At 39.8% G+C, this 64,482-nt stretch overlaps 2 protein-coding genes across 2 annotated transcripts; both read left to right on the top strand.

The window, feature by feature from the left end:
- Nucleotides 1–5,063: 5,063 nt before the first annotated feature.
- MAN2B2 (mannosidase alpha class 2B member 2) lies at nt 5,064–32,239 on the top strand. Its single transcript, XM_041459137.1, has 19 exons — nt 5,064–5,228; nt 7,435–7,583; nt 11,376–11,479; nt 13,820–13,992; nt 15,253–15,368; nt 16,360–16,537; nt 17,789–17,987; nt 20,416–20,606; nt 21,317–21,503; nt 22,352–22,482; nt 23,523–23,779; nt 25,722–25,913; nt 28,094–28,346; nt 28,455–28,565; nt 28,682–28,874; nt 29,534–29,689; nt 30,054–30,166; nt 31,022–31,139; nt 32,007–32,239. The coding sequence occupies exons 1-19, from the start codon at nt 5,097–5,099 to the stop codon at nt 32,099–32,101; spliced, it is 3,048 nt and encodes a 1,015-aa protein (XP_041315071.1). The 5' UTR covers nt 5,064–5,096; the 3' UTR covers nt 32,102–32,239.
- A 22,247-nt stretch (nt 32,240–54,486) lies between these two features.
- LOC121348483 (S100 calcium binding protein P) lies at nt 54,487–58,798 on the top strand. Its single transcript, XM_041458090.1, has 2 exons — nt 54,487–54,624; nt 58,649–58,798. Exons 1-2 carry the CDS (start codon nt 54,487–54,489, stop codon nt 58,796–58,798), a joined length of 288 nt encoding a protein of 95 aa, XP_041314024.1.
- The last annotated feature ends 5,684 nt before the right edge of the window (nt 58,799–64,482 follow it).

Genomic DNA, 64,482 nt, shown 5'->3' with positions numbered 1-64,482 from the left:
AAATATTATCATCTCAAAGCAGTGCTGAAACACTGGTATTTACCCAGACAAATGAGGTTAAGAAGCACATTCTACTCATTCAAATCTTTAAATGAAAGTAAATGCCAACCTAAAGCTCATTTTCAGCATTCTGTGATGCCTAAGAAATGCTGTCACTCATTCATTACACTCCCTCACACGGATATAATTTCCACCCCCATCTATCGTCATCACATCTGGTTTGGTATGCAGCTTCACCAAAAAAAAATCACGTAGGCAAAAAAAAAATGAAAACATCTTTTGATAAATGCTTCAGTATGCAATTGTGTGTAATTACATACACTCTTAAGTACACCTCGAAATATAAACCACCATGGAATAATTGGAAAGAAGAACTTAGTCCACAACTTTGGTCAAGCTATAGCTTATTATTAGTACACTGGGATTTAAATAATTTCTTCAAACAGCAAAACACAAGACACAAAACTTCAAATCCCAAAGGATCACGGACAATAGCTGAAGAGACACCAAACAGGTATTCTTTCTGCCTGCCTCAAGGCAAGACCTGTAGGTTTATCTCTTCAATGTATGTTTGTGAAACAAACATTAAATATCTCAGATGAGTGGGATTTCATTATCTACCTAATTCCTATATGCCAGTGCTCCCCTGTTGTCAAGTTTTCCTTAATGCTGACTCTGAAGCCAATCTATTACAGTGTGCCACCTTCCCCAGTATTGCAAAGTTTTTCAGTCTAACTCAACTTCTGATGCATTTTAAATGTTTACAAAGAGTAAATACACTCTTGTTAGGAATCCGTAATCCCAGCAGACCAAAAACATCGAGACAAGGTCTTAGTTCCACTTAACTCATTGACAACAGATACTGGAAGATGCTCATGGGCACAGCACACTACACATCTGGCATCCTGGAGAACGCAGGTTCACTCCTAAGTTTAGACACTCTGCATGCTCAAAACCATACACAGTTTGGTATGGTTGGTATGAGAGACTTTCCTGCCCTGACAGCTGAAGACTGTTCTTCTGATCACAGAACATTAATAAATAAAACTTTCCAGGTGACTTCTTTCTTCGAAGTTAAGGAGTGAAAAAAAGGGCAGAAAACTTTCCAGCCCACCTTGCACCAGGACCCACTGACGCCAAGGTCAAAGGTCTCATGCCACCTAAACTGCTACGCACGAAATAAACTTTTCCCACCCAAAAAAGCCAAAACAAAACCAGCCAAGACACTTTCACAAGGCCTGGAACATGCAAACCACCGGCAGATATCCCTTTGCAGCCCACCTCCACACCTGCCCTCGGGCACACGCTGCCACGGTCTGACTCCCACCAGCAAGCCCCGTTTCTCCACACGCTGCCGGCCGGGACAGCGGGCGAGGGGACCTCCCCTCAGCATCCCTGCACTCACCTTCAGAGACCTCGAACTCGGCCGCTCCATTGAGCTGGTAGAGGCACCAGTCAGCAGCGCTCTCGCCCGGGGGGCCGCCGGCTGGGCAGGAGGAAAGGCACAGTCAGTCGGACACGGAGCCAGCGGGACACAGGGCTGAGGAAGGGACAAGGGAAAGTGGCGGCGAGGGGAGAAGCCGAGAGCGGGGAGGAGAGATGGAAGGGGCTGAGAAGGGAGCGGAGGGATGAGAGGGGACAGCGAGTGCCGGGGGAAGGAGCGCGGTTCCAGATACCCTGTTTGTGGGACATGGGTGTTGTCCTCCGGAATGCGCCCACTGCTCTGAACAGTTCTTTGCTCCGCTCCCAGCGCCCGTGGCTCGGGGCGCCTCCTCCTTCTCCCAGCGGAGCGGGCGCAGGCAGCCGCCGCCGCCTCGGGGTGCTCGGGGAGCCGGGGGAGGGAGGACGGGAAGGAGGGAAGGCTCCGCCCGGAGCTCCCGGCGGAGGCGGCGCAGCCTCGCCAGGACCCGCCGCGCCCGGCAGCGCCGGGCCCGCCGCGGCCCCGGCAGGTGGGAGAGAGCCGCACCAGCGCGGCGGGGCCCGGAGCCAGAGCAGTCCGGGGCGAGCCCGGCCACGGCGGCTTTGGGGTGCCCCAGCCTGGCCTTGCCTCGGCCAGGAGAGCCCTGCTGCCCGTCCCGTTTCCGTGTGCGCTCCCCGTCAGGTGCCGCCCGTGTCTGCGGTGCGGGCAGCCTGGCGAGCGTGGCACTCATCCCCGCTGTCCCGAAGCCTGGACGAGCATCCCCCTCTGGGGGGGGACACCGCACACCAGGCACCCACTGCCAGTGGCCCTTGTGCCACCACGGCACCACGTCACTGAGTTTGGTACTTAAAGTAGCACGTGTTTGTTTTTTTTCTTTCCAAATGAGGAGATCAATACAAATTGTGTTTACAGTGTGTGATCCTTTTTTACAGGCCTCTTGAATATTGAGATGAGTTAATTTGTGGCACCCACTGCCAGTGGCCCTTGTGCCACCACGGCACCACATTCACCTCAGTTCTCCTACCAGCCCTAGGCCACTTGGGGTATTTTACTGATTAAGGCTACAAATGCTACATAAACTGTCAGGTCATATATGCACTGCAAGGCTGGAGAGTGGTTTTCATCTGGCTACACAAACTGTCTTTACAGCACCACTGAGAGGTTAGTAAGAAAGCAAACCTGTCACCAAGTAAGACTAAAGGGCTTTGTACAGTGACCTTTGCCTTCAGTGAGAAATAGCAAATTATAAAACACTGAAACAGTCAGCTAGAGCAAATATATGTTAATAAATGCCTTTATTCTTAGAGACTTCCACCCCAAAAACATGTCAGGAGGGAAATGTGAAGGTACATTAATTGTTCTGTTCACCAGGTGACTTTCTTGATACCTAATTTAAGACAATTGTGACTGCTTAGCTTGTAGTTGGCAGCATCCTGCCTACGGTTTCTGTCTTATCAAGGTAACAGTGTCAGAGGCCCACGTATGGCACAGTTTGTGTCAAAAAGAGCAGCCACACTTCATATAGGCAAATGAGAAAAGCTTAAGAAATCAGAGAGGAAGACTATAATCAAGTCATTCTATGAGATTAGGAGCCAACAAGAGGATAAAGTATCAACGCAGGCAGCTGTCATGGCACGATTACACTGGCTCCTCCGTCTATCTTTTTGTTGTTTGTGAAACAATATGTAAGTGGCAGGGAAGAATTGGTTTTGGCATAAATTCCATCTGACATACCTACATTCATCCCTTCTTGCAGCAAGTGCAGACCCTCCTGATGCCTTCAGGTGTGTAAACTGCGGGCAGTTTGATTCACTTTTTCCTAATAAAAGTATTCTGTTTAAATATTTACATTCTTCTCCAAGACAGCGGCGCACTGTGGCCTTTGTGAAAGAATAAGGAGGACATTACAGTTTCTGAAGGAAATAGATTTAAAATGGGAGTAACATTCAGCAAATATTCCCAGTTACTTTTAGAAACAAAGCAAAACACTCATACTTAAGCTTTCCTGGGAACTTCACCTAAATTACAAAGATAATAATGCCTTCTGAGGTAAAAGCACCAGTTTGTTTAGACACTGTGTGTGTATATATCCCCAAGCCATATGCTTGCTGGATGTGCACTAGCATTCTTGGAAGTGAACAGGTTTATGCTGATGATTTGAGGGGGAAAAAATGTATTGTAGAGCTGTATTAAAGGTTCATCCAGCTGCCTCGAGCGGTACTAAGTTCCCCCTATAAATTACCTATAGACCTTAATTGCTCTTCGGGACCATGTATTATGAAAAATAAAACTAATCTTAGCATTCCAGTATTAGCCTCTTATTTTTGCAGAAAACTCTAAACCATTTGAATTAGCAAACAAAGGCCCTGTTCTGGGAGAGTCTATTGATATTAGATTTAAGTTTTATGGAATGTGGCCATTTAATTGTGTTAAACTCATTGTAACTGATTTACATAGAGTATTTTTCATTCCAGACTTCAATCATTTACAAACTTTATATGTTAAAAAAATCACTGAGTTTGGTACTTAAAGCAGCACATGGTTTGTTTTTTTTCCAAATGAGGAGATCAATACAAGTTGTGTTTAAAGTGTGTGATCCTTTTTTACAGGCGTCTTGAATATTGAGATGAGTTAATTTGCACTCAGGAGCCAGCTAGTCCAGAATGAATTAATCTTTTACTTTTATGAAAATCTGCAGATGGACACTACTAGGCTATTTGTGATTGTTTCCTTCAATCACAGAGGGATGACTGGTTTAACTAGGTTTGGGATCTAGTAATGCTAAATCCATACCAAACTTGAAGGTGGGAGCAGTTACCCTCCTTCCTGTGATGTTCTTTACATTTGCACTGTTGGAATTGAGTGAGGACTTTGATATAATCTTTTGTGTCATTTCAGAAGTGTAATGTTAAAAGCATATGATTTAGTCGAACTAAAACTTAAGGAAGGTAGTTGATCTATACTATAGTGTATGTTTTTTTAAGAAGCAAAGTTTAAAAAAATATTTTAATCTATTTTGGCTTTCTATATCACAATGAGTTAATAGGCAGAAAGTGGTGCAACTGCTTACAAAAAAACTTCTGAGGACACTGGATTATATTATACGACAATATTTTTTTTAGTTTGGGTTTGGATTTTTTCCTTTTTCACTAGGACTTTATGCAGTTGAAACGGAAGCGTTTACCTTTCCAGTTCTCAGCAGAGTCCACCTGTTCCTAGCAGTGATAAAACAAGTGACAAAACCAATTTCAATGGGATCAGAAGGTCAACCACATAAAATTTAATCTTCTTCAATTTCAACTTCAGAGATGCAGACAATAATCCGTAATAAGCCAGTATACCATGAAATAAAGTACTCGCGCTCAAGTCAAAGGAATTTCCTAGAAACAAAAAAGATTTATAGGTGTCCAAGGTGCAGAATTCAGCCTCTCCCCGGGCAGCCCAGTGTTACCCAAACCCAGCTCCGGAATTCCCGGCGAGAGCCCCTCAGGGGCTGCGCTTTCCGTCCCTCACCCGCAGCGCCGCCCGGGGCTGAGGCGGAGTCAGCCCTCGGGCCTCGGCTCCCTCCCGCTCCGGAGGAGACTCCTGCCCCTCATTTTATTTATTTATTTATTTGATTCTGTGGGGGAGGCGGTGCTGCGGGACGCGGAAGTGCGGCGGGAGAGCCGCAGCAGCCATGGCTGCCCCTCGCATGCTGCTCCTGCCGCTGCTCCCGCTCCTCGCCCTCCTCCCGCGGGCCGGCGGCGAGCTGCGGGCCTTCGTGGTCGCCCACAGCCACATGGACGTCGGCTGGGTGTACACGGTGCAGGTCGGCGGGGGCGCCGCACGGGTGGGGTGGGTTCGGTGCGGCCGGGGCTGAGGCGCAGGCAGGGCTGCCCGGAGCCGCGTACCGGGGCCGGGGCTGAGCCGGCTCCCGGGGCGCACCGCCGGCGGAGAACCGCGCCAACGCTTGGCCGCTGCAGCTCCTGCCCCGAGCCTGGCCTGGTGTGTCCGCCATCCCCTGGTGTTTCGGGATCCTCCTTTGGAGGAGGCATGGTTAGACTAGGAGCCTTGCCCTTGAGCTGTGGGGTTCTGTGTGCCTGTGGTCAGCAGGATGCTCCTGATGGGGTTTTTTGGTTTGGTATTTTGGTGGTTTGTTTTTGGGGGTTTTTTTTTCTTTCTAAGGAAGGTCTTAATTCTGTTTGATGGGGCTCTGATTATGTGGCAGATTTTCATGGTCTTTATGTTTATGTTGTTACAAAGCCAAAACCCCAGGAAAACCTTCTGTCGTTTCTTCAGAGAGGAGGGCAGGATCCCAGGTCCTCGATGGCTGCGGTGGGGTTGGAGCCTAGTGCCTCTGAAGTGGGGCCTGGTGCCTTTTACAGTTGTTAGTCAAAATCCTAATCCTGAATGCTTCTTCGTTACTATGAATTATTTTCATTTATGTGTGGAAGATGCTGTAGATACTTCACTCACTAGAGTGAAATGGCATTAGTCCTAACTAATAAAAAAGAGCTAGTGGTTCACCCAACTATCTCTGTTGTGCATGTATTTTGTCTCCCCTTTTTAGAAAGATTAATGAATTTCTCCTTTAATACTTCAAACTCATACTCAGAAATTGCATAACAGAACACAAAACTAAAACTTCAAATCCTTAGTTAAAATTTCACATGCTTTTAAGTATCTAATAATCTTGATTTCAAAAAACCCATATGAACCAAGGGGGAAATAATTGAGGAAGAAATTATTTAGATAAACCCAACAGTATTTTAAGCCATTCCTCCTACACTCAAATGTTTTTCTAGTGGCATGAGCATTTTTACAAAGGTGGCTGGATTTCTGTTGTGGAAAGAAAGCAAGGGCCTAGGAAAAGTTAATTTCTGATTTGGATTACCTTGTCTTATTTCAAATGGTCATTTTCATGTAGGAAATTTACCTAAATGGAAACTCTGCATTCATGTTTTACATATCACATACATTAGTTTTTCAGTGGGGAGAGATCTATGTGTCAACCACGTCAGGATGTACATTTTGTGGTGCATGTTCTTAAGTACCAGTAGTTTAAGTAGATTAGTGTTATGGTTAGTGTAAAATAACTGTCCAGTAACATGCAGATAACTTTGTTACAAGGAAATCCTAGGATGTTGGCTGTTGCCTTTAGACATTCTCTATCCCTTTGAAATTAAGTAAAAGGTGACAGACTGGATCTGATCAACAAATGTTGTTCTGGTCAAGGTAAGTGTACAAAAAATATCTCTTTGTGTCTGCAACTTCAAAATTAACATGGTGTCATTAATTTGATACCATATAATAGGATATAACACTGTGGTAGATTATTTGATGGGTACAGCTGTCATATTTCATGGCAGTAAAGGTCCATAGGTCTCATTCTGGAAGAGAGGTGTTTTTAGGACCAAGATAGGTTAGATGCATAAAATCTCACATTTTCTGTGTCAACAGTTGAACTCATTCTAAGATTCTTTTACCTGCTTGGTTTTACTCTATCCTAAAACCTCAAGCAAAACAGAGTTATTTTTCATAATAGTATAATTTACAGTAGATGCATCACTGCACTGTACTGGTAATGCACAGCACAGAGTCACACGCTCTGAAGAAGCAATTCTGGTAATTCAGGCTGTCAAAAGAAGAGCTGGAATGGGAGAATAAAGTGTGCATGTGGGGTCTTTATGGTGGTGCAAAATACAATCGTTCATGGCATCATGGCAGTGATTTAAGGTGAGCAATGAGGAGCAGGGTAGGCCATTCCCAGTGTGTCTAAAAGAAAGCCTGTGTTGGTGCTGGTCTTGGGAGAAGCTACAGCTTGATCTAGTCAGGTCCCCAGTCAGGAGGATGTTTTCTGAAGCAGAAGGGCCAAAGGCCATATGTAGACAGCACTCGATCTTTCTAAGGCTACAAAGGAAGCGTGCAGCAAATGTGAGGTTTTTGGTATCTCTTTTCAAGCCCAATGAGTGTTTAAAACAGCCCTTTTAATTTAGGTAAAGCAGAACTTACTTACTTTTTTTTTTTTCTTTCAGGAAAGTATGCACGCTTATGCAGCAAATGTCTACACTACCGTTATAGAAGAGCTAATGAAAGGAAAACAGCGCAAATTTATTGCTGTGGAGCAGGAATTCTTTCGACTCTGGTGGGATATGGTAGCCACAGATACACAGAAGCAGCAGGTAAATTGCACTGGAGCCATGCTTCCTGCTAACAAAGAATTCACACTCTTTTCAGGGGATAAATAGGGGCAAAGTACTTCACCATTTGCTTTTTACCCAGGTCTAATGTAAGCTGCCTCTGAATCTGGTACTTAAAGGACTTTAAAGGCAGTTGCAAGAGGTTAAACCCCATCTATAGATTAGAGCAGTAGGAGGTAGTAACCTTTGCACTGAAGATTTTTTTACACTTTACAGTTCTTGTTTCATGGCAACTTACTTGTCTGGGGCCATGCTACTTTAAGATGTGGGTGAACCTGAAACAGGCTGCACCAATATCCATTAAAACGTCTGATACCTATCACTGCTCACAAGAAGGAACTTTTTGTTCTTTTCAGTTAAGTGCTGCTCAAAAGCTGCCATTTGTAAGCACAGATACTACAGCAAAGCAGTGACTGTACATGTAATGGCAATGTTTTTTTTTTCTAGTAACATCATTGTGGAGTTTTATTTGTCACTTCTTCCTTCCTCTGTCATGGAACAAACATGCTGAATCAAAGACTGGACTGATAGGCTAGCAGCTGATTGTTTATTTTGGATCCTAAAACCAAAGGGTGTACAGGTGCAACTTCCCATGGGCACTTAGAACTCCATGGTCTGTTTTGTTACCAGGGTCCAAACAAAGGTTCTTTACATTTCAGTTTGTTTAAAGTTCTGGATGTTTCAAGCATTGTGCAAAAAACACACCTCTTGTCTGTTTTTGTTTTTTTTTTCCACATAGTTCTTCACTATTCTGAATCTTCTGTTATGTTCCATCTTCAAATAACAGCCTGTGCACATCTGATCTTTGCAGGAGAGATTTTGCTGGGTTTAGGCAGTTTGCAGTTTTTGTGGGGGCACTCTGCCCGTATTTGCCTGTTGTAGCACAATTTTCTTGTAGATTTGTTAAATTAGAAAGCTGTGCTGTAAGTGGGGGAGAAAACAGCATAGGAACTGCTTTGTAGAAGGACAGAAAAGTCCTCCAACTTTCAAAGGTGGGTTGATCTTATTTCAAGTATTATCTGCTGCTATAACACAAATGTAAAGTCAATGCCAATGTTTCTAATATCTATTCCTGCTATTATGTGCAATCCAGAAGAATAATGTGTATCATGTTTGACCTTGGTACTGCAAAATTTAGTACCTATGATTCAGGCTTTAGTTTCTTAGCCTAATTATTTGTAATTGTTGCTTTTACACATCGTATAGTCAGTTCCCTAGTTACTTTATAGTTTCTTCTTTCAAAATGTTTAAAACTAAATTCCTCTTAAACCTGTGTGTCTAACTTTAAACTCTAATTTGCAGATAAATGATATGTTTTTAACATTAGCAATTTGCAAATATTGGTCCCTGAAATTAGGTCGCTCTGGTTACTGCCCTGCTTTTTCCACTTGAACTCTAACATTAATGATTTTCTGTAGTAGAGGCACTCTGGTTTTAATTTTCCCTTTTTTTTCTTTTTTGTAATTTAGTGGTTTACTTGGGATACAGGATGTAATTCTAGTTTGTTTTGAAGTGTCTGCTTTGTATTGGAACTCTACCAATAAAAACTAGTAAAAGGTGTCATAGTTGAGACTTTCATAAAACAAAGCAACACACTCCATTTTCAGAAGGCTTCAAACTGTTTTATTCTAGCATGCATGCTTTTTACACATTCTTACAAAACTCCTAAGTTTACACTTTACTCATTGGTCACGAAAGACAAACAAGGTGCTTATTGGAACAGACAGTTGCAGTTTTATCTTATTTATCCTTCTTTCTTTCTTGGTTTCTATGTCAACGACCTTGGTAGAAAATTCTTTCAGGGGTAAACATGGATCCTCTTATCAAACTTCTCTCTGTCTCACAGAAGTTGCTGTAAAGCCTCTTCCACACTGGGTACAGAAGTTGGTTTTTCAATTCAGAGAAGAGATTATGTTAGAGTGAAATGTACTGCAGCAGTATTCAGCCAGATGGGAGCCTTGTAGTTCTTAGCATAAGTTATTTACACTGAATTTTCTTGTGTGAACCATTCCTACCTCCTTGATGTTGGTTGGTGTCTGGGTGCTTTAAGTGGGGGAAAAAAAAGATGTGTAGCCACTTCTGTCTGGTTTGTAGGTGGGAGTTGATGGTAGTATTGTCCCAATCGTCACAGATATGTTCTAACACCATAGCATCCTGCTGCTTATAGTACTACTGCATCTGTTTCCTCCATTCCTCCTTCCTTTTGCCCCCTTCTGATCAGAAAAAGTGCTGGTCTTTACAGATACTGTTTTCTTTTCTTTTTTTGGGAGACAGAAGAATTAAATTACTTGAATTATTTTTCTTGTGTTTCCAACCTCTCAGTGGTTCCACAAAACTTACATTAAAATAACGTTTCTGTGGCCCCAAGTTTGGATCAGAGGTATATTTTGGACATCCATCGAAATGGGGAATAATAATTACAGATTCTTTTCATGTAGGTCAGGGCCAGTTCTGTGCTGACACCAGATATCAGTTATCTGGTCTCCCAGCATGCTAATCAGTCACCACAGTCGGCTGGAACTAATTTAGGAATGCTGAGCCCTGGAGCGTTTTCACAACATTGTGAAGGAGAGAAATGATTATAATCAAAATTGACAATCTGGCATCCTATCTGAGTAGACACTGAAGGTTCCTGGGAAAATAAACATAATAGCTCTAAAAATGGCATCCTACATGACAGATTAAAAAAAAAAAAGTTGAGGATTAAAATATGTATTTGCATAAACCTTACTTATTGGAAGTTTGAGATATCTCTGAATTTCTAAACTAAAATAGAACCAGAAGACTCATAACACTTTTAGAAAGGGACATAGACTATTCCTTCCTCCCTCCAAACACCACCCCCCTCTTCATCCAGCATTTGCTGAAGGCTGTGCTTGTCAGCATATCTGTTGTTTCTAGGAGTTGAAATTAAACTCCCCCCCTCCCCCACCAAGAAAAAAACAACCCAACACTCCCCCCAAAAAAGCCACCACCAAAAGCTGAGCAGGTTGTAATCTATTGAAATTTTTTAAACTAGGAAAAAGAGCAGAAATTAAGGCTAGCAGTGGGTTATTCAGGCAGGCAAACCTGTGGAATAACTATTTCTTATGAAAGCATTCTGTCAATCACAAGTTGAGCAACTTGTCTGTGCCCCAAAGGCAAGATAGATGCATAGAGAGTGAGATGTTTGTGGCCACGGTGTGATGGCACAGTCTGTCTCTCTCCTGGATCCCACAGATCTAGTTTCCAGCTAAAATCCTGTGTGCCTGGATATTACTGCTTGCAAGGAATTGCATATTGCTCCCTCATCCAGCCACCAAGTGCCTTTCCTAAGCCAAGCTGGATGCAGCAGGAGGAATATTTTGGGAGAAGCATTAGTGTCTTGTGTTTTAATCCTCCAGCTGTAGCTGCCTTGAGGCAGGATTGCAGGCTGCTGCCAGTGCAGCGTCTGGTGTTCAGGCAGTATAAAAAGGCACAGTAACAGCACTACTGAGAAACACAAAAAGGTCAGTGTCTACCTGGCATCCTTTGTTCCTGTTACCTGGTTTCAGTGTAAGCTGGATAAATCAGTGCACTGTGCAGCACATTGAGATCCTTTTTTTCTCTGTTATTCTCCTTTAGACAGCCTCAGTACAAACAGCCCTGTATCTCACTTTTATCTCAGTTTTTGTCCTTGATGCCTTCTTGACAAATGTGTCTAGGTAATCTGCTGTGATATCAAATGAATTTGTAGCCTTCTTGGATAAGACTGAAATGATGATTATGTTCTGTGTCTTAATTTCAACAATATTTCACCATCAGTTGCTTCAGGAGGGACGACTGGAATTTGTCATTGGAGGGCAAGTGATGCATGATGAAGCTGTGACACTAATTGATGATCAAATTTTACAGTTGACGGGTAGGCATATTTGCATTTAACTTCTATTTTCCATTGTTATGACCTTGGAGGTTTTGTTTGGTTTTCATTTTTTCCTCTCCAAAATTGCTATTAATTTCTAACTTCTTAAGAACTAATAAAAGCATTTCTTATTTTTTACTAGCCAATGTATTATTCGTATAAAAATTGTTGCTTAAACAAAACCCATTAGTTTTGACATGACAGTTCTGCAGCAGGCACAAAGATTACCAAAAGCTGGTTTGTCAGGCATAAACTTGTTTGGAGCAGAGGCCTTTTGTGTGTGTGTGTGTTTGAGGGCAAAGTTCCTGGGAAAATAGTTATGGTGAAATTTAGGGTATGAAACACTCCTCAAGAAAATACCTGGTAGAAATTCAAAGTGCAGGGAAGTTGTATTGTTTAGGGAAGATCTGCAGATCACAGGGAATGTCACTGAGGTCAACTAAAATTAGCTGAAAGACTTCCTTGATGAAGAAACCCCCATTTGTAATCATCATCATTTTCTGTTAGAAAGAGGTGCATATTTCCAAGAGATGCACTATTTGCCATTTTAGTCTTCTAACCTTTGCATCGAACATTTGTATGTTACACCTGGCCATCTGATGGTTTTAAGAGTGTTTTAGTACATGGGTTTATTTGCATTGGTCAGTGCAAACAGAAACAGGATAACTGGTGCCACCTCAGTGCTAGAGATGTCTGCCTTATGCCACGAGGGTGTAGCAGGGAGGGATGTGTTAGCACCAGCTGCCGTGGCTGATGGAAGCTGTGCCATGGCTATGGAATTTCTACATGGGACAGCAAAGGGACAGAAAACATTTCTGTTATTTTCTGCATCTGACTGCACAGCACCACTGGCCTTGCTCCTTGCTTGTCAGTGTTTATCAGGAGCTCAGGATTAGCAGCTGCCTCTGTACCTCAGTACACTTTGGCCAAGAGAAGGAGATAGAAACTTTGTTTTTCTCTCATCTGACTCCCGTGTTTAAAGGTTGCTTTATGTGCTTAGAGCACTGAACCTAGGACTTCTCCAAATAAAATACTAAAATGATTGAAGAGACCTTTTGCTAAACACAGTCCTTTTGCTAAACAAACACAGCTTTTCTATTCATTGTAGTTAGCTGAGAAAGACATTATTTCTCATTTAACATTTCATTCTGTGTAAACATAATCTTTATTTTAAAAAAAGAAATTTTAAGTTTTGTAATTTATTAACCAGGAACAAAAGTATTAATGTATTTTAAAATCCTCATTTGTTTGTCCTGAACCCTCTATTCATTTTGAGTACATACAAAGAAAATTGATTCTGTGGAGTTCAAGTTGAGAAGACAAAGCAAATGCAGACATTTTTGGTCTAGATTTCATGTCTTCTCTTGTCTGTCTGGAATTCCAGTGTTTGGAGGAGCCTAGAAATCTCTATCAGAATACTAAAACAAGTTGTGAATATTTTAGGTAGGGAAGACATTAACCCTGGGAAAAGATGAAGTGAAAAGAGGCCTTGCAGCCTCAGTTATTCAAATGTGATATTAAAATTTGAAACAGAGTTATTCCAGGGAAGAGATGATTGTATTTTCAGATAGTTCTGAGCATAATTCTGTAACTATGAAATAATGATCTGCAATTTTTTTTTTTTTTTTTTTTTTTTTTTTTTTTTTTTTATGATGAGTATCCAAGTGCAATATACTGCTTTCTTGGTAGTTTTACTTTGATTCAAATTATTTTTTTTGGGCTCATGCTATTGTCTGGGCTTTCCTACTTCAGGGGTTTCTTTCCTCAAAACTCATTTCTATATTAGTAACATTAGTAACTGCAGTAGTAATATTAGTTGTAAATAACATCAGGTGTTAAGTTCACTATTAACCTTTGGCTTTTTTCTTTTCATATGACTGATAATCATATTCTTGTTAGTTCTCTTCAGTGGATGGCTTGCTTCCCTGTCCCTTTGTCATTAATATGAGACTAAAATTTTCTGAGAATGGATTTTATGGTTTTTAAGCAAACAAACTAAGCCCCAGGTTGCTGTTTTCATGCAGACTCCAACCTGGCTATTAGCCTTAACCTAATCTGTAGCTATGTACTTTTTCTGAGACCTCTCTCATCATAATTCCTTTTTGTTGTAATCTTTTATAATGTTAATAAGTTATACTTGGCATAACAATATAAACATTTTCAGTATGAAACTTTTTGGTGTGAATGATTAAATTCCCAAAACTTTGAATGCTTTGGGAAACAGCAACAAGAAGCACTTGAAGGATACTTCAAGTGCTTAACTGTATCACAATATGTCTATTAAACTTACAAAATTAACTATTAGAAGTGTTCCTAACCTAAACAAATTTTGCTTTGCAGAAGGTCATGGGTTTTTGTATGAAACTTTTGGCTTCAGGCCTCAGTTTTCTTGGCATGTTGATCCTTTTGGAGCTTCAGCTACAACGCCAACTCTTTTTGCTCTGGCTGGTTTCAATGCTCATCTTATTTCTCGTATTGACTATGATCTGAAGGCTGACATGCAGAAAAACAAGGTAAAAATACCCTTAGGTATGAAACCATTGCTGGCCTCTACTTGCAGTAATCTAAACTATGACATGAAGATAAGAATCTCTGTCATCTGGGCAAGAAAATGTAGGTATTTCTTGTTTAAATGGGACATGCTGATTGCATGTGGTAATGGTGAAACATATTAAATCTGTGTTATACGGTCAATTAATGTCTTCATGACTTCTGGTCAGTGATAAATCAGTGATAAAATGCAGTCTAGCCTGAAGAAGACACAAAATGTAGGCAAATAGGCAAGTCTAAATGGACACTGAATTAGGAGAGTTTGAAGCAGAGACATCTAGGAGTTCCAGCTTTCCCTGAGAGAATCTTGTGTCTGTTGGGTTTTATGTGAGCAGTTTTAAAGCATAACTGTTGGGCACTGTGTTGTCAGGCTTGGAACACTTATTTGTGCCTGTGAAATTAATGATACTAAGTCAGTTAAAGTGGCAGCTAGTCATGGTTTTGCTGAATTCAGGTTTTCTTTCCTGTTCTGCCTTCTCTTGCACAGTGCCCTGTACACAGTAAATGCTTTTCATATCACTGTGTTGGACCCTGATCTGTCATCAGTTTTACTCACTACATTATGTGAAAATGAGGGGCTTTCACCACGGTGTTCTGGGCACTAGGCAGTTTTTATGAATCTTGGGTAAAACTCAAGTGTTTCTGAAGAAAACAGAATTAATGTTGAATTTAGTGAAGCCTGGACCTACCACCTTGTGTTTGCAATGATTTGCAGTACTTTTTTTCTGTTAAAATCTTTTACGACCTTCTGACAATCTTTGCCAGCTATTTTTTTTCTGGCCCGTAAGAGTCTGAAGGGTAAAATTCTACTTCAGTAGAATTTAAACGTTAACATCAGTTAAACATTGATTCCCACTGACTACAGTGCAGTCAGACTACATCTGGATCTTTTCTAGCTTATAGGTGTTCAGCTTCCAGTGAAACAACTGAGGTATAATGGCTGTGATAAGCCAGGTTTATCTGTGGATTTTAGTGTGCTGGCACTGTGCTGCCTCTTCTCCTTCTGCGTCAATTCTAATGGAAAGAGGCACTGATGTGGCCTCCTGTATATAGTGTGTGACCTTACCCGGGCTACCATTGGCATTGGATCTTCAGAAAAAGAGCTTAAAAGTATTAAAAGTGGTGGAAGGGAAGATGGGAACTCTGAAGTCTTAAGTTGTTAATGATGCATTTCTGTGAATGTCAGCAAGAGTAATGGTTTCTTGCCTTTTTTTGTTTTCCAGAAGCTTCAGTTTGTATGGCAGGGCTCTCCTTCATTATCTGCAAGACAGGAGATCTTCACCCATGTTATGGATCAGTACAGCTACTGTACTCCATCACAATTACCTTTTTCAAACAGGTCCAAAGATTTCCCAAATATGCAGAAATGTTCTTGACTTCTGAGAGTTTATGTTATTGGGGTTTAAGCATTTTCTTTGACAGTTTTCTTTCAAAAGTATCCTACTGTTTTGTCCTGACCTGTGGTAGGTCAAGGACATGTCTAGACTCTCTACATCTGAGTAAGAGATGTAGAGATTATTAAGCATCCCCAGCTTTCCACTGTAATAAATGAAGTTTGCTCACTACCTAACTGCTGAATTCTCAAAAGTGGCACTTGGTACTGACAGGCATTAAAAATACCTCTAAATATTGACAGACTTGTTTTCTTACACCAGGAGGTTTGAAATATAGGTATGGCTTTTATCTACTTATAATACAGTGACTTACTGACAATGTCAGTCCTTTTTAAAAAAAAAATAGAATAAAAATGTGAAACAAATTAATTACTGTGAATAGAAAATGTCCAAAGCAGGACTGGGGTCTTTTTTCTCTGCCTGGAAGTAAAGATTTGAAAGCTCCAGGAAGCTCAGTAGGCACTTGGATTGCTAATTGATTTTCTATGGGAGATGTTCAGCATTATCTTGAGCTGAGATTGTGTCTATTGTCCCTGTATAAACTAAAGCAACAAAAAAATTGCCATTTATTTTGTAAATTTGAGAACTTTTGAAAAATTTATTTTGCTTACTGGCTTATTCAGTAAAATACTCTTTGAAAATCAAGTCTACTTGAGGGAACATCCTCATTGTTACAAAGCTTGCTGGTTTGTCCTATAGTTTCTTTGTTCTATGCCAGCAAGCAGCAGGGGCTTGAAAAGTTGCACAGTATTGAAAGAAAACTGGAGACTCTTCCCCCTACCTCCACACCCAAATAAATATTTAATCCTAAATACTAACAATGAGTATACACAGAATTTTTTGCCTCTTATTCCCATGTATAACAGCAACTTTTGATGTGTTTTTCCCAGTGAAGTAAATCCTGTTTACAGCTTGCTGCTTTCTACTTCTACTTAGGTCAGGATTTTTTTGGAATGGATTTGCAACTTTCCCAGATCCACCAAAAGATGGTGTTTATCCAAACATGAGTCTCCCTGTTACAGATGCTAACCTCCACCAGTATGCACAAACCATGGTGGCAAACATCAAGGAGAGAGCAGCCTGGTTCCGGACAGGGGATGTCTTGTGGCCATGGGTAAGTGCCTGCTCAGTGTTGCTTTGGAAGAGACAGGGACACACCAGAGTGTAAGTGGATGGTTCTTGCTGCAGTAGGTATTGCAGAAATGCTGGTGCAAACCACATGACATGAAGTGTTTTTCTAATAATTGTGGTCCAAATGACTGAGTAGTAATTATATATAAAATTTCCTTGTATGTCCTGCCAGTTGTCTATCAAGTCTTCCACCCTACTCAAGATAGAAAAAATACTCAATATATTTACAAAACCTACTCAATATATTTACACCCTATTCAATATATTTATAAAACTGTGAAGATAACCTCTTGCATAACTATATATTACAGTATTGCTTCCTTTTTTCACCCCTTTTAAATGATCTCCCTTTTTAATTGCTTAGCCCAACATAACTCGGTTTTAACAAAATTATAGCATTCTAGGAAAGTGTATGACACTTAGGTAGACATGGTCTTTCCTAGCAGATGTCCAAGCATTTTCTTTTAGAGTCTTTGTATTTTAGCTAGAACCATAAGCAAGCATATCCCAGCTTGGTCATCCAAACACTTTCTTCAGCATTATGCTGTGTTAATTACATCCTACACGAACATATAGCACTGATGTGCTCTTGCTGTTTTCAAGACCTTAGGAAAGAATAACTTTGCCTAAACTGAATGTACAGTCTGGTTTCTAATTTTGATGGATGCTATAGGTCTCATAATTGCAATATTAAAGGATTATGGGCTATTTCACCACAATATGTGTTCTTACAAAGAAAAACTTTTTCTGACTGATGAGTCACTGATTTGTTTTTCTCCTGTGTTTATGACACTGTTGCTAATGCTGAATTTATTATTTTTGTAGAGAGTGAGAAGTAGAATAATAACACTCTGTAGTTGTGCTATAGTGAAAATTGTGCTGGAATGAAGAGAAGTTTTTGATAGTAAAGATAAACCCCTAACATCTAGTAGCAAACCACAGTTTTGCAGTAATTTTCGAAAACTTATGGATTTCTATGCTTGTGATAATGGTATGTAAAGAAGTAGAGAGAATGTATGGTTCTAAAACTCTATGTTTTTTAATTATTTTTTCGTGATTACAGACAATCTGTATGAGTAACCCTGCCCAGTCTTGGTAGTTTTGTAACTAATATCAGTTATATGGACAGTCAAAATCAAAATAAATACCCCTGGAACATAGACTAGTTTTAAAAATGATCCTCCCTAATTATGTGACCCAAAGTGATTTGGCTGTTCTGCGTTTGCAATTGCAGGGCTGTGACAAACAGTTCTTTAATGCATCTGTTCAGTACTCTAACATGGACCTGTTGGTGGATTATATTAACAAGCATTCTGCTGAGTTTGGAGTGACTGTCCAGTATGCCACTGTCAGTGATTTCTTCCAAGCAGTCTATAGCAGGAATCTTACATGGGAAATTCGGGATTCTCAAGACTTTCTTCCATATTCAACAGGTAATGAAGTTCACAGCTGCCTAATGTCTGCCTCAAATGTACCTATATAAAATTTTAATAAGGGAAAATGAGCAATAAAGAGGAAAAATGCCTTCTGATAAGATTTTTTTCACTCTATGAGGTGTCATCAACAGACTGGTTAATCCCATCTTAGTTGTATAAAAAGGATGGGTGTGTGGCCAAATAGAACAGTGTCCCATTTATACTGTTTAAAGGAACTGGATTATGCATAGCTTAGACCAGAGGTGGAAAATGTGATATGGAGTGATCTGTGAATGTCTGGAGAAGCTACAGGTAACCAAGGGACCAAGGCAATCTGAAAGCTCTTGGGGTACTGTGTTCCTACAGTGGGGTGGGAGTTCCCACAGTGAAACAGTCAATGTTGAGGATTTGGTAATTGAAGGAAATATATGATCTGGTCATATAGACTTGAATTCCCATTAATGCTTGTTACATCCATCAGGAATTCACTTTGTGAGCTCCAAATCCAATCTTTTCTATAAAGCAAAGCATACTAGGTAAGGATGATCCAAACAAAATATTAATGGAGATGAACCCCTAAATTCTCCTGTAGGAGAAAATCTTGCCTTTTTCATTAAAGAAAACACTTCGAAATTCTGGGGTGGGAAAGAATTCTCTTACAACTGAAGTCTAAACATGTAAAAATACAGTCAGTATTTCTGAAATTTTGTAATACAGTGTTACAAAATTTCTTTGCTGCTCCTTGTTGCTCACATCCTGCACTTACAGCTTTTCAAGCAGAGGTGAAAAGTACTAGAAAAATACAAAAAAAATTCATGCCATACCCAACATCCCTTTAATTCTTTTCCCCAATAAATTTGCCCTTTACTCATATCAAAGTATGCAGAGAGAAGACACAGCCAATTTCTCAATTTCTAAACCCATTAATTTATTGTATTTTGTTGCCTGGTTTATTATTAAAATCCCATTGATTTCATTAATACACCTTTCTGTATAATTGTATAAATGCTTCATCACATTTTTTGGCTGTGTACGTATATTTCAGACTGTGCTGTAATGTGTCTGTTAACTTTTCAATGAGTAAAAATAACCATTGCTTCCTGTGAATCATGGCATGGACTGATCCCTGACTCCCTCACCTCCCTCTAGGGATCATACCTAACAACTTAGTGATAAAAGCATTGCCAGTTCTAACTGCTAATATCCTTTTACATCTGGGCTCTTTCCTTTATCTTTTGGCATAATTTGCCTGCAGGATTCAATTGCTGTTAGCTTGCATAATAGCAGCACCTTCAGTGTTCCAGGTGGGTGCCCACACAGAGATGTAGTTTTTTCCCCAAATGACTTTCTGTGCGTGGCAATTGCAGTATAGATTTGAGTGCACTTTCTCCCACATGCTGTTTTGCTTCTTGATGATTAATCCTCTCTTATTCTTGCTATGCCCTTTTTTTGTGAGTCACTTATTGGGCTCAGTGTCACTTATGATATATGAAAACTCAAGTTTTAAGTCCCAGATAAGTATTTCCTTCTGCTCTGCATTCATTGTACTGTGCTGATACGTGTGTGTGGTTCTTCTGCTTGTAATGTTTAAAGCTAAAATTGAATTAATTCTGTTGAAACTTCTAGCACCTTTCAGTCAAAAAATAAGTTTTTTGAGAAGTCAAAAGATCCTATTTTCTAATCATTGCCTTTGATCTTGGGCTGATAGCAGATTATTACATTTGCATGTATGCTCTTTGGAAAACACTTTCTGCAACTTCTTTTTGGAAAACCTATATATCACTAGTATATTTTAGAAGAAATTGCCTCCAACCAAACACACACTCCCGCCCCTAAGGAGATCCCTTTTTGAAGGTTTTAAAAACAAATAATTGTTTTCCTTGTTCACTCTGTGGGCTACTGAAACATTAACACAAACAGAATGTTGAAATACTTTCCAGTAACCACTTGAGGGCATCTTCTGATGTAGTTTGAGGTGCTGCAGTGGTTTGGAGTCATCACATCACTATTTCTACTCCAGTTTGAAGAAATAAAATTTAAGCTAAATCCCTTTGAGTCAAAGGTTGAAATTTAGAGTGTGTGTATCAAGGAATTACCAAAGATTATAATGTATTTTATTAACAACTAGTAATAATATATGCTTCATTGAAGCTTCAAAAATTCTTTTGTGCAGATCCACAAGGAAGAAATTTCCATAAACACAGGTTAACTTGGTTGGTACTGGCTTTGTGTCAAACTTGCATGTTACTAGGCCTGTAGGAGAGGTGATAGTTTTTCAAAATGTTCCTGGCTGAGTTTCTTTGTAGGCTTTATGACCTTTCTACCTGATGGCTGCTGTGTAAATCCCCAGTAGGATTCATGTAACAAGCTGAATAGTAATAGTCGTAGTAGAAGAATAAATGAAGTGGTATTTTGATGTGTATTGGATCTGTTCCACTCTAAACAGAGCCATTCCAGGCATGGACTGGGTTTTATACTTCTCGGAGCACATTAAAAGGAATTGCAAGGAGAGCAAGTTCACTACTTCATGCTGGAGAATCCTTTTTCACACAGTATGTCCTGAAAAACCCAGAAGGTTCTATATGCAAATGTAAAGCCTTAAAGCAACTTCAGAGTCTTAGATGGGCAGTTTCAGAGGTAAAGATAGATTTATTTTCTACTTTGAATGAAAATGTTTATTTTCCAAATGAAAAGTTTGCATAAGCATTTCACTTGGAGTATCTCAAAGTTGCTTTTATATTTTTGGAAATAACTTACCCCCTTTTGCTAGTCACAAGTAAAAATAAAGCAATTTTTTCAAAAAACTGCTTTGAAACATGACTTCAGGCCCTTAACCATGTATCCTGGTTACTGGCAAATGTTTTCTTCAACTGGTGAAAGAGTATGTGGTTTGAAACTTTGCATATGAAATTCCTTTTCTTAGTGTTAGTTTTGTTATTTACAAAATTGTTTTTAAAAGTAAATAAAAAACAAAGAAAAATGGAACTAATTGAAAACTACTGATAATCTCTACTTCTGCTAATTAGAACAGGAAGGACAGATTTGTTTCTTCAAAGTTCAGCAGCTAAGTGATTAGCCTTGTATCATTAACCATTTGCAGTCCTAAGTGCTTTTGCTGTCAATAATTATTTTGTCTGCTAAGGTAATGACCAGATCTGAGTATGAAATGAAAAACCTTTCTTGTTACAGTACATTTGCTGCATTCTTAGTTTTGGTAACTTGTTTGGTTTTTCCCTCTGAATATAGCTGCCATATTGTTTTAAGTTGTGTGTCAGAAGTTTATTTCACTATTATGTTAACACAAATGCAAACCTGAAGTTGTCATCCTGTTGCACCTTTCAAACAAGGTCCAGCACCATGATGGTATAACAGGCACAGAGTCTCCCAAGGTGAAGGACATGTACATGAATAACCTGATGTATGGAATGTTCAACGTGAAGAAGCTAATGGCTTCCATAATCTTTGATATCAACAATGCAAAGAAGAATGGAGAGGTCTATTCTTCTGTTTACACTAAAAACTCAGGAAAACCAGGTACTTTTTGCACAGCTTTTCCAATTTTCTAGCTACCTTATGAAAGCTATCATATTTTCCTTCAAAACAATCAACATATTACGTGCATCTAAGTTCTGTGAACCATGGCTAGAAAATTGTTTGCCTTCTGAGACCCAGGATTTCTCAGCTGTTAGACAGAACTCTACCTCAGTGCAAATATTAGACCTGGCTCTCAGATTCCGACTTCAAATGTAAAACAAGGGGAGGAAGAGGTGCTGATCAGAATAGTCACTAAGCTAACTTTACTTTGCAACACAGCATTACATGATAAGGAGCACAGTCAGAGTCAAGAAATGTTCTTGCTATAATGTACAGCCAGCTTGTGCAAAAAATGTAAAAGGATTTTTAAGAAGTCTGTTCTAAAGACTGTACACTCCCTTTTATCTTGACTTTGGAAAACTTTTTAAGCTGTCAGATATAAGCAGTGCCATGGGCTGTGCAACAGACCGATTTGGATTTTTACAGGGCTGTTTTTAAATTCAGCTTCTCATTTGATCTTCTGTATGACTCTGATAAAGTTAATACTGCATGACAATGAGTTGTAAGCAGCTTATCTTCACTAAATGCATTTACATTCAACTCAGGTATCATTTTTTGAATACATGGTCTTTTTTGATTGGGCAGAGAATAGAAGAATAAAGCAGAAGAGGTTTTAATGAAGGACTGTAAAATGTTTTCCTTTTTTCAATCATGAAGTTTTACTGCGGGGTTTTATGTTAAAATTTTGTAAGATAGTTGTACCTAGACAAATTTCTTAAATACATTTTAATACCACATTTTAAAAATACATAATGTAGCAACTGCAAGTTTTGTTTGTTTGCACACAGGTGCAGATGTTGACCTGTATGTGGTTGTCTACAACCCACTGGCATGGAACATCACTACCTTTGTCACGGTTTCTGTCAGCAGTGAGGCAATGAGTGTATATGATGAACTGGGACATTCTGTGCCAGCACAGGTACTTCAACTTTGCTTCTTTCTGTTACTTTTTTCTTACTTGTCAGTTTTCATTAACTGGATGCTATTTCCTGTCGAAGTTGGATTTTCCTACTTGTCCTTCAAGGGTTGTTTTTGCTTGTCTGTTGTCTCAACAGAGAGACATTTTTTACTCTCCAAAAGGACTTGCTGCTCTTGTAGTATGTTTGATTTGTCCTTTGCTTGTCTGCTGTGTGTGACCTGGTGCTTCTTACCTTATTTTTCTTTCTGTAAAAAGCACTGTTTCAAATAAATTCTTTTATGTTGAAGCACTGCCTTACAATTGACAGCCCTGTTTGTACAATTGACAGATTGCCTTGGGGAGGGAGAAGAAGAGAATTAAGAAATGTAGGTCTTAGAAACTGGTGTCAGTCAGCTGCCATTTGATGGCTCATTCTGTCACAGCCAAGCTCCAAGACACAGCCAGCTGTTCCAGGGGAGGGAAGAAAGTGGCCTCAAGTGAGAGCTAGCACGAGCCTTTCTCAGGAGCATCTGCTGTACAGAATGCATCATTATCAGTGGCTTGATAAATCTCCAGGAATGCTTCCTGCACATAAGGCCTGAAGAGGCCTGACACAATTCCAGATGCTTCCCTCTGTCCCTGAGATGCCAGATAGCTCAGCGAATTCTGCCAGCTGCACAGTTTGTGTGACCTGTGGCTTACGACTGTGACTGTGCATGAAGGCACATCGTAGTCAGGTAGTGAGGCACAGCAGCTGTCCCTTGTTCCTGTACATGTGATGGCATAAGACCACACTGCCCTTATCTGGAAACCATCAGTCTCTTTGGGTTGGCCCGTGGTCATGCTTCACTAGAAAGGCTCAGCTTAATCCAAGTTCACCAGGCTCCCAATTAAAAGCAACATGGATCTACATTATAATTTAGAATTGTAAGAATGACATGTTTCAAAAATCATTAAAATAGAAGATAATTTTTATAATTTAGGGCTTACAACACATGAAGGTAATTGCCTTGCTAATTAATTTTCTGTAATGAAACATTTTTGTGTATGCTAATGTACAGGTTCAAAGCTCCGTGGAATCCCAGTCTACCTATGATCTGTATATTCTGGTTGCAATAAGTGGTCTGAGCTACAGAAAATACAGTATTAAACCCTTGGATGGGCAGCAGGCTGCCTTTGTTGGGAGCTCAGTCAAGTACAAGCGGAGAGACTTGACTCGTGCAGGGCAGAAAAGCCAACAGTTGTTTCCTGTGGTTAACAGCTGCTACCAGATCTTGTTTGACCAAAACACAAACCTGATGCACAGCATTACAGACAGGTGAGACTGCCTGCTTGTTTCAATAGCATTCCAGATTTTTTAAAACGCTTCATAAAAATAAGTCCAAGGACTGTATTATGTGTTTTAATTCCAAGAGTCAACAAAATGTTCTTTATGGTGTTTAAAATTGTTTTTTATCCCCACTTCACATGCCCTCTTTTTACAGGACGCTTCAACACTAGCACAGTCTTGATTCCATACTAGTTCTGTGATGTTGCCCTGTTTAACTTTGCAGTTGGTCTGAGACGACATCACAGTAATAACTAGTATATCAGCAGAGTTTGTGTGCTTTAGAACAAAAGAGGATTATGATTAAAAATTACATTTTTATTTTAAATTACTAAATGTGCATTTTTATTAAAAATTACTAAGAAGCACATACACTATGGCTGCACAATGAGCCTTAAGTGATAAAGAGTTTACTTACATTAAGTAGTGTTTTGCAAGTCCTGTATCACTCTTTCTGTGGTAGAAAGCTACAAAACTATTTGAAAGGAAACTTTTAACTAAGGAATTTCCATTTAATCAGGGAGAAAAAATGGAAGAATTATCAAGATTTAGGTGAAATTTGAGGTTTTCAGGTGGTCTCTCTCAGCTGATGCGAATTGGCCCAATTTCTTCAGCTTTACTGCAGTTGTGCTGCGTTTTGCCTGCTCAGGATTCAGATTGTCACCCATTATATACTGATGGAATATTTCACCCCTTTGACACTGGCATGGTGATGGCTAGATCTCTTTCACCTTTGTGGTTTTGTTCATAATTCTGCCTCCTAGACCAAGAACTTGCTGTCCAGTATCATTAAAATCAGCTTTAGAAGTATAGCTGGACCTTAACTAAGAGCCCTGGAGTATTTACTCAGAGTGCCTCCAGATCATGACTACCTCCAGATTCTATGAGAAATATAGTGTGGAAGAACAAAAATCTAAATTCACATTCCAGTTTTCTCCATCCTGTTCTGACAGGCAGCAAAAGGTGGAATTCAGCATGTAGGGGAAATGAGATACTCAATCCTTTTGAGCTTTTCTAAAGGCAATTTAGAAAAACTCAAAATACTTGAGTTTCAGAAAGTTTGCACTGAGATAATGGGAAAGAACGAGGCCTCACAGGACAGAATGGGAGGAAAGGTTGAAAAAAATGGGGATCTTCAATTGGGAAGTCCTTTACAGTTAGAACTTCTAGATCCTGCCCCTGCACTGAAAGTGCCTCATAAGAGAAGTAGTAGAAAACACTTGGATATTCTCATCAGTTAGTACAAATTGTGAGTAGCTGTATTAACATGAGATAAAATGTTTAAATTTATATGCTAGATGAAGTGATTTTTCCTGTTTTCACAGCAAGTTGCCAAAGGCAGAGCAGGTAGCTGAGAGCAGCATCTTAAATTGCCTTCATATGACTTTCTAAAAATTGTGATAATAAGTCATGAATAGCTAAACTGTAAGCTTCAGTGGAGAGAGGAGGAGATACAGTAGGTAGTGAGTGATTGTTAATGTTGCTATCCTGTTGAGTTTACTATGACCAGTGTTAGACATGGGAACTTGCATCATGCTGATTTTACCCAGCTACAAAGTTCATTGAACCTCATTATTCATTGGAGCAGTGCAGTGTACCTCATTCTTGTGAAATGGGTATCTTTAATCCTGTAACAACTCTGGCATCAAAACAGTGAGGTAGTATAGATGATGTTTAATCTTAAGGTGTTTCTCTTCTACAAAAATGACATAAAAACTCCATTTGCTTACAAACTGACATATATCTTAATGGGAAGCACTTCAATTCTGTACTGTCCTCATTTACTCAGTCTCACAAAATCAATCCACTGTGAAGAAACAGTTTTTTGTCCTTGCATTTCCATCCTCGTTCCTGTTGCTGTTCAGCTTTGCATTTATCATGTACAAAATGTGTTTGTAAGTTATGTAATTTTTACTCTTCTGTGGATTCTCAGGGAGACTAACCAGACTGTCCAGTTCACCCAGGAGTTCCTTGAGTACCACGTAAATGGAGACACAAAGAAAGGACCCATTTCAGATAACTACTTATTTGCTCCAAATGCTTCAGCTGTTCCAGTATCAAAAGCAGTGGGGTTGGAAGTGATGTCTGGAAACTTGATGACAGAGATAAGGCAGTATTTCTACAGGTACAGCACCATTACATCTTCACTGGAATGTTTAGATATGTATTAAGTTACTTCTGTACAGTTACTCCTAAACGGTGAGCTCTGAGTATTTGTACTGTTTCGGATTTAGACAAAAGAACTACCATACATCTGCTGGATGTACTGCTGAGGAAACTCCTCCTGTAAATCATGGAATCATAGAATTGTTGGTGTTAGAAGGACTGTAAAGATCCAGTTCCAAACCCCCTGCAGGGACACCTTCCACTAGACTAAGTTGCTCAAAGCCTCATCCAACCTTCAGAGCCAGAGCCTTCAGCACCTCCAGGGATGGAGCATCCAGTTTCTCTGCAACAGTGTCTTGCTATCCTCAGAGCAAGGAATTTCCTCCTACCATCTTATCTAAACCTACTCTTTTTAAGTTTAAAGCCATTACCCCTTGTCCTATCACTACATGCCCTTGTCAAAAGTACCTCTCCAGCTCCCCTATAGGTCCCCTTCCGTGGTGTTTGCGAGGGTCCCAGGATCAGGGAGGAGATGAATCTGACTCCACGTTCTTAAAAGGCTGATTTATTATATTATGATATTATATTAAAGGAAATTATGTACTAAAACTATACTAAACTGTAGAGAAAAGGATACATCAGAAGGCTTTACAGGAATGAATAATAAAAACCTGTGACTTCTCAGAGCCTCGACACAGCTGGACATGATTGGTCATTAAGAAAACACAATTCACATGGAACCAATCAAACATGCACCTGTTGGTAAACAATGTCCAGACCACATTCCAAAGCAGCAAACACAGGAGAAGAGAATCAGATAATTACTATTTACATTTTTCTCTGAAGCTTCTCAGCTTCCCAGGAGAAGAAATCCTGGCAAAGGGATTTTTCAGAAAATACTGTAGTGATACCCTTCAGGTAGTGGAAGGCTGCCTTAAGGTCTCTCCACAGCCTTCTCTTCTCCAGGCTGAACAGAGTTAAACTGTCTTCATAGGAGAGATGCTCCAGCCCTCTGATCATCTTTGTAGCCCTCCTCTGGACTCATTCCAGGAGGTCCTTGTGTTTCCCACGTTGAGGGCCCCAGAGCTGGATGCAGTACTCTGGGTGGGGTCGCATGAAGGGGAAGCTGAGAGGCAGAATGCCCCCTTGACCTGCTGGCTGTGCTGCTTTGGAGGCAGCCCAGGACTAGTTTGAGTTTCTGGGCTATGAGCACACATTTGCCAGCTCGTGTTGAGTTTCTTATTAGCCAACACCCCCAGTTCCTTCTCCTCAGGGCTGCCCTCCAGCCCTTCTCTGCTCAGCCTGTGTTTGTGCTGGGATTTCTAGGCAGCCTTTCTCTGCCCAGCCTGTGTTTGTGTTTGGGATTGCCCTGACACAGTGCAGGACCTTGCACTTGGTCTTTTTGAACTTCATGAGGTTCACATGGGCCCACTTCTGAAGCACATACTGCTGCAGGAGGGAGGGAGGGATGGATGTGGAGATTGTTTAGGGGGATCCTTTGTGCTACATTTTTTACTTTCAACTTCTGTTGAGAAACTAGTTCTGTACAACTAAATTAATATTGCAGCTAATATCTTACATGGATGGAAATTGGACATAATGATACATTTTCACAACTGTGACTATCTGTCTTGAAAGCAAATTAGAGAAAGGAGAAAATAATCTTCAGGGGTCACTCTGACCCCTGATGAACTAACTATTCTCTGTGGTAAAATTATATCAGTCTGTAAACCCTTCACCCTCTTTTAAATCTGGTTGTTTGGTTGAAGTCTTTTGCTTTACATGGCATTGCTCAAGGATTGTAGTTGAGAAGGACCTTTGGAAAATAGTTCCATCAAAGTTGATGTCACGCAGATTGAAAAAATGCATGCATTCAATACCATGTAAATATGTTGCTTAGGGAGTCATAACAATTTTAAAATTTGTTGTTAATTTTGAGAAAAACAGAGCCTTTGTAATCAAATGAGGAATCCTCCTTACACTTGTAATGTGAAGAAAACTTATAGGATATCACTTACTCTGGTTGAATATGTGTATATTTGAAAGTTAAATTGAAATTAAAAATAATACATGAAATAAATAGAAAATGGGCAAGAAGTTGTCTGTGTAGGATGGCATCATGAGTGCCTTGCAAGCTTTGTCATAACCAGTCAAGTGTTTCACCTTATAAACTCTGCATCCTTCCTCTCATTTTTGTAGCAATGTTACTTCTCAGGAGTACATTTATGCAGTGTACACCAGACTGTATTCAGTACCAGAAGGTTATGATGGGAAGCTGCTTTGCCGTAGGATAGAGCAAGAATACAGTGCTGGGCCTCTGGAATTAAATCGTGAAGCAGTTCTGAGAACAAGCACAAATCTGAACACCAAACAACTTCTCTACACTGACAACAATGGGTATCAGATGCAGAGAAGACCATTCAAGGCATATGTGAATAACACAGTGGCTCGGGTAGGCATTAATGTGTAATCCAAAGTCAGTTGTGTCTTATCTTTGCTCTCTGTTACTGTTTCCTGTGTTAATATTATCTCTGCATGGTTTGCTGTGTGGTTATTACAGAACTATTACCCTGTGGTCCAGGCTGCCTACATTGAAGATGGTACCACAAGGCTGATGCTGCTTGCAGAAAGAGCTCATGGTGTGTCAAGTCAAGGGAATGGACAAGTCGAGGTAAAGTATAAATTGTTATTTCTTTTTCTGGGTGGGCATAATTTCATGGCTGCTGATAATGTAAGTAAAAAGCCTGATGGCTTATTCCTGTTGTGACATTTACCTTCCCAACACAGGTGATGCTACACAGGAGACTATGGAACAACCTTGAGTGGGACCTGAATAACAATCTCACTTTGAATGACTCTTCAGTGGTGCGCCCTGTAATTTGGCTTATTTTAGGAACCAAGGCTGTCACCAGCACTTTGTATCGTACAAGTGGACTGGCATTAGAGCATAGGCCAGTAGTGATGTTTGGAGCACTATCAGGTAATCATTCAGTTTACTATGTTACTTTTAGCATCTGAATGGCTTGTTTATGTTGCTTTGATTTATGCTGTTGAGTTTTTGAATGCAGACTTCAAGCTTCCTGTGAGGCAGAGTTAGCATGTAGTGAGTTAGGAGACAGATTTAGAGTCTGCTAATTACTTTGCATTAATTTCAAACGTGATGTTGTCCAAGTATATGTAATGTTTCTCTTGTTATATAATTATCTCTACTTTGAGAGGAAAATAAATTTTAAAGCATCTAATGAGAACAAAATGTTCACACAGGGAATTAGTGCAAAGTAGGTAGTGCACCATATATCAGCTTCCTGGATGCTAAGTCCTTAATGACTATTTTTACGTTATTCTTTTAAAAATATTTGTTTGCCTTATCAACTAAAACTGAAGCCTGATATTGAAATAGCAATTTCAAACTGAAGTGAAATTTGTTTTATGGAAAGCTCTGACACATTTTTCTAGCAGTTAAAATCACATTGCTTTCTGCTTAGTATCTTGGAAGGCCTTGGAGGAGAAAGCATATCATCTGCTTTGCCTCTGCCTTGGCTGAATAAGCAAAAAGTCCTTTACCCTCCCACAGTGCCCTAGCCAGGCTTGTGTTTGTGATGGATGTTTAATGTTTGTTTTGTTTTATTTTGCATAAAGGAGGAGATAAGCCAAAGCTACCCAGACAACTTCAGCAGAATTCAGTCCATGATTTGCCTGTAACTGTGCCACCTAATCTTCATCTCCAGACTCTGAGCATTCCAGGGTGGAGGTACAGCTCTAATCATACAGAGCAGGTCCGCAGCATCCACATGGGTAGGTGCCTTCCAAAAGGTGGCTGGATGTTACATTTAAATAAGGTGGTTTTCTTTTTTTCTCTCTTGTGTGGCTAGTATTTTTATTTATTCAAAGCATTAAATTCCTCAGTCAACAAAGTTAATTTTGCTGTATTATTTCTCTGCTCAAGTAGTAAAATATTTCTCCTGCATGAGTTTGTCATGCCTGTTAGTAACATTCCTGTCAAAGAGGGAGCTGGGCATTTCCTGATATTAGTCCTCTTGCTAACTTTAAAAAATAGGAGCTGAGTTCAAATGATGGGAGTTTAAAGTTTAAAAAAAAGTTTAAAGCTTGGGTTTAATTTTAAAGTAAGAAAATATATGCATTTTGATTTCTTTTGAAGGTGAACAGAAGCAAGGTGATGCAGATTTCAGTCGTGTCCTGCTGAGAATTAGACACTTGTATGAAATTGGAGAGGATCCTGTGCTGTCTCAGCCTGTGATGGTAGATCTAAAGGTAAATCTAACCCTCCAAGATGGAACACCAAGTGAGGTGTTTTTACTCCAGAGAGAAATGGTTCTGGAATGACACATCCTGTGTACTATAAAGTACACAAAAGATGGATATAAATGTATTAGTAGAACTTTACCTCAGAGGGAAGTGAGCCTTTTTTTTCTGACTTGGCTTTGCAACACAGAAGCCATCACTTCAGATGAAGTTGCCATAGGCACAGCATGAAGATCTGCTAAACACGGGTAGGACTGGTTCTGCTGAGCTGTTGGTAGTGTAACACTTCCTGCAGTACCTTAACCAGTGCAGAGTAGGATTTGGTTTTGTTCCTTCTCTAGTTATTGAAAATTGTACCTATAATTAATGAATCTTGGACAGGGTTAAAGGAAAACTTTTTTTCTCTGCAGTTTATTTCTGTGAGTTGTTCAAACTTTGTCACTTCCATCATGTACTCAGTTTTTTCCAGTTTCATGTTTATTTGATCTTTCCTGTGGAAATAGATTACTTTATACTCCGTGACAGCAGTTAATTTTTTTGATTGTCATGACAGAAACGTGGGGAGCAATGTGTAGGATTCTCTGTTTTAGTTAAAAGGGGAGTGTGAGTTTCAGCCCTTTTAATAGACTCTGTACTACAGTGCAGAGGAAGCTTTCAGCACCTCAGCTTCTTGGTTTGAAGTCTGGTGAATCTGTATTTGCCCTTGTGCTGCATGACCTTGTGGATTTTCAAAGTGTCTCTGCTCCAGTTAACAGGCCAATGCTAGAGTTGAAAATTCTGTCTGGTCTTACTGTGTACTAGGCTGGTGACTTGAAACTCTTGTCTATGAACCCTGCTTTGATTCCTGGTGTTCTCTTTACTCAGTCTTTGCTAAAGGGATTGGGATCAGTGATGGCAGTGGAGGAGCGATCCCTCACAGGCACCTGGGATGTGAGCACTTTGGAACGGTGGAAATGGAAGACTGCACAATATCCAGGCAAAAGTAGGTGGAATAAGGTGGTTGGTGTCCATTGACTGTTAAAGCTTGATGATCAGTCTAGTTAAAAATATTATTTAAAATTGCAAGATTAGAAATGCATTATTGTTTTGTATGACAGACCTGGTGCAGGCCACAGCCTGCGGGTAGGAACATTTAGCTAAGATTCCCTGCAAGTACCAGACTATTGTATTTATCTGATAGCTTGTTTTGCCTAGAAGTGGTAAAAAGCTTGGAATCTTTCTGGAGTTTTCTTTGTCCAGATAGAAGTGTCTACTTTATGAATTCACACTTGTGACACAGATTGATTTTATCAGATGCTGATGAGTTGTGTTTATCTGAGTTGAAGCCTGTGCTGCAGAAAAACACACAGCTGCAGTTAAAAATCTCTGCTGTAATCAGCTTAAAGGACTCTGTGGATATGATTCAAGTTGGGGCTGACAGATCCAGTGCTGTGGGTGACCTCAGTTAGTTGCTTGGACAATGTCCTTACTGTCTCTTACAAACATATTGTGCCTTGTAAAAAGCTTGCAGGGGTTTTGGAATGGGCTAGGTGAGCGTTCAGAGCTCTGTTTGACCTGCAGCTCAGAGCTTGCTTGCTCTTTATTCATGATGAAGAAAAGGTGCATGACTGGAAGAGTCATTTCAGGTTTTCTGTGTGAGTTAGTGTGTGAAAGGAAGAGAAATTGTTGTATATTTTAATATTATGAATGGGTACCTCTTAGGCTCTATACTACTTGGAGTTTTAGGGAGGAGAATCTGCTCAAACACTAGCTTCTAGGGAAGGGATGAGTTAAAACTGATGTGATAGAATAATATGTCCATTTGAGTAGAGCTGCTTTAATAAATTGCCAATGCTTTTGTGTTTTACAGGGTTCTTCAACAGCACAGACATCTCAGAAGACTTCATAGTAACTGTTCACCCAAAGGAAATAAGGACTTTCTTTGTATACTTTCAGGTTCAATAATGTTTGATGATGTATTTCAGATGAAAATGTAACATCTTTGAAGTTTTGTTTCAGGATACAAATTATGATCTTGAAAAACTTCCTACTGCTGTTAATGAAAGAAAAATTAATTTTGGAATAAACTTTGAATTTCATTGAGTTGTTGGCCTGAGCTGTGGGTGTTTTTATTGGTTAATTATTTACAACTTTTCTTTTCTGAAACTTGTTCAATGCAAAAAATACCTGTGTTGCAGAGTGAGCATATTGAACATTATTTTGCTTGCTATTGATGGTTTTGAAGTGATTGCTTCTATGATGCTTCACTGTGTAGCTCTAGCAAAATCATATTAGTCCTAGAGTCTTGAATTGTCTTTCTAATTAATAGTGCTGCCAAGAGTCTTCACTTAAGGTTTTCATTGTTAGAGAAGATGAGTTTCAAATCACAGAATAGTCATTGGTCAAGGGGTGGTCTGTTCCTACATGCAAGGAGAAGTGCCTGCTGTGTTTCAGCTACTTTGTCTTCTGGGCAAAAACTGCAAGGTTTCTGCTTTGCTGTAAACTGAAATGGAATGTACTGTTTGCGTTCCTTAGCCCCAAGTTCATTTAAATTGTGTCTCCTTGAGGTTCAGAACTGATGAACTTTGCCTGACAGAATCCTGGTCCTGGATGTGTGTCTTGTGGTCAGGGTAAACTGAAGCCAGTTTAACACCAGAAGGTGTGTCTTGTCCTGTGGCCAGGAGCTGACTCATCATGTAACGCAAAGGAGGAACACTGTTCTTGTGATGCTGTGAACTTTCTTCTCAGGCTCAGACAATGTGCACAGTGGTAGCAGGAAATGTTCCAATAGCAGCAAGTCAAAGTTAACTATGGAGTACTGTGTGGAGAGGTTAAACTGGCAGTGAGGGCAAACTAAGCAGATCTGATTGAGCAGCAGAAGGAAACCTGGATGGTGACTAACTTTCCCAAGAGCTGGTATGGATTTTTGTCAAAAATCTGCATTTTTTCTATTTTGGTTCTTAGCTCTAGAAAACATGGATGTGTAGAACCTTACTCTGTTCTCATGCCATTGGGCATCTCTACTTATTTTGCTTATTCACCAGGAAAATGCCCACAGCTGAGATGAGAATCAAGTCAGTCACTTCACTGCAGTAGTAATGATGAATTATGCTTGGTGCAACACTGTACAAAGCTGTATTTCTGATGAGTGAAACATAAAACTAAAAGAGGAAATAGAGAGGCTTAAAAGAGAATAAGTGCATTTTCAGCCACTTAATAGTCCCAGATCTAGAATAATGTAAAAATGACATTATACTGTGGTAATTGTTCTAATTTACTTTGGCTGTTCAACAATAATTTTCTCCATGTGGAGACACTGTTCAAGAACAAAAGAAAAAGAGTGAAAAAGGCCCTTCCAGAATACCTATTGGGAAATAGTTTTGCTGAAGACCTGCACTGGTGGTCAGCTTTTCTGTGTAGACAGCCAGTTTTGCATCTCATTGAACTCACTTCAGAAGCTGTCACATTCAGTTACTGGATGAAGAAAGGTTGTTTCTTGTTTTCTGATGGTCATTTTTCATCCATGGCTGTAAATATTTAGTGATGTGCCAATCAAACCTGTCCTATTGCAGTGGCAGCCATTTTCCTGCAACATCGGGAAGCACAAAAAACCAGTTACTGTGATGCAGTAAAGCATGATGGCAGCTGGTTTTCATTTTGTTTTGTGAATGTATTTGAGAAATGAAATGTGTTCGTTTTCCTTGATTCTACACCTTCATTCCCTGCTTGGTTCTGCTGTGGAATATAATGCATGGATTACACAGAGATATGATTGCAATTCATATTTTTGTGACTGAAATGGTGATGGTAACAAGTGATGGTAACAGCAAGTCATGTTGATAGATTTTTAAAAATTGAGCTGTTCCTTTAGTGAGCAATTGCATGGTCAGTCCTGGCCAAGCAGCAGAGGATCCTACAGCTGCTACCTCTGGGTGCTGCTTTCCCAGGTGGCAGATTGAGCTAGGCCTACGAAAACCTTCTTATACAGGATAATACAAGCAGGAGTACCTCATTACCAGCTGATTTATCTCTTTGAGGGAATTTCTGTTTTGATTAGTGGAAGCTTTCTGATTTAAAGGAAGAAAGATGACATAAAAAGGAATATTTTATCTGGAGTTATTTCAGTGCAATTGGCCATCAGGGAATAATTTGCCAGAGTCAAATCTTGTATTGCACCAGAGGCATCCCAGACTGTGGTCTGTAAAAAGCCTGGCATTCCTGCTAGAAGAAGACGTCATTCCATATTTTGTGTGCTCTTTTTCCTGAGAAGTCTCAGCCTAAGGAAATGGAAGCCTGCAGGCATTCAAATCTCAGTAGAGTGACCTGTTTACTAATGATCCTTTTTCTTCCCTCACATATATGAATCTAGTCAGGAGGAATACTGCAGTGATACATAAAAAATTGATAGAAATCAAGCCACTCAAATACTACTTCAAACCATGGATCAGACAGGACCTGCAAAAGAAAGAGGGTTGATGTAATGTTCTAACCAGAGGACAAAGTCCCACGTGTGCATGTTTGTGCTGTGGGAAGCAATGGTGTTAGTTTCAGTTCCACACACACTCCACACACACATTCTCCTCACTCTTGCTATCTATTAATAAATTTTCCCAGCTGACAGTTACACCTCAAAAAAAGCTGCTGTCTCATTAATACTTGTAATACAAGCTCTAAACAAGTCTGATATATAAGTAAGAAGGAAGAGGGTTTAGATCCTCTTTGTTCAAGTTTCAGGTAATTTTCAGTATGTCTCAAGTGATGCTTTTTGAAAGTGACAGAGAAAAGTTTTGGGAAGAGAGATTTGTGCAAAGTGTTTGGAGGAGACAGACCGACTGCACTGAGCAGCTGCTCTTCAGTCATCTCCAGCACACAGGTGAGTTTACACATTTAGAGAATCCAAATTCATCAATGCAGTTTCCAAGGTTAAATATGATTGAGTCACAGAAAGATCCCCTTAGTATATCTTTTCTTTTTGTTGTAGATGCTTTCCTGACCCACAGAGTTATTTTGTGTGCTACACTTCTCCTGGCAGCAAAGGTCACTTAAGAAATTTTGACACCATATTTTTCCACCCACTCAGTAGTGCTGTCATGAGAGTTTGTGAGGTTGTGTTGTAAAATGGTACAGAGAAGTTACCAGGGCTAAAAATAAACCTTTCAGCCAACCCCTTTTTTTTGTGTGCTAGTTCATTTCATGTCTGAAAGGAGATGCTTTGGACTAGAACCAAAGTGTCTTTTAGAGTAAATACAAGCTGCTATCAGCACTATGAAAAAAGCTTCACCTAGTTTCTAGACAAATTATTCCGCATGTTGGAGCTGCCAGCTGCACAAGTCAACACTAAATTCACAAATGCAGTAATTTAAATACAAAATAAAATACTTTTTCCTTTGGATTTACACATGCATCTTTGTGTATGTAAATTTTTTGTGCAATCTACATCTTTGATGAGTACTACCAAAGCATGGATGCAAGCAGAATTATTTACATAATAAAATAATATCCTTAAATATAAATAATTTCCTTTAATAAATCCCTTTATTCATTTGAATTTGAAGGTATTTATGTCCTCACTAGTTCTAAAAGATGACAAACAGGTCAGCTGATACCATCAGAAATGGGGCTAGCCTGTAGCACTTTGTGACATTTATCTTTGCTATCTTCTTCCTCTTAATTTTGCATGGCAATCTAAATATCACTGAAATTATATCTGTAAGGTAGATACAGAGAAGTAGATGAGCTGGTGCACTGTGCTTTTGTTGTTGATAACTGGAAAGAACAGTGCCTTAGGCTCTAAATGTGACTGTGTCATCATTACAAAACGTTGTTCAGCTGTTTCTGGGCACCTGCCCAGTGCTACTAAAACCTGATATAAGTTCTAGGAAATTAGAGGCTGACAGATTCTTAATCAAGTTTTTTATGTAACTGATTTATATTCTCGGCATGTTCTATTTGATTTACTTTTTTATCTTTTCTGTTTCCCTGTCATTGTACTTTTGACATTATCCAACTGAACATTTTTGCAGGACAAATTTTTCTGGCCTGGTAACTGCATTTGAAGCATTGAGTAAGATGGATAAGTTAAGAAACAAATGCAATGTTTTGTCTTCCAGGGAATGCCTCTGGCCAGGCCATATACGTGTTTCTGGGTTGGAGCCAAAAATCAGTGCTGGAGAATATTAAGCAGCATACAGTTACCTGTATTTGCAGAATTTTTTTTCATAATTGGTGGCAAATAAGTTTTACCCTTACCTTGATGAGGTAAATATAGATAATTTTCTTTTAACCCATGCTTATAATCTTCCTGAAATGAGCTTTAGTTAATGCACATGGCACTGGTATTGCATTAAGGCAGCTGCACCCACAGAGGTGATGGTTGATGCATTGCATGCACAGCATAAGGTCCCCACTGGTGTTGTAAGATGCTGGGGCCTCTTTGAGTGGGATCATGGCACTCAGCCTTCCTCTGCTGCTCCTGCCAGTAGGGCTCTGCTGCCGTTAAGGCAAAAGTACTTCTCACAGGAGGGAAGAATTCAGGCAACATTTCAGCAAGGACACAATGAACTGTATGATAAAGAGAGATAGGAGCAATATCAGTGTAACCCATGTGCAATCATTGTCTCTGGCTTTGGATGAGATTCAGCTGGTTGGCTGGAAGAGGCTGCTGACAAGCCTGTGCACAGCAGATGAAGAAACCTCACCTTTTAAAATGCTGTTAAATGAAGGATTTTAGGACAATGGCAAACGCTGCCATGAAACCACACATGGAAAACCAGCTCTTTGTGCCATACCAGAAGAGAGACTAATCTAGGTTGAACAGCAACCAGCTACAACACAGTTTAAATGTTAAAGAAGAAATTATTTAATTTCAAATAGGATGGCTGAGTTCTGAAACAGCAGTTTTACAGAGTGTAGGGAAAAATTGGGTTGCATTTAGGTTGCATCATCATCGCCACATGAGGGGAGAGGAAGTTAAGCCGCAAATTTGACATGCTTTCATTTGGTGTTTTGCTGATCTTCAAGCAAGGCAGTGTGATGCAAATGCTAATAATTCTGCATGATGATCATAATTTCAATGAAACTTCTTTTAACAGTGTGTTTTGGCTGCTTAGGTAAGTTTTGGTTTTTTTTGGGTTTTTTTTTTTTTTGTTTTGTTTTTTTTGGGTTTTTTTTGTTGCTGTTGTAGTTGTTTTATTTTTAGTTAGTTGCCTGTAATTCTTGAGCTGGATTTAAAAAAAAAAATTATGGTATAACCACCTCAAATACACATGTGAGACAAGGAAAATATTAACTGTTTTTTCATAATGCTGAAAGCAAGATTAAAAAGCATGAGAAATCAAAAAGTATTTTCACAAAGAAATTGTTGCAGGGAAAGCAAAGAGGAACAAATTGAACACTTCAACATCCAAAATGATGTTAGGTTAATGTATACACCATCTTTTTAGGACTTCTGACTTGAATATTTGTTATGACAAATGCTGAATGTAGAATTTTAAACTGTTGAGGAGGATTTTTCTAGATCACATAGGTACTGAAATACAAAGCAGATAAGGATTCATAATTCTTTCTTGTTCAATACAAATCACAGTGGATAATGCTGAAGGTATTCCATATGAGTTAAAAAATTAGCTAAATATTTTTTTCAGTGATATTTTTCAGAAAAATAGTAAAGATGGAAATATAGTGTCGTCAATAGCACAATTTTGTTTTAAACAACAAATGAAATTAACAGAAAAACTGAAATCAGTGATTATTTCTGTAACTTGAACAGCTTCTAAGTTGTCATTTACACACATCAATTATTTCCCTTTTTTTTCTGCTGCTTATATTACCCCTATACTGTCCATATTGTTCTCTACAAGTTTTTAAGTGTTGCATTGTAAAGATGGAGGTTCCTGACTCCTTTACTTGTGATGAATATGTGGCTTTTTCTATTGAAAAAATAGAAAAAATTATGTGTATGTTTTTGATAAAACTAATCAGATGCCATTTTAGGGTGAGATATGAAAAAAATTGTCTAATTCATTATGTCTTGCTGTGAAATGTGCCTGAGTGATAAACAGGATAAAATTTAGAAGAAAATCGTGCCATTTACTCCTATTAGTTCTTCACTTGAATGTTGTATAGGATAGAAAAAAAGGAATTATAATTCTTCATACAGCATATGAAAATAATTGTCTCAGCAGTCATGGGAATAGATTTTATAGGATTAGTACTTTTGTAATGAGCATCAATGCCATTAGAATGTAAAAAGAGTTATCTGATACCCACACAGTGGCTTCACTTTAGAAGAAAATGTTTTGTACATATATTGCACAATGTCTCATGTGTCACTTACTTTGCAAGCTGACAGTGAGAGAAAAATGTATTGAAAGCAGGAAGGAACAAAAAGTTTGATTTCTACTGATACTGTCCAAGTCAGACTTTTCTTAGAAGCCAGACAAGAGACCCAATGATCTGTGTGGCTTCTCCTGTTAAATGAAGGAGGTGGATTGGATGTTATACACTACTTGTCAGCAAGTAATTAATGGAAGAAGTTGAAACCAAATGAAAAAACCCACCTCTAAAATTCTGTACACTTGTCATTCACTAGAAGCACTGCAGGACAAGAAGTCCTACATAGGGACAAAAATTGCAGCGTCTTTTTTCTTTAACCTTGATGAGTTTTTCACTATTGACCAATTAATCATTCTGAATTACTCCTTTTGTTTCTTCTTTATCTGGCAGAGAGTGTTTAATATGTTTCAAACTCAATCTCTTTTATAAAGCGTTTTCTTGAAAATAAAAATATGCTTATCAACAAGCATGCAGAAAATATTAATTTATTGCACACAAACAATGATGGAGGACTTTAACACATCAGATTAAAAGTTTACTTTAGCCAGAAAAAAATTGCTGTCACTCAAGGGAGAAGTGAGTAGAAAGCTTGAAAATTAATGTCATCATGATTTACAGTATTACTTGTAATTTTAAATGTTTATTTTAATATTGAAACACTTCTTTAATATTTAAATTATTTATTTTAAATACAGCTTAAATGACATCTCTTTGTTGTTTTACCTTTTAAATCTATATGTATTTCTCCATAGCTATAGATCCCAATAATTTAAGAGTCATCCAAACACCAACAAATATAAATCTATCAGTTGGAGACTACACTGAAATCACTTGTATTTGGGAAAAAGCTGTTCAGAGGTGTAGAGCATACTGGAATTTTGTTAATAAAGTGAACATCACTAAAAGTATATCAGCAAAACTTCTCTATTCGTCCAACATCACCCGTGAAAACAAGGATGTGCTAGTCATCAAATCTGCCAATGTAAATGACACTGGATTTTACTACTGTGAGATAATTATTGAAATACCTTTCTTTAAGAAACTACGTGGAAATGGGACAACAGTGATTGTTGAAGAGAAAGGTAGGCTGGCAAGAACATGTGAGTGCCATATCACTTGTCATCAGAAAGATTCTTCAGTTTGAACTATGTTATGCATTTCCTGCATCTCCCACCTTCCTTCCTCCACACTTTGGACTTCTGGGTAAAAGAGACAGACACAAAGAGGGACTGAACAACTTTTAATCACAATTGACTTAAACTCTCTGCCTTAATATCTCCTGTGTAGTGTTTGTTTTCCTCCATAAGGATTTGCTAATAGGAATTATTACCTAAGGTTTACAAAAATGCTGTGCATGAGCTGTGTGTTTCATGCAAGACCCAACCACAGTTCCTTCTCCTCAGAGGGGGATAGGTGTGAGACACTGAGTGAATCTGCTTGTGCTTACAGGGGGCTGCAGTGATCACATGGTTACTCTGCTCAGTAACCTGGAACCTTTATTAACCATTTTATTTTTTTATTACAAGTTCTTAATGAAAAGTGATAAATCAGTCAATATGGATGGTAGAGCAGTATGGGCCCTATATGGATTTGTGTCCATAAAATTGTTGTGGCTAATTGTTTTATATGTGCTGTGTCTCTTTCTTCTACCAAAGTCATATGCTAACTTTTACAGGTGAGCAACTTGAGATCCCAGTTCTGAGTTAAGCATTGAGAAGCATGAATGCAATTAGTATTCACACACAACTAAAATTTTCAGCTATGGGAGTGAGATCTGTTTATCCTTAAACTATTAATGCAATGTGAGACACCCAGAAGACAATTTGCCTCACTTCTGTTATACAGCTAAGTGAAGGCATTATTCACCAGTTCTGGAAGATGCTGATCTTCAGCTCTCTTTATACCTCTCAAAAGCAGAGAAAGACTAGGGGACTAGCTATGGTTAGACCTTTAGCATTACCAAACATCACTCACTTGCTGACCAGTCAAGTCACATGAAGCCTTTCCAATCCTGCAGTACACTCCAGTTTTGTACAGTATTTTATACCACGGATCAGCTGGCTCAAAGGGAAAGACAAAAATTATCAAAGATTTAGAAAAATATCAGTGCCAGAGAATCAATGAAGTAGTGTTCAAAATGGTGGGAAATGAATGTAGATTATTTTATCTCTTTAACAGTGTTTTAATGTCCTAAAATGAGCTAGGGAATCTGATCTCTTGCTTGGTCAAGTACAAGCAGAAAAGACTTGTGCTAAATACTGTGGGGAGGGGGAATGTGAATCTGCAGGAGCTGTAGGAGGTGCTGACATTATTGTTCATCAGGCATGCATCCCTTAGGAACGGGAAAGTGACCTCGCACCTGATTCACTCTTTAAATAATTTTTAATTTTACCTGCCTTTTATTTTGCTGTGATGTTGATCTTTTATTTTATCTTGTACTACTACATCACTTTATTTAAAATTTATAATTGCAGAAGCTCACTCAATGGAAAGCAGGTATTTGGAAGCATGGGCCGTCCTTCCTTTTTTAGTGGCAGCGGGAAGCTTGTATCTTTGCTACAAAAAGAAACAGCACTCCACCCTATCTGGTGAGTTTCCATTCCATTATATTTCCATTCTCACATATAAGTTACATGTTGGGTTTGAGCTGGCTGGAGAGGCGCACTGAAGAGGTATTTCAGTGTACTGCATTGCTCGCCTGGTCCTGGTCTGCTGTGGCATCTCGAGCTGACAGGAGGGATCAGAGGCACAGCTTGTAGTTCAGGTGAGTGTTCTTGCAGCCACTTGCTTTCATCATTTACCTTTCAAGGAGACTCATCACTTAAACTGAAGATCTTGACCTGGCTAGGGTATTCAAGGATATCAGTTCTGATAATTTCTTGCTGATTTCTGACTGAAAAAGTGAAGAGCCAGAACTTAGCTCTGCATCGTATTTTCTTACTCATGGTAGTGACAAATGGCAGTGACATGTGAAAGATCCAGCTTTGAACACTGAGTTCTGTTTCTTTCAAGCTGTGATTTCTTTTTAGTTAACTATTAATTTGCGTTGGTAGGGTGTTTTGGAGGGTAGTTTTGTTTATTCATTTGGGGGGTTTTTGTTGTTGGGTTTGGAGGTCTTTTTCAAAATCTGGAACTTTAAGGGTGGAAGAAGTCATGGGAAGATAATGGTGAATGACAAGGGTGCAGGCCAAATATAAATGTCGGGCAGCTGAGAGCAGAGGTCTCAGATCAGTGAGATAATCTAAGGCAGCCATGTAACTGTTTGGGTTGTTTTCAGCTTATTTCATTTACAGCCTGAATACCACTCTAGTGCCTGTCATCAAGACTAGTTGTACAAGAGCTCTGCACTCTCCATCTCGGTGCTTATCGAGCTCTGGGAGAGTGTCAGTGTGACTCTGGACATGGACAGTAAGCAAGCACTGACTGCAGCTTGGGTTTTATAAGGTGCTGCGCTGCTTCCTGTGCTGACAGCAAGGCAAGAGCCGGAGCAGAGACTCGAGGTGGAAGAGCTTCATGGGAGAAATGAATCCACCAGGGAAGCAGCTGAGGAAAACTCATCATCTAATTCTGTTGAGTGGGTAAGAGGTTTATAAAAAGACTCATTCTGTGAGAGGGTTTTCAAAATGAGGCACTGGGGAGTGGACAGAGCAGAAAGCACACAAGAACCTGCTGTTCCTAGGACAGCATCTTCCTACACATGAAAAAGTTAGTTGCCTGTAATTCTTGAGCTGGATTTAAAAAAAAAAAAACCCCAAAAAAAAAAAAAAAAAAAAAAAAAAACCAACAAAAAAACACACACTCAGAAATAAGAAGAGGGATATTTATGTAGTAGGAAAGTATTGAAATCTGTTATTATAGTTAATAACACTCTAATATTGTCGGGGAAGAGGGCAGCAAAAAGTGGAGAATATCAATACAGAAACAGAGTGAAAGAAAGAAATGTAGGTGAAGTAAAAAGGGGCAAGAAAGTCCCTTTATGTGTAATTTTGTACCAAGCTCAAGGGGCTTCAGCTTCAGCTCATAGGGTCATTAGAGCAGGCAACGCTTGCTGAGAGCAAGTACAGATTTCCAGCAAGATCCTTTTCCCATGCAATTATTCATCTTTTAATTACATTGAAACATAAATTAGGCAAGGGAAAGAAGCCCTAATTTAACCCTCGCATAGGCAGGCAGAGTCTTCATTGCAATCAGCTGGACAGGGCAAGTCACACAGAAGAGACGAAAAATGTTCAAACCCATGGTCACAATCGCAGTTACTGAGCTTACAGATTCCCAGGTTCTCCTGTAAGGAAACCTGGCTGCAGCCTTGATTTGGTCACATTGGCACTGTGATCATGGCAAAAGAAAATATCAGCATGAAGATAGTGAAACAGTAATATTCATCTTTCATTGAGCAATAGTCATTGCTCTAAGAAAAAGAAAATACCTGGGAAAATTCATTATCTGTAAGTAGATTGCCACTGAAGCTAAGAGACTTGCTTTTACTGGAGATATCATAGTTAAAAATTACAAAAATACAAGTCATAATATGGTCTGGTCATAGTAATAGATTATTCTAATTGCTAGTTATGAAGGGATTACTCTTCTGCTTGTTAATATTTAATGAAGATGTAGGAAAACAAGGTTGAGAATGAGAAAACAAGCGTCCTAGGGGGTGCTGAGTGCAAAGTTCATTAGTAGCCAGTTACTGCTTAGGATTTCTCTGGATAAGACTACTCCAGAGAATGTGTGATTGCAATAAAAATCTTTTGCAGCTGCTTTACAATTTAGCAGCTACCAGCCACAGTGATATGTCATGGCCTAGGTTCAGTATTTTCCTTCATGTAACAGGCCTTTTTGCTATTTTAGTGAAAGCAGAAAGAGTGGATTCATAGTGCCATCTTTTTAAATGTTCAAGAATAATTGGATGTTGTAAATAATTCAAGAGATACAGTAGATTAGTAAAGCCAGTACATACCATTTGTATGGACACCACATTTCAAACAAATTAAGCCAGTAGAGAAGAGCAAATATTATGGTATCTCTGGAATTGCACTTACTACCTTTCAATTGTATTGCAGAATATTATCACCTTAATTTTTTTTTTTCTGATTGTGAGGAAGTCTCTACTTACTTGGGGAAAACGAGTCTCACACTGGTTTTTAACTTAACTTACACTTTTCTTTTTAAGTTTGGAAATTTGTAGAATATTCTGAGTAGATTTGGGCATCATTTCTAGAACAATGAACATGAAAGTTTGTATCTGCCTCTGCAAGACTATTTAAACTCATGCTTTTTTTACAATTCTTGGTGTTGGAAAGGCAATCTTGTAACACAGAAATTGAATCAAGGCATGGATTTTATTCTCACCTATATTATATGTCACAGCAACACTGAGCAATTAGGTCAGATAACAACACACCAAGGTAACTTAACCTGGGAATGAACATCCTCATGGCAAAGCTGGATCCTGTAGCACTTGTCTCTGTCTCTGGAGAATCATGCCATGTTTCCTCAGCTGAGATGCTCAGGGAATGCTTCCCATACAGGTCTTCCAGCTGCAGGGGAATTTGGCCTTTGAGGGAGTTCCCATTGCAGTTGATGATTTTTTCATCTAGTTCTGCAGGTTCCAGCCAAAATCTAAGCACTTTTGTAGCATTAATACGAACTTCCAGCTCATGGTAGCATGCATAATGCTCACTCTTGACTGGGGGACTCTGGTTATTCAAAAGGCACAGAACTGTGATCCAGTTTAGTTGGCCATCCCTACCATGCCTCCTGTTTGACATTTGTCTGGCAGGTATCTCTCTGTGCTGAGTATGGTTCATCACAACACAGACAGCAAACCCCCACAGCAGCATGTGAGTGTGTAGACAAAAGGCCACTTCATGACTTCCACCCATTTATTTGTTTATGCCATCTCAGTTTGAGAATTTGATTTTATATGTCTGTGGGAATAGGTCTTTGTGTACATTTCAGGCAGATCTTTAATTCTCATATTTTGCTAAAGGACTTACCTATGTATGTTTAGGAATAGGATGACTTTTGCACTGTCCAGAAGGGCATCTGAATACCACAGCAGTGTGCTAGTTTCTGCATCAAAAGAGCATCCATCCAGAGGGAAGAGTATGATCAATTTTTTTGGAAATATCAGAGTTAAAAGATTAAGGGGGTAAAAATGTTTTCCATTTCAGATTTCGTAGAATCTGATCTGCCCTAGAATTTGACATCTTTAGTATTCTAAAAAATTAATTTTGTGCCTGCTGCCTAATTAAGTAAGAGAATTGAATCTGAACATAGGAAGGCTTTGCCTTTAACATGGAACCATTCATTTCCTCTATAATTGTAACTTCATGGCCTTTGTTTCTTTGTTTTCCTGGGGCTGTGCTGTGTCATGGGTAAAAGTTCATTTTACATCTACTTTATAGGTAAAAGTCTTGACTGATATTTTCTTTGCTTTTTAAGGCTGTGTCTATGCTTTATGAATCACTTGAAATTTTTTGCAATGAATCAGGAGGAAAAGATGACAAATCCACTGCAACTACTGTATCTGATGGAGAAGATGAGCAAATCCCACAAACTAGGGCAGCTGAAAAGCCTAGAATGAGACAAGAATCTTCTATCTACTGTGACATTCAGAACTAAACAAAATATGGCTAAATAACTATGAAACTGAAAAATATGATAATTTGCTGCTGCAAGATGGATTACGTGTTTCCTGTCAAAAGCTTGTCAGTGGGACAATATACAAGAAAAACAGTTGGCTGTAAGCAGGTTTTGTATGTTTTGTCACTAACAAAACATTCTAAGGAGTCTCTGAATTTGGAGGATATGTCATTGTGGAGACTGTCTTCAGCTCTTCCTCTGGTGTCCAGAAATACTCTGTTTACCATACTTTGAAAAAAACTTCTGGACTGAACAACATTCTCCAACACAAGCATTTCTTCAGGAAACCCAGGCATGAATAGGAGATGGTAGAGACAAAAATGCATGGAGTCTGAGCCCTGAAACTGTCATCAGTTCTGACCACATTATAGGCAGAGAGGTATGCCAGAAAGGATTATATTCCTGTGGAAAGGGACTGTTAGTGTTAATTCATTCACAAACTAGGAAAAGTCTTCCAGAGAAAGAAGTCTCCTACATACAGTGAAATACTATATTTAAATGAAGCTATATATAAAAAATGTATAATTATTGTCTAACTGGTTGAGGAAGGCTGCTTGGAGGAGATGGGGTGGTAATGCTTGTTCCACTTTTGCCAGCTTTAAAACTTTTCAAAAAATCACTGAAGAAAAAACAAAGCTGAAAAAATTAAGGAGAATCTGGCTTCCAAGGCCAGAACACAGGGGAAATTTTGACAGCAAAGCTAATGGCATTTGTCCAAGGGCTGAATGCTAAGAGTGGATATCTGAAATGTGAATGTGTTTATGTACCAGGGTTATGCCATCTTCTGTTAATGTTTTTTTCAGGGCTTGGCTGGAGGTTAGAACATCTTGCCATCAGTGCAGGTAGAAACAGCTTCACTGCTCGAGATTTTTGTCCAGCTCGTACCTGGGCAGTGCAATAGACACAATCCAGTTTTCCCAGAGACCTGAAAAACTGCTTGTGTAGTCTAAATGTGTGACTGGCTTCCTAAATGCTGTTAATGAAATCTTTGTGGCCACCCAGCACAGCTCGTGGTGTGGCTCAGTCTGTGCTGTACAGACTGCAGTTCACAAAGCTACCTCTCAAATCACTGTAACTCAGCTGTGTCGCTCTCTGTGCTTGGATCCTCTTTCCTGGGTTGCTCTGTAACCTGCCCTGAATTCCCTACTGCAGTAAATATGCTGCTGTCTGAACTAGACTGTAATCAGTGCTCTGTGATTATGTCTGGTTTGGGAGAAACTGTTACATCTCATGGTATTTATGTGCAAATTGAATAAAGCAAAAGAATATTCTTTTTTTCTTGTAGTTTGGGTATTTTAAAATCCTGGTGGGATTTGTCCTGAAAAATCACTATTACAGATCCATTTCCTTTACTACATGGTGAAACTCTGTCATGTGCCATATTCCTTTAAGGATCAGGTATGGGGCTGCTCTGGATTCCCCCAAACCCTGTAACTTTGTTTGCTACACAAGAAAGTCATAATCTGTAAAATGGTGGCTTCAGCCCAAGTCCCTGGTCAAGGAAGCTCTCAATTATGCACCAGAGCTGTAAGTGGGAGCAGTAAATTTTGGTCTTTCTATATACTACTGCTTACTTCTCTGTTTAATCACAATGAGATGTACAGTTTTCAGGAAAAAATGTTACAGAAAAACACAGCTTAATAGTCTCCAAATCCTATTTTCATTAAATTTTGATTAAATGTGCCTCCTAACAGCAAAGCATGCTGCCTTCTTAACAGCTACTTGTGTTTTGTATGTTAACATGGTCATTTCCAACATCTGTAGAAGACTACACCCAATTTATCATGACCTATTTTTATCTGCGGCTGACAGTGGTGGCTATGAGCCAGCAGAGTATTTTTAGAGCTCCAGCTTTTGACACCTCTGCCTCAAATATATTAACTTCTCTGCTTCTGTGCCACTTGGGAAGCAATAAATCCTTCTGTGTTTTAGTTCTTCTTGGCTGTTTTGTTAGCTTTGAAACAAAAACAGCACTCTGTAATTAACCTCAGGTCACGTCCTAGCATGCAGTATGATCTCAGTTTTAACTGTCTGTTTAGTTGATGGGTATATAATGAAGGCATCTGTTTAATAATAGAACTTGAAGACAGTCCTGGGCCCTTGCTTTTAGCCATTTTATTGGTTATTCTCTTTTGAACAAGCTGCTGAAAAATGATGGTTCCATTCCATTTAATTTGATGCCCAAAGTCCTGTGTTGAGCACAGGTTGAAACACGCTGGTTTAGGAGCAAGTCTGGCACAATGAATTCAAAAGCCTTGTGTGTGCTCTATGCTTTTAATGTCTCACCAATGCACTTGGCTTAGTCATAGTCCTACAAATGAGGCTCCCTCTCTCTTCTGTCATGCTCCTGACCGTGGTCTACAGAGCTAGTACAGTCTACTTGAGCCTGAACTCTCTCTTCCCAATCCATTGCAAAACCATGCAAGGAGTCACATTTTATTCATTCTGCTTAGCACTTGGGTAGCTGCTCTTAGTGACTGAGTATGATCCAGCTTGACCTGCACATTTTCTTCCAAGCCCTGGACTGGGGTTCCTTCCTCTCGTTGTGTCCATGGAAGGAGATTATGGAGCAGGCATTCCCGGCCCCATTACAGCAAGGACCCTCAGGGGCAGGCAGGATGATGAGGTGTCCCAATGAATGCATTTGCAGAACAGCCCTGTTGTGTGTGGTGCTGTGGCTGATGTTCCTGTGCCTGGTAACGGGGCTGTCAGGACAGCAACGATGTTGTGGATTAACCCTGTCTGGCAACTGAGCTCTGCACAGCCACTCACTCCTGCCTCCCCTGGGTGGTTACAGCGAGGGCAGCTGTAAAGGGCTTTTTATTATCATTGTTTCTACTAAGTACTCTTCTGTCAGTTCTTTGTAAACAGGAAACTGCAAATACAACTGACAAATATTCAGATCAAAAGAATGTGAAGTAATTTCTCTAATGAAGAGAAAGGGCAGGTGATTATCTATCAATGTTTCTTGTTTTCTACATAATGTGAAATGCTGAGATGGAAGGAAGGCTTTTTATGAATATTCAAATAAAACAGCTTTGGCTAAGTTGCTGTGGTCTGGTGCTGTGTGCTGGTGAATTTTGCTGGCTGAGAGAATGTGACAAAAATTAGTTCCTTGTCTTTTTTCCAGAGCAGAATCTGTTGGCAGGGCTTGGCAATATCTTACACAGCCAAAGCTGCCTTTCCTAACCTTGTTTCAGGAAGTATTCAACTCCACAGAGGTGGAGGAGTATAAAAAGGGTAAGGCAGAGAGGCAACAAGTGCAGCATCTGTGTTAGGTATTATTCACGGACTTAAGACAGCCAGAGATCAGAGGTATGACTGAACAACTTAAGGGTTTGAAATCATAACAAGGAACTGGGCCTGTCACGTACATTTGCTCTGAAATGTTGTCTGTTCTTTTATCTGCTGATGTCCTTGTCTTGTCCTAAACTTGAATGCTCTGCTGCACAAGCCAGGAATGTTATTTCTGTAAATTGCCAGGCCTAACACAATTGCAGTCCATGGTTAAGGTTTCTGATACTGCTGTGGAAATAAGTCATTAAAGGAACTAATAGGTGTTGCTCCCTCTTTTTAGCTTTTAACTCTGGAGAGAGGAAAAAAGCCATAAGCTTCTCTAACAAAGCACAAAACGGTTGGGTAGTAGGGTGAAAGACACTTCAAAAATACCCAATTTTTTAATTTTCTCAGATAGAAAAGCTTTGCTTTTTCAGTTTAGCAGCTGTACAATATTAAAAGTTGTCATTTCAAGTTTCTTTTTAAATACAGAGTAAGCTTAATCTAAACTGCAGATCTAATCTCAAAGAGGGGCTGCTATCAAGCAAGAAAGGAAATTGCAAGAGTAGTTACCACTTCGTTCAAACCGGTTACCCCTGGGTAGGAAGAGTTGCAACAGCTTTCTCACCTCACCTTCAGATGAGCAGTGTGGTCACAGTTGTGTGAGTGCTGATTCTGGGTGATGAGCACGGGGACGTCACACAGGTACAGGTTGTTCCTGGGACACCATAACCAGTGTCCTGGCACAGCAATGGCTGCCCTAGTTAAGACACATACCAGGTAGGACATCCAGATAGGTATAAGCATATTCAAAGGATAATTTTTGGCCAAAATAATGCAGCTCCTGTATTTGTATTTGTGACCGCATTTCCTCAACAGAGTCAAGCATGCTCTCTTCTAGGTGAGACTATTCATGGTTGGATTCCCCTCTCCAAAGCAAGGATTCTCTCACTTCTCTGCAAATCATTTTTTATTTTCCTATTTGTTGAAAGCTTTCTCTTTTTCTGATGAGTGAAATCTGAAGTTAAATAATCTGTTACAAAAGCAGGCTCTAGTTCCGTTTCCCACCTCTGCTTCCAGTTTTTCTGAGCCCAGCGTTTTCTGCCATTAGCAGTGACAGAACTGCTAAAAAAGCCCCACTCCTTTTGTACTTCCCAACACCAGTTGTACTACACTCTGTGATTGCTTCCAGGAAACTGAAAGCATCCAGCTCTGTAAAATGTGTGTGCCTGGGGAACTTCCACTCGGGCAATTTGCCTTGTAAATCTTCCTGGCAGCATCTATGGATATCACCTCACTTTACACACAGTTCTGGGATAGTAGGTCAGTCCTACCCAGATCCTCAGTGTACACATAAATTCATATTTCAAAAGCGAAAAAAAAAGACGTTTTTTAAAAGGAAAATGCATAGGCGTTTCTTTGGTGTGTTTCCTGCATGGACACTCAACACTAAACAACTTTCTCTTAGGTATTCCTTCCTCTTGAAAATTTTTTTGTACAACGAAGGAAAAAGTGTATTGCTTAATTCATAATTAAGCATGACAGCTAACAGAGCCAAAATATTCCTCCCTGCATAGGAAGTCCCTTGAGAGCTTTGTTGGAATTGGCTTATTCATTTTTGCATGTTTTACCTCTCTGTATCAAATAGGAACTTCCTTTTAAAGGTATACGCAGTTGCTTTGTTACAAAACAGCTATCCTCCCTCATAGCTGTTTTTGAGCTTTTCTGATTTTTCCTCTCTTTTTCTTTTCCTTTTTCATTTTCTTTTCCTCTTTGTTTTTCTTTTCCTTCCTCTTTTCTTCTTTTTCCCCTATTTTTTCTGACCATGCCATAGACCAACTTTTTGCTATGCTCACCACAGCTCAGCAGGATTGGCTGATAGCTGAGTGGGATTTTACATAAGTGTTAAAGTAAAGCAAATGACACTTGGGCTGCTGGTGAGAGACTGGCTGAGGAATCAGATTTAGAAACTACAGCACTTGTGTGGACAACATTTGGTTACTTTAGGGTGTGACCTCCTTTTCTGTCATTACAACCAAAAATAAAAAGTATTTTTGGAAGACTTAACATCAAGAACCTTAAAACTGAAGTATAAAAGAGCCCTGCAAAGAATGGCATCCAGAAAATTATTCAAACAAGGAGTGAAAACTAGACAGAAGTATTTACCCTGCAAATATTAATTTATTGGCTGTAAATATATTCATTGATTTTACAGTCTAATGTGGCTATGTCTCATGCACTAATAAATGTGTTTGATCAGAGTCAATATGCAGTGCTGCGAGTGAGTTTCCCATGGCACAGCTTTGCCAGATGACAGTGTTATTACTCCAACTCTCAACTCAGGAAATCACACAGCCAGCTAACTGACCTCAATCTTATCCATTTCACCTGCCTTTAAACTTCACTGAAATGGTACGTGAGCTTATTAATTGCATTTTTAAAATACATTTTTAAGGATATTCTGAGAAGTAAATGATAATAAAACAATGAAAACTGGTCTGTCTATAATTTACAGGACCTATCCAGTGTGTCACTGAGCAGCACACTGTGCTTGTATGAACTCCTCTTCTGCCTGTGCCCCACCAGTGCCTGTTTAGTCTGCTCTTTTTTTACTTTTTCTGCTAAGCAATGTAGTAATTGCATCATCTGCTCACTAGATGTAAATAAATTCACTGTGTATTGCAGAATTGAAATGATCTTTAAAAACTGTTAACCAGACACTGAAAATTTTGAGAAGCAGTGCAAAGTAAATGAAGTGTGTTTATGCTTGAAGTTCAACAGACTGTCCAGGACACTGGAAAATTCAGGGAGTTTGATAATTTTATCTCAATGTGGAAAAAGAAATGTTTGTTTATTGTTGAAATGTTACTCTCTTGCTAAGAGGAAAAGAAATTGCTTTTCATATTGCTGCCAAGAAACCAGAAAAATAACAAATTCATAATTTCAGGTTGTTTTCTTCCTCCTCTGCTTCTTGCATCCAGATACATAACAGATTTGTGGAAATTGTCAAAAAGTCCTCCTTGTGTAGCTTCCTGCACCTTTAGGAATAAGATAAGGTGTAAGGGATGAAAAGCTCTAGTAGAAGTTTACAATTTCAGCTATTCATCTGGCTGTGACACAAATGGGCCTTTACAGTAGAACTGAAAAATCTATTTCTTCAGACTTTTCCAAAACAGACACTGCTGCAAAGAACATGGAATAAAATTTATTCTCTAAGAGAATATCAGCACAGTCACACAAATCTCATGTAAGCTTGAATATCTGACCAAGTGCCATAAAATTGGGATACACCTGAATGGGTTTTGAAAATTATGCATGTGACAGTCCCCATTTTATCACATATATAATTTAAACTTTTGGTCCAAGTTAGGAGCACCACGACACAATTCTGTACAAACACTCAGCTTATACAAATGCTCATCCAAACTGTTGCCTATACCATTCTTCAAAGAAAGAAACTTGAAAGAAGCAAATAATGAGTATTATTTATATTATAATTACAATACAAAATTTAAACAAGCCCACAGAAATGGATTCTCTCACTGGGGAGCTGGACAGATGGATTGGTATCAAAATACTGCCAGCTCTCCTATGTGGGCCTTCTATTTGTACTCTGTTTTGGTTTTGCAAACAACTGTAATAGTCTGTGCTGTGTGCACAAAGCTGCTCTTTTTAATGACAAACAAATCATAAGAAAATATTTAAACAATACAGAAAGAGTGAATTGAAAACTCTGAGCAGTACTGATGTGTGTGCACATGCATGAATTCAGATAAAATACACATCAGAAACAAACAAACCCAACCAGGCAGCACTACCGTGGTGACCTTTCCGTTAGTAGAAATTCAAGCTCTGTGGTTTATTCTGTGTTTTAGCACTTTTGCAGTCATATCATCAAAAACTGTGAGTCACCTATGTTTGCAGAGGAAAATGTGTGAGAACACCTTCTTGCCACGTTACGTGGGAGAGTTGTGGACATACTGACACATCCTGTTGACTGAAGCTGATCTCCCTCTCTGCCCTTTTGGGAACTCTTTCTTCCTTCTGTATAGCTAACACTGATATTCATGATTCAAAGTCATAAAAATGCATGAAATACACATTTTAATTTCTTTTTTCCTTTAGATGCAAGAACTTACTTTTTCTTTACTGGCCATGTTTAATATTCATGTTACAGACATGTCAGAAAAGGACACAGAAAAGTTCCTGGCAATTGACACACCAGAGAGTGCCTTTGTGTGGGTGTGTGTAAAGACCAGATCATGTTCATAGCTGAAAAGGGCCAGCTGTTTGCTTTATTCTAGTTTCTTCTGAAGAAGAAACCCCACAGATTTCAACATGCACTTTAATGTAAAAATTTAAAACTTCACTTAAAACCCTCATCCCTGTAATGCAAATCAGTTGCAACTATGTCATAAGGTTGAAATCAGGAACAAATATTTCTCACAAACTGTTTGAATAAACCTCAGCAGCCTGAGGTGCTGCTGTGATTTTTGGGAAATGCAAAATCACTTGTCGGAAAATATAAGATGGAAAATCATAGGGGTTTTTTTTTCAGAATGGTTCTAGATTTCTACATGCATGGGATGTGTAGTCTTTCTCTGAGATATTGTTGATGTTAGAGGACAGATTTTGCCTGGGGAACAGGTGGCTATAGGCATTTGAGAGAAAGGAGTTTAATTTTTTAAGTTTTGCTTAATTAAAAACCAATTTTTCCTAACTCATCTCTAGCATATTGTGAGTAGAAAGTTATCTGCAAGCATCTTCAAGGATGTCCAAAGACATCCAAACTCAGGTTTAATTTTGGGAATCCACAATCAGGGTCTTGTATAGAAGACACTGCACCCTGGGGTCCATCAGCATTATTCATGCACAATGGCCTTGTTTTGATGGATTCCCCCAAATAATTTGCTCAGAGTGTGTCCATTCTGTATACTCCACATGTCACTCACCTCAAATGAGCTCCTCCAGGTCTGGTGTAGGCACCTGGAGTCGACAGAGACCAAGTTACCCTGTGCTTGGCCAGAAAGCAGAACTTGTTCAAAACTCAGCATGGCTGCAGCTGATGAGCTTCCACCAGCTGTGCTCCCACTGTCCAGGTGCCACCAGCTCCCAGCACAGACCCTCAAACAGCTCTGCTCTGGGTAGGTGTGAGCCCAGCAGTTTGGTGTCTAATGATGGAGGACCTCGGTTTACAGGCAAACCACAAAGATCATCAAAGGCCTGAGAGGGACACAGGACTTGAGAGTGATCTTTTGTTTTCAGTAAAAGTCATTTTATTGCAAAATTTGTACTGTATAAAGTAAATAGCAAGTTATTTTACTGCAGATGAAGATGGATTTTGATACTGGTTTGCTAAGTATCGGATTTACTACTTCAGATATTTCTGCCTGAGCAAGTTTTTTGTGGAGCAGCTCTGCAAGGCTCCCTTTGCTGGCCCTGGACAGGGCTGTGGAGAGATGCTGGTTCACAAGATGTGTTTGAGACAGCTGCTATGGACTGAGCACAAGCCCAGGAGGACTGTGCTATATGTCTGCATGGCAGATCTCTGCTTTTCATCCAGAGAATCCCACCCCAAGTGTGTGCTAGTGATTTATGTGGTTTGTAACAAAGTGCTCAGTGTGGCCGGGAGGGCAGTGCAAATCTTCAGCCCCTCACAGTCTCTAACTGTGCTGGTGAGGGAGAGGTGAGATGCTCATCTTGCTCCTGAAGGGGAGGCTGATACTGCATCAAAACTGGTCTGCCAACCCTCTGCTCCCAAAGGATATCTGAAAGAACAAATCTAGAGCAAACAGCCAATAATAAAATCTGATTTTTGTTTGTTAGTCACGTTGTGTACATTGAAGGAGAGGCTGGTTTCTACCGGTGAGCAACTAACTGGTTGTACCAGTCACACCAGGACAATAAACCTTTAGTTTTGAAAAGGTGTTGGCACGGAGGTGTGCTCCAGATACAGGTGTTTGCTAATGCATAACTGTCCCCTGGGTGTGCAGCCACTGATTGCATAAAAAACCCCAGAAGCAGAGCAGGCTCCATCCTCCAAGAGAGCCCTGAGGCTGTGCCTGCTCAGGAGAAAGCCAGGCTCCAGAAGCAACATGTCTCAGCTGGAAACTGCAATGGGAATGACCATTGCTGTCTTTGACCAGTATGCAAGGACTGATGGCAACAGGCAAACCCTCAGCAAAGCAGAACTAAAGACTCTGCTGGAAAAGGAGCTCCCAAATTTCCTTGCGGTAAGAGAACAGCGCGGCAATATTTCTGTGCAGCAGGTGCAAGAGCAGCCTGCAGAAACAGTTTTTAGTACATTTTTAGGAAAATTATATCCAAAAATATGCAATGGTTTGTAGGAAAATATGAAATTTAAAAAAGGTTTTGCACAAACTGTGTAAAACTGGGTTAATATGCAGGGCCATTCCCAGTTTTCTAAATTCATCACTTGAGATATCAGGACAATGGATTTGAAATAGATTTCGTTTCAATTTCAGAATTCACATACTTCTGTTTTTCCCTGGATTTATCATCTCACTTCATGTCACAACTTCTGTGAAGGTGGTTGTGCTGTCAGCAATTGAGGATCTTGATTGCAGATGGAGAATCTCTCTAAATATTTATACATTTACCTTCTCCAGGTATTTATACTGCATACTCAGTATGCTCATCAAAATGATGCGTAAAACAGAACAGATGAACTCAAATGAAACTGTTTGGAATTTGTCTTTAACAGCAAAAGAAAGACATGGATATATATTGTACAACACAGATTTGCATGTAATCATAAAGTGCTTTTCAGTAGGTATTCAAAGTGCTTAATATATTCTAGTACAAGGTTTAGCCTCCAGGGAGACAATTTCAATTGTTTTTTAAAATTTGTTTCCCTTCACTAAAAATCCAGAAAACATTTTTAAATACATTGTTCTTTCCACATTGGGGTAATATTTGTACTGTTTTGTTACTGTTCTAAATGTTACTGTTCTAAATGGCAAAAGTCTAGAACCAAATGCTCATTGTGTGGGTCTGTTTTTGCATCCAGCATTCTTCAGTTTTATAACAACTATTTCAGGGCACTGTAGCCAGGGCACTTGATACAATTCAGTACCTTTCCATGCAAGCTATGTGAATTCACCATATGAAATCCATGCCTGCTGGAGTTATATCTCACATATTTAAATTAAAAGAGATGGAATATTCAGAATGAGGATCTGGCTCAGGGGGGATATATTCCAGAGTTTGTGAGAAATCTGTGTAAGACAGATGAGTGCTCGTGACCCAACAGCATCACAGAAGGGTCCTGCTCCTGAGCATGGAGCTTTGTGGTACCCACAACACTTCCATGTCAAGAAAAACTAAACCAACAACAAAACCACAATTCTATGATGGCATGGAAATCCCCCAGACACCTGGCATTTGGTCTAAATAAGGTTGGGGAGGCACTGCAGTAAGCAGCTACCAAATGGGATGATGCCCACAGGTCTGTCCTGACTTTTTGGTGGCCTGCCACCACTTCTTCCAGTTCCCCACAGCTGCTTTTACTGGCTCTACCTATTTCCTGCAAGTGGTGGAAAAACTGGAATTTTCCAGGAAGATAATTAGCTAATTGTCCTCTTATATTCCAGTCTCCATCTCCCTTTCCTGCTTTACCTCTTCTAGGAAAAACAAAAGCAAAAACAACCCCAAACCCCCACCCACATTTTTATGCCAGTATTTTATAAATTTAAACCAATAATATTCCATGTTCCTGTCTTGCCAGACTGATACCTGCAAGAAAAAAAAACTGAGAACATAAGTCTGACTTCAGAAAAAAAGTTCTACCTGCATTTTCCTGCCATTTATATCTGTATTTTTTCATTTGCTAGAAAATCTAGGGAACAGTGTTTTCTAATCACTCGTGTATAGTTTTGGGCTTAGAATTGGTTAATCAACTTCAGATCACAACTTCCTGGAAAGGTCTTGAATCAAGCAGGCATAAATATCACAGGACTGAAGGACTGGACTCAGTTATAAAGAATTTCCAAAAAACAATTCCCATTTTTGCATCTCAGAAATAATTCAAATGCTACAACTTGTTCATATAGTTCACTAAATAATTTGAAATATTCACTTATAAAATTAAAACAATGTAATTTATGAATTGAAAATAATTAAACCTTCCAGACACATTCATCTGTCAAATCTATTGAAATGGTTCAATTTTTAGTGATTTAAAAACATCTGCATTTAAAGTGAAACATTAAATTGCAGGATGAAAAATTTTGCTAATTGGAACATGATCAAAAATTGCTTTCAGATTTAAATTTAGCTAGTAATAGTTTTAAATTGGTGGAAATTTTTCAGAAGTTTATATAATTTCTTTCTAGTATTATATGATATTTTTTTTGCCTTCTACAAAAGCCCCATGATTGTTTCCTAGATTTAACAGGTCTGTACTGCCATCTCCTGTTTATATTAAAATTGCAGCTTCGAAAATCCCTGTAGATTATCAGCGCCAAAAAGCCCTCCTGTAAGCTTCTTTTCTTTTCAATATATTTTGGCAAAATGAAAAAAAAAAAAAAACCCAAAAAACCACCCTCTGGGTGAAGAACTGTTTCCTAATATCCAACCTAAACCTCCTCTGACGCAACTTCAGGCCATTCCCTGGGGTCCTGTCAGTGCCACCACGGAGCAGAGATCAGTGTCTGCCCCTGCATTTCCCCTCACAAGGAAGTTGTAGCTGCAGTGAGCTCTCCCCTCAGTCTCCTTTTCCCCAGGCTGACCAGACCACGTGCCCTCAGCCACCCCTCACATGGCTTCCCCTGAAGACCCTTCACCCTCTCCACTGCACTCCTTTGGACACTCTGATAGTTATCCCTGTTTCTTATATTGTGGTGCCCCAAACTGCCCCCAGCACTCAAGGTGAGGCCTCTCCAGTGCAGAGCAGAGCAGGGCAATCCCCTCCCTGGCCCGGCTGATAATGCTGGGCCTGATGCCCCCCAGGACAGGGCTGGCCCTCCTGGCTGCCAGGACACTGCTGATTCACATTCAACTTGCCACTGACCAGGACCCCCAGGTCCCTTTCCCTGGCACTGCTCTCCAGCATCTCATTCCCCAGTGTTTCCGTACATCCAGGATTGTCCAATCCCAGGTACAGAATTCAGAATTTTTCCTTGTTGCCTTCATATGTTTGCAGATTGCCCAGCCCTCTCATTTGTTGAGGTGTCTCCACAAGGCCTCCCTGCCATCAACAGAGTCAGCAGCTCCTCCCAGTTTTGTGTCATCTGCAAACTTGCTCAGTAGTGCTTCAGTCCTGCAGCCACATCATTTATGAAGATGTTGAAGAGCAAGGGACAAGGATGGAGCCCTGTGGAATGCCCCTAGTGACAGGTCCCCAGTCTGGTGTCCCCCCATTTTGCCCCACCCATGAGCCAGTTGCTCAGCCATCCCATCATGTGTTGATCCAGCTGTGTGCTGGACATTTTGTCCAAAAGGATCCTGTAAGAGACAGTATTGAAAGCTTTGCTGAAATCCATAAAGAAGACATCAACTGGCTTCCCTTGATCAATTACGGGGGTTACTTTATCATAAAAGGGAGTCAGGTTTGTTAAGCAAGACTTTCCTCTCATGAAACCCTGCTGGCTGTGGCTGATGATGGTGCTCAGTCATTCCATCAGAAAAATGGCAACTTAGAAGAATAATTACAACTTAGAAGAATATTTGCTTTGGTAACCCAAGCTCAGCATCCCACAGGCTTCAGGAGGCACCTTCCCAGCCACCAGCTCCTGTGAACAGCTTCTGCTGGGCCATAAGGCCAGTGGCAGCACCCAAAGCACTTTTGAGGCTGTTTGCATATTTTCTGGGGTGGAAGTATTCAATGAAGTTTAAATTTTACATTTGCCCCAGGAAAGCATGTTTTTGCAAAACTGGAAACTGCCTGTGCTCCAGCTGAGCCTTCCCAGGGGAATGGATGGGGAACTCATAGCATTTGATTCATCTGGGTACTGTCCTCAGGGCGTTGTTCTACACAGATTTAATGGTGATAAATGCTGTTTTAAATGTAGCAACCATGCCTCTCTGTGACAGTGCATGACTGCAGCTCTCAGGTGTTACAAACTGAGAAGCACATGCTTTAGCTACTTGCTGCTGCTGTGCAGACAGTGGGAGCACACAGCACCTTACCAGAGGGCCCTTGGTTGGCCCAGAGCCCAACCAAGGACCTTGTTTGGAGAAGTTGCTGCACTGAAGTTGTGCATCCTCTCACCACAACCTGCTCTTTTTCTTTTGCAGTCTGGGAAGGACAAGAATGCTATTGATAAAGTCTTCAAGAACCTGGATGAAAATGGAGATTCCCAAGTGGACTTCAAAGAATTTGTCATCTTTGTGGCATCTCTGACTTGCTGCTGTCACAAATATTTTCAGCAGAATGCAGCCAAATAGTTGTCAAACTACTCACAAAAGCTGTCTTTGCATGTGCTCCATATGCCAGTGATATGGATCACTTCACTCCTTCCATGTGCTGCCAGGAACTTTGCAAGCACGCTGGACTGTAAAAATAAACTCTACTGAGCTTATTCCCTGAATCTTGAATGCTAATTTCTTCTCATTTGTGGAACAGCCTGGGTTTAATGACTCCCACTAACTCACACTGAGTAGCTTCTCCTTTTCTCTGGTTTTAAAATTATTTTCTTAGCCAAAAGGTTCAATATTGTGCAGAAGCTGCACAAGAATAAGGGCTGCTGGAGCCATGAATCAGCTGGAGGCTGTCTTTATACACCAGCATCTCTGGGATGCATCCCAAGTCCACACATGTGCCACCACAGCTGTACAGGACAGGCCTCACTGGCACTACCTTTGAGCCTGTTTGGCACCCTCAGCTGTGTGGTTGTTGCAGGGCTGGCTGCCTTGTAGGTTCTTCCGTGGTTAAAACAACAAAACAACCCCAAACACCTTTTCTGATTTTTTTCAGCATGGAGGATTCTGTGCAGTTTTGTGTGCTACTGAGCCATCTCACCCAGATCACATAGATTTATTTTCTATGGCACCATAAGACTTTTGTACCAATACATTGATATTACTTTAAAATAAATTTAAATACCCTTCCAAATAGTGTGCCTGAAGCAAAAATTACAGCAGTTGATGCTTCCTTACCTGAAAAATGTCTGTGTGGTGAAGTGGAAGAATTTGCTTTCAGAGGAGTAGGCAACAGACATCAGCTGAACTCTGCAACTGAAGGAAGACTGTATAAACAATCAAATCCATATTTTGAAGCACTTTGCCAGTGAGCATCCCAATACAAAATGCAAAAACATTAAATTTAGTTCCTTTATCTACAAAACAGTACTGTTCTGTGCTATTCCTATGCTATGCCAGCAGCCAAATATTTCATTGTCCTACTGTGTAGGTAGAGGTGCCACAATTCCCTCTGGAGCCCCTGAAAGATCATGTAGCACAGCAGAAGCAGGAACAAGAGCTCATTTTCACTGTATTTCCTGAATCTGAAGTTACACCACGTTTGACCCATTCACAACCCTATACAAACATACCTTGTTTAGGTGTATTCATCTTTTGGGGAGCTCGATGGGAAATTTTGGTCTTATTAGTTCATTTCAGCCTAGTTTATTTCAGTTTATTTTAACCATTGCAGGTTTTGTTTCATCTAGCTTTTTCTGGTGCTGGATGGCTGGAGATGAATTGCAACACATCCATTACCCTTGCAGAAATACCATTACCTGTCTTATTGACAGCAGTAATACTTTTCTGCATCACCTGAGCAAGAAAACTACTCATTCCCAAAATGTGCAAATGTCTTCCCAATCCAGAGATCCCAAATTAGCCTTTTCTTCAGAGACTGCTCCATATTACTGCCATTTCTGAGACTCCTTTACAGCTCTAATCCAGGATGGCTCTGCCCTGTGGCTGCTGTGCCACTTGCAAGGGCCAATTCCACTATCACATCCCTCACCATTTTGTCAAGGCTATAAATGAACAAAATGCTCTGCTTGCTGCAAAGCAAGCTAATTCTAAATACAGAGTCAAAAAAATTCCTATATTGCACATTTATCTAGCTAGTGGTATAAACCATCCTCCAACAACGAAATCTTGGTGATACACATCACAAATTGATTGGTACATCCTAATTTTATTTGCAATTTATTTTTACTTTTACAAGTTCAGCATTAACACCTAATGTCCTGCATGGTTTCAGAATATTCAGCCTCACTGAATGTTTTGGGTTTTTACCACTATGTGGCACTAAATGCACCCTTTTTATTGCTCACTGAGCCCAAAAGTCCATGTATCATAGAATGGAAACAATCTTTGTTAAGATTAGAAAAAAGAAAATCAGAAGTGCTCATAACATCACTTTATGTCAATAAAATGGCAATTTTATTCTGGACAAGTACCATATGTCCCATTGGGGGCATTTTAGTGGGTGCAGTGGAAACAGCAGGAGCTGAGGGCCATGCAGAGGCTCCATCTCCTGAGTTTTTGGAAGGGTTTAGCTGCACCACCCCAATCTCACCCTTTTGAAAGTGTTTTCCTTACTTGTAAATTGCAAACCTACTGTGCAATTTATGGCAGCATTGTTCTCCACAGCATTGTTCTCCACATAATTGAAATTGCTTTTAAAACATAGCTCTTAAAGAGAATGTTGGGGAAAAGCTCTACCTGTCTTGTGAGCCAAGGGATTCACCTTGTTACTCCATTTTATCAATCAGATCTTTAAAACCACATTATTGAGCAGTGAGAGCTGTGACATACCCCTTAATTCTCTCTTATTTCATAAACTCCCTGCCCCCAGTCCAATATCCATACCATTTCACTCACCCATTAATGCCATTTTGTCCATTTTCCTGAAAATCTGTAGACTTTTCAGTGCTGGAGGACTGCTCACAGCAGTCCTGGTCCCAGCAGCCCAAAGCTGCTTTGTAACCTCCCCAAAGGGGTTCTGCCTGACCACAATGAGCTCAAGTCCCTTTGTCTCCTTGAGGGAGTACCAGGGCTGCCCCTGTTCTCATTGTTCTCATCGTTCCTGCAGCCCCAACCCTCAAAACTCTTACATTTGTCTTGACCTCTTGGTCCCACATGAGGGGACACCTGCAGAGCTCAAAGGCCCTGCCCAGAAGAACACGGATGCTGTGTGCAGCTTTGCTAACCCATGGGAGCTGTGCCTGTTCACAGCTGCATGAAGAGGGGGAAGAAAAGGGGTTCAGGGCTTTTTTTCGTTTTCCCTACAGATTTTTCAAAAGCTGTAACTCTGCGATGAATATTCATTTCAATGTAGTACTGAAAACTCAACTTGATGACACCTCAGAGAGAAAATGATCCAGGAATAAAAGAAATTAACATATAGCTCCCACCTTACCATAGAACAAAAGTGACTTTTCAGAATATATTATTTTACTTAAAAGCATCTGAACAGAGTCACTTTAGTTTCTTTCAATCCATTAATTTTCTTTCCCAGTATTATTAATTTTCACTATGAACTTACAGTTTACCCAGAATATATTGTGTATTTCCTTCTCTCAGTAAACTTTTGTAACTCAAAGTTCAAGGTACAGAGACAGTAGACCTGGTTTTAAACCTGTCATTTAATTTCAACTTTTAGGCCTCAGCATCTTAAGCATGATGAGATAATTTAAGAAACTGTATAGGCAGCTGTACGGGAAAAGAAAAGAACATAAAAGATAGCTTGGAATATATAAGCTAACACTTGTGGCTTGTGCACATTTGACCTAGCTATCTGAAAGGAAAACAATATATGGGAAAATATGTTACCAGCAAATGACAATATGGGAAATCATCATTTGTGATGAGATACAAATTAAGCAAGTCTTAAAGGCAGAGGTGAGAAAGTCAGCTAAGCAGCAAATCAAACAATAGGTATTTTTGTAATGCAGAAAAAATATAAATTTATATTAATATCAGATAAATTCTAAAGATTAAAATACTCCAGTATCTGTAGTTGCCATTTTGAAATCTAGTGGGCTACTGTCAAAACTCTTCAATTTTTAAAATGACATCTTGAAATCTGATTTCTGAGTGTGCATACAGGAGAACACAGGCATAATGTTACCTAACCCTTAAGTCACTCATGGCCACTTATGCTGCAGTTTTGTCTGGGAATATTCCTCATTATTTTACCTTAAAGTTCAAGAAAAAAAATTGAAAAAAAATTTAATCCAATCAAGTATGCTGTTAATCACCCCATTAACCCCAGTTTGGGGCTGAAAACAGGAAGATTTCTTTCCCCAAACTCTCTGAGCATCCTGCACTAGCAACGTGCACTTTCAACACTTGACCTGGAGTGTCAAGATCAAGCTTTTCACAAAATGCACTTTCACTGCTGGTTTCCTTACAGAAGGCGGGCAGTGGAGGAGGAGGAGATGTTACCTGTCTTTTATGTAACAGCCTCCCTGTGAAATGCTCCTGTAAGAGCTGGGAAATTGTGTTCAAACCTTCCCTTGAGTGAAACCCACCCACGCCAGCTGCGTGCACCAAATAGCAGGAAGCCCAGGGCACCTGACAGTGACTCCCTCCACCGTGGCAGATGTTTGTGGGGCTGAGGAGGACTGGAAAAGGGTGCATGAGAATCAGCACGTCTCCCTGGCTTGGTAGATGGAGTACATGGCCAGTCCTGCAGGTGTCTGTGTCCCATAGACAAGGTAAGGGCACATTCTGTATTTTAGTCATTTAATACAGACTATTTAATACAAAACATACAGCTGGCACAGTTGAAAAGACGTATCTTGCCAGGTGAGTTCCCAAACCACTGAACAGTAGAAGTTTGGTCACTGCTCTGGTCCTCTCTCTTGGACAACATTCTCTGCAACAGGCTGAAAAGGTGACAGCAGAGGACGACAGGGAACAACTCCTCCATCATTTTCTCCTCCTCCTCCTCCTCCTTCTCCTCCTTCTTACCCTCATCCTCTCCCCTGAGGGAGTGTCTCCTCCTCCTGCCCTGTGAAACAGCAGGTGGTGTTCACCAGCAGCAGAGTGAAAGTCCTGCTGGCACATCTCCCCTGCCTTAACCACTCAGCAGCGCTCAGAGAAGCTTTTAAATAAAAATTAAAAGCTGACTCCTGCTCAGGTACCTGGAGGGAAGGACTGAGATCTCTATTTTGCTGAAAAAGGTTCATGACTGCAGCCCAGGGGAGGTTCAGAGCCTGCCTGGCCTCCTCTGGGCCATGCCCTATTGCCTGTGTCATAAAGCTCCCCAGCAGATGTGCTCATGCTTTTGGATCCCTTGCTGAGGTACTTCTCCCACGTGCTGGGAGCAGAGCCTTGGGGCTTAACACAGGTTTCTGCAGTCTGCTCAGATCCACCCACCTAGAAATTAGTCATTCCAGCAGCTAATTGACTATGCTTTTGTACAGCTTTTACAGGCCATTTTCTTCCCCAGAAAAATTCCTTTCTTTTTCCTTCCTCGTCAATAATTTTTTCTTAATCCTGTACCAACCTCTAAACCTCTGGGTCACAGCTCCACTCTGGAAGCTGTTCATTATCTGAAAGGAGAGAAAATTCCATTTTTTTAAAGGATACAACTCTGCTACTCTCCAGCAGGTGATCAATAGATGCACACACTATATTATACTGCAGGACTAGGCACCAGAATATTTTATAAATGGGTTTGAGTTTGTCTTTTAAACTTTTCCATTGTATCCAAATAAATGTATTTATCTTATTTTCCTCCTGATTTTATAACTTTCAATTTGATGCAATTGCCAATAGTATTTTCTTTTGTTTCATGACAAGCAGAAGTAGGTCTCTGTAGTATTAGGTAACTATTGACTGTTGCCTTCACAAAGAACAAAAGGTTCCTGGAAAGAAATGGATAAGAAAGCTGAGCAGAGATCTGCTGTGAGAGCCAGAAACTTCCTTTTCAGGAGGAAAGTATGTGAACACAGAGACTGAAGCAACCTGCAGGTCCGTGCTACAGTTTTAGCCATGCTACTTCAAAGGGTTTAAACCTGATGAAGGCTTGAAGACCCAGGATTGTGGGTTTATTTTGGAAGCATTTTAATGTCCAAGTATTTCTTTCCCTTAGACTGCAGAATCCTTGTTGTAGTGATCATAACTGCTTTCTTTCTCCTCATTGCCAAACCCTGCTCTGTAACTTA

The sequence above is a fragment of the Pyrgilauda ruficollis genome, unplaced genomic scaffold (genome assembly GCF_017590135.1).
Source record: "Pyrgilauda ruficollis isolate IOZ18807 unplaced genomic scaffold, ASM1759013v1 scaffold1, whole genome shotgun sequence".
Lineage (NCBI taxonomy): Eukaryota > Metazoa > Chordata > Aves > Passeriformes > Passeridae > Pyrgilauda > Pyrgilauda ruficollis.
This window is presented reverse-complemented; position numbering and strand designations above follow the sequence as displayed.

What these genes read in the sequence shown, in the direction of transcription:
- LOC121348483 (XM_041458090.1), top strand. Translation starts at nt 54,487, where the DNA reads ATGTCTCAGCTGGAAACTGCAATGGGAATGACCATTGCTGTCTTTGAC. An exon ending in AGCTCCCAAATTTCCTTGCG is followed by an intron (nt 54,625 to 58,648) that starts GTAAGAGAACAG and finishes TTTCTTTTGCAG; the next exon opens with TCTGGGAAGGACAAGAATGC.
- MAN2B2 (XM_041459137.1), top strand. Translation starts at nt 5,097, where the DNA reads ATGGCTGCCCCTCGCATGCTGCTCCTGCCGCTGCTCCCGCTCCTCGCC. An exon ending in TCAAATTTTACAGTTGACGG is followed by an intron (nt 11,480 to 13,819) that starts GTAGGCATATTT and finishes TTTGCTTTGCAG; the next exon opens with AAGGTCATGGGTTTTTGTAT. An exon ending in GATGTTTGGAGCACTATCAG is followed by an intron (nt 28,875 to 29,533) that starts GTAATCATTCAG and finishes TTTTGCATAAAG; the next exon opens with GAGGAGATAAGCCAAAGCTA.